Source organism: Mytilus galloprovincialis, chromosome 3, assembly GCF_965363235.1.
Source record: "Mytilus galloprovincialis chromosome 3, xbMytGall1.hap1.1, whole genome shotgun sequence".
In the NCBI taxonomy this organism is placed as follows: domain Eukaryota; kingdom Metazoa; phylum Mollusca; class Bivalvia; order Mytilida; family Mytilidae; genus Mytilus; species Mytilus galloprovincialis.
In genome coordinates, this window is record NC_134840.1 from 103258945 (window position 1) to 103331033 (window position 72089).

The window sequence follows — 72089 nt, forward strand, 5'->3', positions numbered from 1 at the left end:
CGTCGACAAGTGCGCACATTTTTTTAGATCAATAATTCTGGTATGTTCCAATCTGTCCTAAACTATTGACAACGAGTATATATTACATTTTCCCAAATTAACCCTTGGAAAAATATGTAAATAGATTTGTATTTCATCAATTATTTTTTTTTGTATTATTTTTTTTTTATAAATAATATTCTTTACACCAGAAATGTTATTTATAAACAAGCGTATGAGTTCAGTAATGACTAGTATATTATATCACTTTCGGACACGCAAGACAAAAATGTATATTATACATGCACCTGATAGTTCAAAATGGAAAGTTATAAGTAACGGTCGTGTACACTGATCAATACCTACCGAAGTGAAACGATGCATGAACTTGCAAGCCCGCCGGACAGGAAATCGATTGAATACCTGGACGTGTCACCTTACACCCCTTCCAATACCTTTGGGAGTAATACCTTTAGCCATGCTGGTGAATCCGAATTTATTTAAATAAAGTTTATTACTTGAAAGAATTATGAACGAATTAGATTTTCGAAAACAATTTCCACGGAACACTTATTTATCATTTTATGATTTGAACTTTGACTTTTTAACTAATTACAATATTATCAGTTTAAAAATAACAGACTATATGGTTATTTAAAAATATAAGACCATTTTCCGTATCAAGTTAGTCAGTCATATAAAACAACCGTACGATTGACAAGATATCGACACGCAATTACGACTACATCGTTTACTGTAGTTTTGTTCCTTTGTGGTTTATTGACATATCGGGATTTTTCATCGGAGAAGGTGACAAGATGGCGGAGAGTAGAGAACTGATACTCAAAATTTAAAATCGATGGTGATCTCTTATTTAGCGGAATAAAACTTTAATATCTATAAATTTGAGCATTTTTATACAGAATGGACATAATATCAATTTTTGATTTTTTTGCGAAGTTTCCCTTTAAGAACTGACATTGTTGCCTCAATGAAATATATACCCAACATATTCTGTCATGCATAGAACAAGATCAAGACCAGGACTGATAAACAGTGTTATATGTCAAAAACAGAAATCAGATTTAGCTTCGGAAAAATAAACTCAAGGTGCTTGGGTAGGGTTGTTATATCTGGTTCTGCATACAATGCTGTCAAGAAGTCAAATCTGAAAGTGGGTCACTTCTTTCTGGTGTAATTATTTATCTTTGGCACCAAGCTTTTCTAATGAAAGTTAATTCAGAAAAGCACTCCAATTGCAGGAATATCAGTGTTTCATAGACTAGTGTAGAATAATGATGTAAGTAAAGACAACAGTATTATAACACTGGTTATTAGTCATACTGTAAGTTCAGAAATAATTGTGTGCATTCATTATTGCGATTTTGTCATTTTAGAATAAAATAAGATTTTAATATTTATGATATTGAGAAAAATCCTGTTTGAATTCATATACAAAATTTCAAAATGCTAGTTTACATTATTGTGATTATAACCCTGTCGCATTTTTTTGCAATAATTTCTGAATTTACAGTAAAGCAATTAAGCAAAAACCAATCCAGGTAGTGTAAAAGACAACAAGAATGTGTCCTAAGGATACGGATGCCCCATCTGCACTATCATTTTCTATGTTCAGTGGAATGTGAAAATGGGGTAGAATCTCTAATTTAAAATTAAAAAGATCATATCAGAAGGAACATGTGTACTAAGTTTCAAGTTGATTGGACTTCAACTTCATCAAAAACTACCTCAACCAAAAACTTTTAACTTTATACTTGAAGTGGGACAAATGGACGGACTAACAAACGGACGCACAGACCAGAAAACATAATGCTCATAAATGGGGCATAAAAATATAATGAAAGTTGTGTATTTTACAAATCTTTATTTCACCGATACATCACATGACATTCATCATGTTAACACAAACAATTTGTAATGATCATTTAAAACCTTACAGTAGGTCTTCTCTTGTAGCACAATGGTCAACAATGAACAATCGGGTCACTGACCCAAACACTTTTATGGTCTTATAACAAGATTTGGTGCATTTTCATAAAACCTTAATAAACAGCATTTGTTTTTTAAATACAACTTGCTGATAGCGAAACGGATTCACAATAACTTGGCCGTAAAAATGAGAACTTGGATTCATGAAGTTTGTGAAAAAAAATGTTTTATGTATGAAGACTAGTTAGTGTAAAATAAACACCATTTTTTAGAATATCAGCTGTCTATCAAATATGATTAACATACAAAACAGAAATGATATTACTGTTTAACATTACACAGTACTATATCCATATGCATTACTAAAGGCGGGTGAGGACGAGGATGGTTAAAAGGAATAGCTTCATTTTGACCTGAAACCAGAAGTTTTCATTCTTATAGAGTATTCAGTCACAGTCAGAAGTTATAATACCATTTACACTCTTTTTGGAAGTTCCCCTTCCTCCTACGATCATTGGCCAGACATGGAAAGAAAGCCCAACACTCCAGAATTCCAATTGTCTTTTATTTCCATTTTAACATTCTTATAGGACTCAAACTGCACATCAAACCTAATGAACATAACAATAAATAGCCTGAGAACATCAATGGTGATGATGTTGACTTTAATTTTCTGGAAAATTGCAACATTCCCTATATTTTAGAGATGAAATATTTATAATCCATGAATGCTGCTGTTTAAGTAAATAAAGATGAAACTTTCACTCCTTGATAATACTGATGAAAACCACAATTACTGATGCACTGAACAAAAAACGTAAATAACATTGCAAGATGATCCATACAAAATTTGGAGACTCATTAAAACTAATTTTATGATTTATACAAATATAAAAGAAACTGGGAAAGACGTTTGATGATTCAATTCAAAACTTTTCAGTTCTTAAAAAAATATTTCATATCATGTAAAAATGTATGTACCGCCAAGTAAAGCAAGATGACAATACAATCCATATTTCTTTTGTTTAACACTACCTTTTGAAAGAGTGATAAGTCATTACTAGCCAATTATATCATTTCAGAGTTAACACAAATGTGTCTTAAAAACCTATGTGATCAGTTGGTTTTTATATTTACAACGATAGTTCATACTGTAATTCAGCTAACAAACAAGCCAACTTTAATTTTATACACAAAGTACATCTTCCAATAGTTCAGCTGTAAGATATACAATACAAACAGACAGTCATAAATATCTAATAGACAGACATGTTCACAATGTGGAGACATGTGTTACATAGTACCATTTAAAAATAAAGCACCTTACACCTCAAACAAAAGTGCAAACATCAGAAACACTTATTCTCAATATACAAAAATCTGAGAAAACAAAATAAATAAATATCTTTACAAGTAACAACAAAAGTAAAATGTACAAACAAAAACATCCCACTTATGCACATTAAGTGATGCAATGATGTGATACGTAAAAAATTCCATGAACTATAAAAATCAGGAAACCATTTTGAAATGGTTCAAGTGTCAGTTGTCTGATGCGATCCCTTTAATACTACATAATGTTAATACCGTCAGCCATAGACAATAATGCCTGAAATACATTTCTTTCGCCGTCTGCAAATTACAGTTTAACTGGCATTAAATGTACAATATCTGGTGGCAGGCCTCAACTGAGCACATAACATAAAAAAAATCCCTTCAATCATCCAGTAAGTCCTATGAAGGTGTTGTAATAGCTGGCTTTGGTGAAGACGAATTTGGTTTGATAAGGGGTGGTGGTTGCTGTAATATAGTTCGCTGGTTTGGTATCAATCTGCAATTATATAATAGTAATATGTAAACTTCTAACTTAACCTATAATATTAATAATGGTTTACTTTGACAAATTGTGATTTGGATGGAGAGTTGTCTCATTGACACACATCTTCTTTATATATTTTTTTCTCTCAATGCATTGATTTTTTTCTAAAAAGAAATTGCAAAATTTTAAAGACAATATAACTTATGAAGACCTTATAATGATTCTAAACAAATCATAATGGCATTCTTAAAATCTTGACCATTAGAAAAAAAGCTTTACAAAACACATGATAAGAATTTCTTACAAAAGGGAGACAATCTATTGATGACAAATATAAGCTGCAAGTATAATCTCACCTGTGTTGTGATACACTAGGAACTTTGATAGGTGAGGTTCCCTGTTTCAGTAAAGGTGGAGGTGTCCCAGAGCTAGGAGTAGAATTATCTGGTTCTTTAATATCAACTTCCATCTGAAATATTGAAATAAACCTTCAATGTCACTTTTTATTGTCTACCAGTGCATACAAAATAAAAAAGAATTGCATTCTTATGAATTTTAGAGTCCAAGATGCATGTAATTTTTTGTGTCATGAAATATGATGAAATATGAAGAAATAAAACTGAAACGATGCGTGCGAGTTTGCGTAACCATTTGAATTCTGTCTCCCAGATAGACTGCCATTTCCTCTCTTTCTTTGGCTTAGTTGGTGTAATGACTGAAGTTGTTGTTTCTGAAGATCTTTCTATATCTATCAATTCTTGGTGAAGTGGGTCAGTGACTCTTGGTCTTTTACTTGGTACTGATGATTCAATGTCATCAGGTTCTCTTTTAAAGAAGGACTTTAACTTTGACTGACTCTTGGTCTCTTACTTGGTACTGATGATTCAATGTCATCATAATTTCTTTTAAAGAAGAACTTTAACTTTGACTGACTCTTGGTCTCTTACTTGGTACTGATGATTCAATGTCATCAGAATTTCTTTTAAAGAAGAACTTTAACTTTGACTGACTCTTGGTCTCTTACTTGGTACTGATGATTCAATGTCATCAGAATTTCTTTTAAAGAAGAACTTTAACTTTGACTGACTCTTGGTCTCTTACTTGGTACTGATGATTCAATGTCATCAGAATTTCTTTTAAAGAAGAACTTTAACTTTGACTGACTCTTGGTCTCTAACTTGGTACTGATGATTCAATGTCATCAGGGTTTCTTTTAAAGAAGGACTTTAACTTGGACTTACTCAACTCCTTGTGATACTGATATTATTTTGTTGGTCAAGCCAGTATTTATAAGAAATTTGGATTGTATGAACATTGATGTTTGAATCAATATAATTATTATAATATTTAATAAAAGCAAGCAAATATAAAGTGAGCACTGTTCAACATAATGAGCTTGGCTAAATAATAATTATTTTTTAATCATGTTCTATAAATCACATTTTCAAAACAGTTTTTACCTTTGTTTTCGATTCAACATGCACAATACGAAAAAATTGTTAAATCATTCAAAGGCAAGTAAAATTGTTTTCATCCCTATTTTTTTTTAAATCTACGCTGTTTTATGACACATTTTATACGTAAAGCATCATTTATGAAATATTATGTCATTTGGTTTCAAGTTCACAGAAATATTTTACTTTCTATGTTTCAATCGATAAGTATGTGATGTTCAACACGTGGAAATATTCAAGCTTTTCAAATACTCGTAAAATTACAAAATCGGTAACTTTAACATATTTATTGATCATTTTGAATCTAATGATTATATTTTAGTATGAAATACGTTAAATTTTAAAAAATATGTATCAGTCAACAAAAATATTGATCTGCGCATATCATAAAAATGTCAACTTCCGGTATAGTTTCCTTTCAAAACAATGTCAGAAACAAGAATATTTTATGGGGCTACAACGAGGCTGCGTCCCAGGGACTCGTGGGTTTTAAAAATGACGCGTCCAACTCGATTTCCATGCCTCCAGGACACGTATACGCATCTTAGCAAAAATCCTGGAATATTTTGAAGATAGAACATAATTCAAAATTTGTAAAATTCTTACTGAGGATTAAACATTTTTTGTGAGATATCAATTTGTATGGTTTTCTTTGATAAAGGTGATTAACAAATTACCGTTATTCATATGAACAGAATTTGTCAAAACTAGGAAATCAAGTATGCCTATAAAAGAAAAGCCAACAACTTATCGATTTAGTTACCCCCAAAAAATAAATCCAAATTATTTAGACATGTGATTAATGTCAACAAACCTTTTCTTCCTCCTTATCTAAATCATCATCGTTGGTATGTTCTGTTCCGTGTTCAGCCTCAAATTCAGCTAATACTTCATCCAAATTATATCGTCTACGAAAATTGATGAAGAAACTTCTAACATGAGCCTCTGTCTTGTTTCCTATCACTTCAGCTATTGCCTGAAAATCCTTGCCATATTTCCTTACCCCTAAAAAGGAATTTCAACAATATAAAAACTGGCAAGTGAACAACTTATGTGTCTCATATATCAGAGTGTGACAATTTCATCGAAATGATTCAAATCATAGTTAATTCCTTCAAGGTTATATTTACAGTACGAAGAAGGCAGCTAACAGAACAAATAATATGTAATCATGTTTTGCTTCCAAAAGAAAGTGCTATCATCTTTTACCTGTCTTTATTCTCAGAAAACATTTAAAATCAGGTCAATATGAAACAAAAATCAGTGTGACATTATATTCCTTTTTCCTCCATCTGAAAGAAAAGCCCCTTAATGCATATGATGAAAGCAACATTACAAAATGGTGAACATTTAAAAATAAAATCAATTCTACCATTGTAAGTTTCGCATTTCCTGAAAATTTGCAATAACTTCCAAAAATATTTCTTTTGTATTATTTCATCCCATTCCTATATAGTTTTGAAACTTGATAACAAAGTTTAGTTAGTTTTTTTTTACATTGTTGTATTTTTACATCAATTCATATCATCTGTCTGTTTAATTGTATTATAAAATATAAAATGACTCATTTATGGATCAATAAATTTTTTCAATATTTTTTTTAAACAGTCAATTTTCTTGATTGCAGGGAACATGATATCATGATGAGAGGGTTTTACTTTTGTTAAGTATAAGACTATAATATTCCATGCCTTGCTTTTGTAATTAAATATAGAAATAAAATGCATTTAACAAATTTACAGCATATATTTTACCTTGAACAGCCAACAAGAGCTCTTCATTCGTCCAACGAGCATTAATCCTTTGGTTGCCCTATAAATACAGGAAGTTTTCATTTAAAATTAAATCTCTCACAGAAAGTCAATCTTAATACTATATATTTTATGTTCAACAAGTATAGTAAGCAAAAATACACATGGTAATAATTTCCACAAAAAAAATATAATTCAATTGCATATCTTTTATAAATATCAACAAACAAACCATAAAGATGGGTTGTTTTTTCAGTTGCTGATATACATGACATCCAAAACCATTATGGCAAAGAGATGTCTATCTTTTGAACATTTTCAGATAATACATGTAATGTAAATTAGAAGCAATTCTCAACAAATAAAGACACCTATGTTGTTGTCCAACTTGTGTCAGTTTTTCACCAGATCGGACTTGAACACGCACATTATATTGTTACATTTTTTCTATCAAGGGGAATAACTCAGCTAGCACTTCTAGTAAAAATGTCTTTAAATATAGATTTCCATATGAAACAAATAAAGAAGAATTAACATGACTGAAACAAAACAATATCAATGACAGAGACAGGGGTGGAAAAACAAAGAGGTTCTTCGACCGTCATAAGAAACAATTTCCTGTAAAAACAAAAATATAACTATTTACCTCTGGTGGTCTCAGTTCATCTATACAACCCATCTTATGTTTCTGCATACTGATCATTTGTTTATGATTCTGAACCTATAAAATAAAAATGACAGCATTTTTAGATCACACTTCCGGTTTATCTAAGTATTAATAGTATACACTTTGACCAATTTTTGGAAGAGTTCAGAAAAATCCACTCATTGTGAAACAAAATTGGAAGAGGGGGTTAAGAAATAAGAATTTAGGGAATTCTGTATAAATTTCCATACAATTCTCATTTGGAATGGACCATTTTACCAAACCAGAGGATTACTTCATGCATGTTCTAGGAAAATCTCATTCACTTTATCAAGATTACAGAAAACAAGAGTGCACACCCTGAAATGTCTCACCTTCTTTACTAGTCATTGATATAATGTTGATAGTCCTAAATATAAAACTGTCACATAAACTCAACATTAACCAAGAAAACTAAACATTGATCACTGAACCATGAAAATGAGGTCAAGGTCAAGGTCAGATGAACCATGCCAGGCAGACACTTACAGCTAACAATTCTTCCATACAACTAATATAGTTGACCTATTGCTTATAAATTAAGAGACAGACTAAAACACAAAAACTTAACACTTAGCAATGAACCATGAAAATGAGGTCAAGGTCAAATAAAACCTGCGTGACTGACATATAGATAATAAAATACTTCTATACACCAAATATAGTTGACCTATTGCATATTGTATTCGAAAAATAGACCAAAACTCAAAAACTTAACCACTGAACCATGAAAATGAGGTCAAGGTCAGACGACACCTGCCATATGTTATGTATTATCATCAAATACAACTTACATTTCAATATTAAGAATGAACACGAATGCAGCCACTTTCATTTAAGAAGGAATTTGGAAACCGTCTAAAATTTAACTAAAATGCTCAAATTATGAAGATTTCAGTAATTTAGCATGACTTCATGATGCTAGTACCTGATATATATGCACTGTATTGTCAAAAACAGCCCATATTCATATAGCAGAAGCATTCTACTTTCCAATAAATATCTTAAAGTTTACATTTTAACAATTTTGTAAAACTGCTATATTTTGGGGCCAAAATGGGGTCTTATCGGACCTACTCCTTTGCTCAATTTTTAATATTTGAACTTTTATAATTATTAATATCAATTTCATAAATCAACTAACTTGTCTTTTAAGGGAGACGAGATCAGCTTCTGCATTTTTGAGAACAGCGTCTGCTTGAGCTGGAGGTCCTGAGGTAAATAGAGACAGATCTTCTGCAATAATAAACATTCCACGTGGGGGTTTCCTCTTGTGTTTCATGGGGTTATGTCTGTGTTGTCCATGGTCATGTCTGTTTGGTCCAGCACTTCTCATCACACCAGTTCTTCTGTGTAAGAAAATAAAATAGACTGGACTAACTCTTTACATTTACATACAAAATTTGTCAATCTTATTCATAACAAATCAGATATCCTGGATACAAATATATACATGATATTAGTTTGGGTTAAAAAATTATCACTTTTAAAACTTTCATTTTTTTTTTCATCTAAAAAAATTATAATTTATCAGGTAATATTTCAATTTTCTTTGAAGTCACTTAATTTCCCCCAAAAAATAAGCCACAGCTAAATTTGCACAGTATGCTATTGTTGTTTGCATTAAAAATTAAATTGGGTTGAAGAAGTGTTGCTATCAAATTATCCTTCCACTTGCAAGAGTTAACTCCCTCGAAATGTTATGTTGATTGCACAGTTCATGAAGGGTTAAAACTACTGAAAGACTGGTCAAATTGTAAAATTTCTATCTTTACCAGATAGTTTGAAAGATATAATTAATAGTTTCTTAGTTCAATTATTTTTGATTGTCCAATGAAAATTTGTATTGACCATGCAAAAATGATAGTGGCCAAATGGACCAAATGTCCGCTGAACCATTAAAATCTTTGTCATCTCTGACTAAGCCATAGTTCTTACCTCCAATACTGGAAACACGAATTACATAGAGAACCTTTAGGTGTTGGGTTTAACGTTGAGGTAGATATACCACAGTTAGAACAAGTATCTTTTTCCTGCTTCTGAAAAAAAAAAACACTTTTAAAATGGTTTCATAGCAGTTTAATTTAGTTTTTATTTTACATAATTATCCTTATAAAACTTGTATTGTTAATTCTTAACCTTTCTGTTATACTGTTCTTGATGTATTCATATGAAATAAAAAGGCCTAATTGCTACATATTCATGACAAAACATATTCAAATTAAATTTCTACTCACAAAAAATTATGAAAATAAATCCCTCACATAAATTAGCTGTATAAGAACTGATAGTATGCAATAAATTGTATGTAAATAAGCCCAGGGTTTCTCATTTCAAATATGTAATACATATCCTACATACCCCATTTTCTTTGTTAGCATCATCAGCATCAGATTTCTTACTTTCTATATCTGAATCTTCTTCACTGAAAATAAATTTGATTTATTATATATATTCTAATATTGTTTTATGGGTTTAATAAGACGGCATCAACAATTAAGTGAAAAATGAATTGAAAATTGAACCGAACATATTTTTTTATGAATTTCAGTAAATACAATGTAAAAATAGTATCGATATGTGGTGACAATGTTCAATGAGTTTAATTTGGATGCCTACTTTAAACAGTTATATCATTCATGTTAGCAAAAACATATCTCACTCATCCTATTAATGAATGACACCCTCAAATAATAAAACTTTTTAAATTTTCAATCATCTTAATTTTAACCATATGCATGAACATTCTAAGATTTTTTTCTGGAGTTAATTATTTTGATCTTAAAGTGATTTTTTCTAGGAAACTTGACTCTCTATGCATAGGATGTTGGGTATTAGTTACATTTGTAACTGTAAGAACTACATGATGTTTCTATGAATAAGTACTCCAATTAAGGAGCACCATTCTTGTGAGCAATGACTATTTAAATGAAACAGTCCAGTACCTGTCGCCATTCTTAGTTAGTTTTCTGGCTTGTCGATCCATCAGACTTGTTCTTGATCTTGTTTTCTTCCATGAATAGTAATACTTAACCAAACTGGCTATTGATTTGTCAGGAAGCTGCAAAAGTTTCATTTATAATCATTAACCTACTGCCACATCATCAACATGTATTACATTAAATTACTGCCACATCATCAACATGTATAACATTAAATCACTGCCACATCATCAACATGTATAACATTTAAATCACTACCACATCATCAACATGTATAACATTAAATTACTGCCACATCATCAACATGTATAACATTAAATCACTGCCACATCATCAACATGTATAACATTAAATCACTGCCACATCATCAACATGTATAACATTAAATCACTACCACATCATCAACATGTATAACATTAAATTACTGCCACATCATCAACATGTATAACATTAAATCACTGCCACATCATCAACATGTATAACATTAAATCACTACCACATCATCAACATGTATAACATTAAATTACTGCCACATCATCAACATGTATAACATTAAATCACTGCCACATCATCAACATGTATAACATTAAATCACTACCACATCATCAACATGTATAACATTAAATCACTACCACATCATCAACATGTATAACATTAAATCACTACCACATCATCAACATGTATAACATTAAATTACTGCCACATCATCAACATGTATAACATTAAATCACTGCCACATCATCAACATGTATAACATTAAATCACTACCACATCATCAACATGTATAACATTAAATTACTGCCACATCATCAACATGTATAACATTAAATCACTGCCACATCATCAACATGTATAACATTAAATCACTACCACATCATCAACATGTATAACATTAAATTACTGCCACATCATCAACATGTATAACATTAAATCACTACCACATCATCAACATGTATAACATTAAATCACTGCCACATCATCAACATGTATAACATTAAATCACTGCCACATCATCAACATGTATAACATTAAATCACTGCCACATCATCAACATGTATAACATTAAATCGTAATATTTTTTCCTTCTTTCTCATGTACAGGTAAGATTACAAATCTATCAATCACAGCTACTAATTAATTTACGACCTTCCAACAAGGTTTTACACAGGTACATCACTGCAGGGGTAATTACAGTCAGGCGGATGTCCAACTAGTCTGTTTCTTGTCCCATTGGGACATGTATAGGAGCAAGACTTAAAATGTACATGTAAAACATTAAATCGTAATATTTTTTCCTTCTTTCTCATAATTTTTCCTTATACTTATCTATATCTATAGTCTCTTTTCTTAGTTTCAGTGTAATTCTAATCTGTTGATAATATCAGATCAGACAGTGTCAGACAAACACAGCTCCCTATGAGCAGGGTACAAACTTACAACCATTAGTGTTGACAAGCTTGTGATCACTGTAGAGTGTAGATCTAGTATTTAGATCACTCAGCCCCCACAGCAACGGTGTAACTTTAAAGTTTTATAGACTATAGTCATAAAAATGTTTAACAAAAACGTACTAGTAACTTAGAATTGTATTATATAACCTTTACCCATGGTCTATCTCCGTAAAACATACAAGATTTACCTTGAGTTAATACCATGAATACTGGACGAATTATTATAATAACTTACCATTTGCCTGATCCTGTGAAAACTTTTGCCATGGAAACTGAATGCCTGTTCAAACAAAACTTTATCTTCTACAGTCCACTCATCTGGGAATGGTGTAAAGTTTGCTAGGTCTGATAATGCCTTATCAATGTTATGTTTATGCCAAAACAACATGCCCAAAGCCTGCAAAGAAAATTCTAATTAATATGAGCTCTACTATTTTCCATGTATTTACCAATGAAAATGGATATATGCAAAAAACAAATATATATATCTGTTAAGGGTTTCATTCTTGCTCAAGATCTAAAATAGTCTTAAGAAATTATGTGGTTATAAGAATGGAATCTTTGTGCCAGCCTCACCCAGTCCAATTCCAATCAATGTTTTATATACTCAAAATTGAAAATGGAAATGGGGAATGTGTCAAAGAGACAACAACCCAACCAAAGAGCAGACAACAGTCGTGTATCTTTTTAAAAGAAATTTTGTTTTCAGTCAGAGAAAAAGCCACAAAATTAACATTGTTTTTAAATAAAACTCATGAACATTTTTACCAATAAATTACCTGCTCTGTGTTGTATCCATGCTTTTCTTTAGCAATCACCACATATTCATCAACTGAAATAATTAGCATAACTTTAAGTTTGAAATTAAATCATTAAAATAAAATGACCCTACATGTACAACATAATAAATTAACTGACGTGACTGATGTATATATGTATTTAAACTACAAAATCTAAGTGTGATCAATTGGTGTCCTCTGAATGTTAAAACTGACGGGCAATCTTTAAAACATAGTCAGTACGGTGGTACCAGTCGATAGGAAGTGCTATTGACCCACCCAGTTTTCCCAAATCAATGGATTTGTGGATGTTTATCAGATGATGGGTTATCTTTTAATCATAGTCAGAACAACTCAATGGACCGGTCAGCAGAAAGACATATCACCACACTCTGTCTCCTATTAACCTTTAATCTTACTCATAGATATTGTTTGCTTGTGAAACAAGTAACTAATTTGGATTGTTTTGTCTGGGGATAAGACAGAAGTTAGCATGGTACCATGAGATGGTGGATCTATCTCCCAGTTATGAACACAATGGCCCAGGACTGCTAATGGACATTTAAATAGTCTGTTAGTGTTTGAAACATTTAATCAAATTAAAGAGGAAATAATAAAAGTGTCTTTTTATTCTTTGTAATGATTTGCCCATCTAATAATAAAGGTGCTATATATATCCAACAATCATGACAATTAAAAATCTAGATTTTAAAGAGTATGAGCTTATTCATATGAATCCTTTTTTGGTTGAACTTTATAACTTTTCACTGTAAATTGATTCTTGACGGTTGTGCAACTTGTGCAATTGATTCTTATATCATTGAACAATACAAAGTTTGATTGGTGCATGTGACATGGTGCAATCAGAAAGTTTTACTTGTTTGGATTGGTGTTCCCAGGAAACCCCAAATACAATAGTTATTAATAAAGTGCTCTCTTGATGAAGTCTCGTAGAGCTTGTAAGAAAGAGATTACCTTTAGCATCAGGAAGATCCCAAGCTGGTGCCCACACTAGAATGGCATCATTTCTACCTTCAGGTTTTATATCTAAAAATAAACAATTTATTTAAAATCATCAAGCAATTCATTTAACTTTCTGTCCTACATGTATAATCACAATACTATTAATATATAGATATAAGATGATGTGGTTTGAGTGCCAATGAGACAACTCTCCATCCAAGTCACAATGTGTACATGTAATATACTTGTTTCAGGTACTAAGTCCCCCACCTATTTCAATATCAAGTTCTTGCAAAAAAAAAAATATAAGATTTATTGATGTTTATGAGCATGAGCCAATAAATACCTAATATCCATCCCCTAAGGTATAACAAATCCCAGGCTTACCTTTTCATAAACATGAAAATCAACAAAAATGCTTAACATACATAATTTTAGATATGCCTCAAGTGCTTACCTGGGTTATAAACTGGAACTTTAGCTTGGAAATCATCTCCTACTCGCATTCCATTATCTATGAAGAAACAAATATCTTTATTACTTCATGCATTTATATACTATTGTCAAAAACTTATTACTGCTGGCTTGAATACATGATTTCAAAAATGTTGTGTAGGGTGTGTTTTGAAAATTACTTTACTAATACTCTGTTCACAATATGCCTTTTTAAACTGGGTTCGACCCAAATAAGTTAATCCGAGTTAAATTTACGCAGTGTGAATGCCTTCACCTGGGGCAAACCCGGATTAAAATTACCCCTCATTTAAGGTGGAGTTAATGTGGGGCAAACCCTGGTTAACGTTAACTACCTCACATCTATATGTGAACGCAAAGTGAAGTTAATGTGAGGTTGTTGCTATAGTGACATATGTTTGCTTAAATAGGTTTTTAATTTGATGTAATTATTATGTGATGTCACATGTCGAATGATATCCTTTTTTTACAGAAGTCCAGTTACCGTATTCATGAATTATGTAACCCATTTTAAATTAGGGTCAGAAAGAGAGATATAAGTGTATTGATCTATGTTAAAATCCCTGCATAAAGACAAACAACATGAACAATGAAACCTTTAAAATTTCCGTCGCGTATTTTTTTTTTTTTGGCGTGCAATAAGAATAAAGTGGCGTTATTTGTTCAATAACATTGAAATTGGTTGATGTAGAACTTATCCGAAATGGTCAGGAATGAGTGTGGTAAAAATACATACTACCCGAAATGATGACTGTATTAAAGCAACTCTAAATTGCTAAAGATAAAGAAAAGGGGGTAAAGTTTTTTTTCTGCTATGATGTATCATGACAATCTAAACATTTTTTTAACCATGAACACATCAATTTTTAATAGTTTTGTCTTTCAAAGCGTGAAAAGCCAAAAACTAGTCAATCAGTTAATATATAGACTCCTTTCGGAGGGGGTCTCATTGGGGGGTTCTGATTTCGGATCCCGCTTACTGTTTTATCAGATTCCGGTATCCCGCCTACACTATCATCGTGTGATGTGTTTTCGTACTAATAACAATTTTCACTGCTTACCGTTTTCACTGTTGAGTTTTTATTCAGGTGTTTACTCAAATTTAACAAGCATTTCCTGTAGGTTGATTTTAGGTATCTAGTTTTTTTGTCAAGGCTTACTACCATTTTTTACTGTTTCCGATTACTTTGCGATTTTTGTATGTCAAAAAAACGGCATCATAAGTTTTCGTATGAAATAAAAATTGGATCAGTACACGGACAGAAAATGACTATAAAATCTGGAAATTGATATTTTTTAAAGTCGTGGTTTTGGTGATCGCTTGAATCATACAAAAAGTTATTTAATACTTTTCAGTACTAAAAATTACTAGTAAATAGTTTTTAGTATATTGTGTTTCATGTGCTGAAATTGTTAGATTTTGATTAATTTCAGATTGGCACCTGGTTTGTACAAAATACATTATTTTTTCTAAAATAAAATGCAGTTTTCTAAATTTAGGATTAAATATAAAAAGTTTAGACTGTTTTCATCTTCATGTATCAAAGATGTATAAAAAGAATTGTCAATAAAATATTGAATAACTAGATTTTGAACAACCATTTTATATAAGACACTATTAATTTTAACTCGCTGGTTTGTAATTAAAACGGCAGAAAAAACACACGAAAATCACATGTCTTGAAGATCCGGTGTCTGACAGGCAAAAAACTTATCTGGACTTTATTTCAACCCTACAGAATTTTTTTCCACAACTATTCTAGTGATGCATATTTTTTACATTAAATAAAAATGGCTAGGTTGGTTTTATTAAATTTGTTCTAACATCTTTGAGGGCCCTCATGGGGTTTTTGATTATGTGATTACTTGGCCGTTTTTTTAATGATTATTTGATTATTAAGCCAAATATTTCATGATTATTTGATTACCTAGGACTGTATTTTTAGTTTATGATTATTTGATTACTAAAGATAAGCAAATATTTAATGATTATGTGATTATATTGGCAAAAAAATGGTGATTATGTAATTACAAGGACCCCCCCATGAGGGGCCTCATCTTTAAAAAGCGACCTTGAATATGTTTTAAATTTGTCAAGTTGTAGTGGTGGTGTTGTTCTAAATATAAAAACCGAAAAACATGCTACAATGTACGTGTATGCAGTCGAAACCGATGAAATGTGGTTGATACGAAAACATATGACAGGAAAATATGTACGTAAGCAACTCTCATTTTTTTTTTTAATTTACCATGTCCCGCTTGACATCATTTCCTGTTTTCACGGCATAATATTTGACTTTCACGTGTCACGCTTACAAAAAATCAGCAATCCTGTGTCACGCTTAGACCTCAATGAGACCCACTTTTGGATGATCCGTTGTTTCTAATGTATATAGATTAATTTAAGAGTTTATGTAAATTATGAATAATATAAAATAACACGTAATAAACTACCACAATTGACATGCCTCTTTTAGGGAAAACACGTCAAAGGATTAAGAGGCGAGAAGTTTTTGCTCCGATTCATTTAATTTGTCCAGGAAAAAGCACCAGTTGATCATTCTCCTAGTATTTTTTTTTATTTTAGTTGTGGTAAAAAAAAAAAAAAAAAATTTCCAAGTTGATTTCAGAGGGTGTTTTTTTCATTCATTAACCTTCCTTCAACTCCAGCGATAAATGGTAGTTCCTTTATGTCAGTCGGGTTTTTTTTTGTATTATATATATCTTTATTTACATTATTTACTTTTTTTAACGTCTTTAATTTTAAACGCCGGAATGAATGCTGGTCAAACTTACCGTGATCCGAATCTTCTCCGCTACTGTCGTCTGAAAATTCATTTGGACTGACACCTCTTGATCGCCTTCCATTTCTTATATCTGCTGCGTTTTTGTGATCAGCCATAACCATTTTAATGTTCACGTCTCGATTAATTCCAAAGAATCAACTTTTCCGTGTTTTCCCGTGTTTCAGTCCTGTAACAATGGAGTTAGATAGTCTATTCCACCAAAACCTAGGGCCATCGATGAAAAAAAGTTTGTACATTCAAATAACGATAACTTGTGTTTTTAATTGAATTGTACAATTAATTGATGAAAATGGGGGGTATTTATTACATTTATAAGTTTTATTTCTTCCCTTATTAAATTTATACTGTATTTCCGTTTCTTCGAGATATTCATCCGCGCCAACGTACCACTATGATGGACAAAATTGTACACCTACGAGGTTCATGCGCTCCATACATTCAAACACTATTTTTTGGATATTTTGGCAAAAACATAATTTTCTTGATGAAATCTTTTTTGCAAGATGTATACATTGAATAGATGTGATTTTTATATTTTTTTGGGAAACAATATCGTGATGATAAGGTATACAACAGGACCAATATTCATTAAATTTTAAAAGTTAATTTGGTTGAGTAAGGGTAGACTTTCTTATTTAGGTAATAATGAATGCAAATACTATACAAAGAATTCATCAATATACGACTAACAAATGTGTTCGATACCTTTATGATGAATACACTAACCGCCAGTATTGGTACACATTGCACACCATACAGTTGCCATTGCATTACAGATCAAAGTACTGAGTGTACTGTTGACACGGTTGACTAAAATACGTGTTGAGTGAATTAGTTGAGTGTCATCATGTCAGTCTAAAAGTATCATTGCATCCTGGTCCATGTTATATTCGACTCAATCAAACTTCCTACATCGAGGTGATAGGACTTACCGCTGGAATAGGTTACCTTTTAAAGCTTTAAAATACAAGGAAACCGTTCAAGTTTAAGAGACCACTAGAGGGATCTAGCAAAAATGTGGTCTCTTCAAGTGAGACTGGTGGTCTTTAAATACAGGTTCAATTTATAATACAGGTTCAATTTACAATACAGGTTATTGCTTAACAATACAGGTGGTCTGAGACTCTCTTATGCAGGTTTCGTTGTTATGTGAATAGGTCGGGAAACTATCAGAAATTTATGATAAGCCATAGGCGGGTCCAGGGGGGCCGCCCCCCCCCCTTTCGTGTGAAAAATTTGGTTGGTTATATAATTGAAGCATGACTTGAGTCCCCCCCCCCCCCCCCCCTCTTGTGAAAAGTTCTGGATCCACCACTGTAAGCCTATTAAAGGGTCAATAAAGCTCCCATAACGTCTTTGTCTGATAAAAACCAATTTCTTTATTTCTTTTGACGCTTTGGTATTCCACTCTTACATTACACACCACATGAAACCCCTGGAAACACTATGAAAAAAAGCCGCCGTTACTCTTTTATCTACGCAATATATGAAAAGAGTATATATGAGGGGGAGGACAGGGGTAAGGGAGACAGGGAGAAAGGGGATAGGAGAAAGGAGAAAGGGGTGGGAGAAAGAAGAAAGGGGGTAGGAGAAAGGAGAGGAAGGCTGGGAGAAAGGAGAAAAAGTTGGAGAAAGGAGAAAAAATAAAATATCTCTCCTTTTAAAAAATGATCTAATATTTCAAGAAAAAATATCTCAAAAGGAGATGTTTTATTCTAATGGGAGAAAGGAGAACGGGGGTAGGAGAAAGGAGAAGAAGGGTGGGAGAAGGGAGAAGGGTACCCCCTGTCCTCCCCCTCATATATACATTTCAGTTTTTTAAATCTAAATTATATGAAACGGGTTGTGTAGCAGAACCCAAGCGGCACCCACTATCCATTTGAAATAATGAAGTGGACCCCAAGATATTATAAACACATGTGTATTATACAATTATAGTCTTTGTATGAGGTCGGTACAAGGATATTTATATTGACCTGAAAGAAGTGTAACATGTGTAATATGACTGAGGCGTGATGAAGTCCGAGGTCGATATATCCTGTATTGACCTCATACACATTCTATAATATTGTTATCCAATTAATTTTCGCCCATGTCTGTTTCAACATCGTCAGTGCAATAAATTCGATCATTTGATTTTCTGGATAATCTCCCAGACAATAACAACACATTTGTATAGTTATTATTACATTTGTATAGTTATTATTTCATTTATTTTTCATGGTTTTTTTTGCATGAACCCCCTGAGGGGTTCATGCTTATATATTGGCGAGTTTTGGATGTGTCTATGGACCACTCGATATCTCTCGGCCTGAAATCAGAATAAAATTCTCGGAACGTCTTTAAAGTTTTCGGTCATTTATACAGCAGGTTGTTATCTACGTCTTTGATATGGTCCCTTGATGGTCCTTGACGACGCAATTATATTTGTTTTAAAACGACCACTGTGCACTGTGTGTATCTGGGTCGATTATAACGTGGTAATATCTGTTGTCTCGATAACATGTAAACTAATTATGTTTGAAGATTTAACCACGGGATACTGTGTATTTCATCATACTAGACTTACGGGAGATCACATTCTGGTTAAAATATTAATATTAGATCGGAAAACAGAAAGATAATATCAGATCGGAAAACAGAAAGATAATATTCTTATCAAAAGTATTTAATTCAATTGGAATCAAACAAAATATACAAAATAAATACTGTATTTATGTTTCTGGAGAAACTAACAATGATTGAAATCAGAATATTTTCAGAGTTGCAATTAAAGTATTTTTTATGACAAGATACTCTGCTTTGGTATTTTTTTAATATTCATTTGTAAAGGAAACATAAAAATTAAATAAATTCTTGCATCCTACAAAAAAAATTGTGTATAAACAATAATCATTATATTTCTACATTAATTATTTCATACCATTTTAGTTTTTATGTTTTATGAGTAATTATTATTTATTTTTTTGTATAGTAATATATCCATAAAACGGAAAGTAAGATCAATTTATTAAATATTTAAACTTTAAACGGTCGTGAATAAAAATACTTGTGTTTTCAATTCATAAAGCATGATTTTAAATCCTTGCAGCTCACAACAAACGTACAAATAATTACAACAATTACAACAAAATTTAATTACAACCCCAATGTTGATTTTATAATGTTAGTATGGATTTAGAAGTCTTTGCTTTTATTTGGTATAGTAATTATTACATAAATATATTCACATAGTGGAATGTTAGAATTTAAAAATAGATTCATTCGATAAATAAAAAGTCACTTGACGTTCGTGTTTATTGATATTACATATATTCAAAAGAATTTGAAAAAAATTACTTACAGGAACGTTATAGTTTATTATAAAATTTTAATTCAATTTTTGTTTGTTTGTTTTAATAATTTAACCTTAAAGCATCTAAACTTTATTTGTACTATGGTACGGTTTTGAAAATTGTATTAATTGTGTTGACCAACTATCCTACACGTCTTGATTCATTCACATTATAGATCACATTTCAAAAGCACACTATCGGTTTGCGTTCTCAAAAATTCCGGATAAAATGTCAATGCATCCGGAGTCAAAACATTTAATGTAAGCCCGTTTGACATTCGATTTCAACTATTAGATTAAGATATGTGATGACGCAAATGCGTTTTCTTTTCCTGCGTATCAGTGAGATGCTTCTATTTACTATTCCGTGCCCTAAAATACTTCTTGCATGCAATACTATTAAATTCACTCGTGGAAGCTTATTTTCGTTTTTGTTATCTAAATTCAGGACACGACAGAAAGAGCTTTATATATGACTTTCAAGCACGGTCATCGTTACTAACGGTATTCTGACCTCGAGTTGTTTCTCTTTGTTTCTTTTTTGAGTCACTGTCATCTAGAAATTGACAATGAGGGTCGGTTGAAAACAAAACTTTACGACAAAAGAGATGATTTCAGCATTCCAATTGTGAACTTTCCATTTCTAAGTAGCAACATTCCAGCAGCACCTGCATACGGGGTATATATCTCCCAATTGATACGATATTCCCGTGCTTGTATTTCCTATCATGATTTTCTTGATAGAGGGTTACTGCTCATAAGGATGCTATTAAACCAAGAGTTCCAAATGGTGAAGTTGAAAATCAAATCATCCCTTCGTAAATTTTACGGACGCCATCACGAGTTGGTTGACCGTTATGGAATAACCGTTTCACAAATGATATCGGATATGTTCCTTACGTCGTAACTACAATCCCCTTCCCTTTCATGAATGTGACCTACCGAATTAGACTATTTACCGGATTTGTAATCACATAAGCAACACGACGGGTGCCACATGTGGAGCAGGATCTGCTAACCCTTCCAGAGCACCTGAGATCACCCCTAGTTTTTGGTGGGGTTCGTGTTGTTTATTCTTTAGTTTTCTATGTTGTGTCATGTGTACTATTGTTTTTCTGTTTGTCTTTTTCATTTTTAGCCATGGCGTTGTCAGTTTGTTTTAGATTTATGAGTTTGACTGTCCCTTTGGTATCTTTCGTCCCTCTTTTATAAACTTTGACCTTTTAAAAAAGCTGAGGATTGTCTACCCAAGGAATAGATTCCTTAACTTTGTAATGAATTTAGCCTTTTAATTTTTTTTCATTCGAGCGTTACTGATGCTTTTTTTTGTAGACTTAACTCGTGTCTGGCGTTTTTTTTATATCTACATACCTTTTTATATAAATTGGTTATTTTGAAAGTGTGTACAGGTATTCATAAACTTCTGAATTAAGAAATTCTTTGGCAAAACTAAGTTTCTTTGTATAATGTTTGAATTGATTTAAGTAAAATCAGGAAATCCTTAAAATTTAAGATGTTTTATGAGACCAAAATAAGTCTCTTCATAAGAGGTCCCAATCAATTGCATGCCACAGGTTTAACCGCATACAACATCTATACATGAGTAAAGACAGATTCAAATACGAGTTGAGAATATACTGAAGGCATTCATTTAGGAAACAAAATATAAAGATGTGATAGATAAAATAAATGCATCCAGAATTCCAGATTATAAAGCAAACTGAGTGCATACATTTATATTGCGATAGGTTTGTGCAATTTGCATAAGTCACCCGGTTAGTAGAAATTAGGATTTGCCAATGGGTTATAATCGGAAAAAATATGTACATTCCCCAGTAATATATAAAATAGTCGAGCTTTAAAATAACTATTCAAATAGAAGCTGTAAATATATACGTTCAGCATGCTTCTTCTATTCACAGTCAATTATTTCAATTCAAAAGCAAACACAAATTCAGCAACAATCTTTTGGTGACCCGGCAGTCAGCGGTCTTAGGTTCATGTATTGCTTTTCTTTTTTTTTTAAACAAAGCAACTTGTTTGTACGTCTTATGTATTGGAAACTTTTTGTTCTAATAATCGATCATAAATATATATAAATTTTTTTTTAACTTTTATATCATGAAATTCATTACATGACATCATAAAGTATATCGGTTTTTAGATATTCTAAAAATAACCGTGCACTATTATATGCTTTTGCCACTATCCGCTGTTTTCTATCTTCCATCGAAAATATAGTTTAACATGTGACTATCTCTGAACGAATCAGATTAAAATACACAATACACAATATATAAACAAAGAAATAAGGTGAAATATGTAAGTAATACAGGATATCACAATTACAGTATGATGTATGAACATGTTTCAACTTACAAGTCAATCAATCGACCTCATTGAAGCCGTATTCATGTGAACTTCAATTTAACCCTTAGCTAGAGATTTATAACGCATGAATTGTGTTTTTTCTATTTATAACGCATGAATTGTGTTTGTTTTGTTATATGTTTATAAGGAAAAGAGCATTGCAAGTGAAACGAGCGGGTAAATCATTTAATTGACTTATTCGATCAACAAAAAAATCAATCATACAGTTAAAAGCGATGATAAGCATTGTTTTTAATCTAGCTATAACATGAAATTAAACAGACCCAAAAAAATCTAATTGCACGAGTTCGCTATATCTATTTATATCTATATTATTAGTTACATGGTGTGTTAGTGACCTAATACGATATATATGAGGTCAGTAAATTCCATTCTTTCAGGATTTTCAGAGCTGCAGACTGAAAGGGCTTTAAAAATAAAAACACACGTGACATTTTTTATGTTCAGCACATTTTTAAACTGCCCTAGAGAACCTGGGACGTCCCAGAGAAAACGATATTATTTTCATTGGAAATTGTATAAATACTGGCGATCATCATTTTCCACAGGGGATAACGTGACACTTTGCCGATTAAACAAATAGGAAGTGGATTTTACAATTGAAGACTCCATCCATTGTCTTATTTTATTAAACTATTATTAGAATTAATCTATAATGTTGTTAGATTTGACCTTTCAAGTAAAAACATTTGCATGGTCGTGTAGCTCCTAACGTTTCTACGTATTTATGCACCCTTCCCGTTCAAAACTTTTTAACTAACTTATTTGTCTTCTTTAGAGATTTTATATATATAAAGAAACTGTTGTTCATGGTCGGTTTTCATTGGTTCATATCTGTCATATTTGGTTTTTCGTAAATTGTTTTGCGATGAATTCATGAGACAATTGTTTTTCTCATTGAGTTATTTCTTATTTTTTATGTCGGGGCCTTTTATGGCCGAACTATACTATATGTTGGGTTTTTTTCTTAATATTATGTTAAAGGCCGAACAGTTACCTATTATTGCTTACATCTGACTCACATCTACTTCATACAATCCATTGGTGGATATATTCATGATATTTGTCTAATGGGCAAGCGTATCACATCTCTGAGTCGCTCACCTGCATAGATGTGCATCTTCATCAATGGTCAATCAAAAATTGTATAGCAATAGATTGACAGTGGGTTAAAGATTAATAGAAAACAAAAACAATTAAAAAACAAACAAACTATTTTCTGTTTTTTTCGACGGTCTACAATAGAAGGAATCTGCATCATGCCTCCACATGATTTAACATGTTTAATACCCTGTGATTTGACCTCTTTGGCCTTCTATAGATCTTGTTTTGTAGGATGAAATAATACAATATGTTAATATGTTGACGACATATATAGCCGACACTAATCATAAAAAACCGCACCTTGTGTATTGGATCAATCAAATACTGAGTAGTTGTGCTATCATTGATTTAAGTTTTCATTCTTTACTCATATATAAATGGTATGAGTGCCAATGAGAGAACTCTCTATCCAAGTCACAATTTGTAAAAGTAAACCATTATAGGTCAAAGTACGGTCTTGGCTCACACCGAAGAGCAAGCTATAACTGAGGCCCCAACAACTAATAGTGACGACAATTACTGAACATCCCTGTTTTTGATCCTTTCTCTCTAGCTGTTGTTTTGGTCTTCCTTGGTAATCTGATGGCTCTGTTTTGACTAAATCATAGAATGTTGACGTCCTTGTTTAAATATGGATTTCAAAAATGGGAAAAAAATCAAAACGACTATCAATATGATTAATTAATTGATTGTTAGTTGCTGAACGTCCAGTGGCAAATATTGCATGTATGTTCAGGACGATTTCAAGTTATCAATAAATACAACACTCAGGTAGGTCTTGTAAAAGAGGCCATAGGGATGATGGTCGGGAAAAATTTGGACTGCCACTGGAAAATGAGGATAAGGACAGAAAAATGCCGGCCTTGCAACAGGCATCCTACGGGCCTTTATAAATTTGAAACCTCGTGGTTACACATATGTTACACTATACACATCTGAAAGCTTCCCGGTATTATATCTATCTTCTTAGTATTTGATTTTGAATAAATTAATGGACAGAAAATCAAATTATACACGGCTATATCACGGTTTGAAAAAAGTGAGCTGTTTTAATTTTACTCTACCAAGTACCCGTGTGATTTATATTTTGATACTACTGTTGTCTGCAGCCTTTTTACACATGTCTTAATATAACTTGTACAATCATTATCAGTCTTCTAATTGGTAATATGTCGAGAGCCGATCCTGTTAACATTTTGGATATAGTTTCTAGAACTGTTCGTAAAAATCGTTCTCATGGACGTAGAAAAAATCACAATCAAAGAAAATTTCGGACCAACCGTACAAATATTTCGGACCTAATTTCTATTTCAAAAAACAACGGCAGACATTATCTGTTAACCAAGCTCTGTTCTTTACTTATAAATAAATTAAATAAAATTTTAGAGGATTGCAACACAATTTTATCTTATTACAGTCCTAAGTATGAAATCGTTCAAATTATAATGGCATATTGTTATTCGAAACTGTTTCCCAAAATTGATCGCCCTGAAGACCATAAAAAACATTTTATTAAAATAAAGTATTTTAATTAAGGTTTTGATTTTGTAAATATTGCCGGTATTTTTAACGACCATTCTGTTAAAGACCAAATTCCTGGATATTTTGATAATACTGAACTCCCTCTAATTTGTTATATTTACAAGAAATCTACCCGGAAATATGTGTTTAATTATAGCCAATTGTGTAAAGATGTAAATATCATTGAAAATACACCTGTGTCATGTAATTGCAGTAATTCCGAATACACTCATGGCCCCATTTCCCATGTCATAACAGGAGACCTTAACATCGTTCGCGACCGAGAGTTAAAATCATTCCTCAGCATGCTCAGTCATGAAAGGACCTTAATATCGTCCCCCGTCAATTATTAATTGGAATGAGTGTCGCAATATCATCCACGACTCACTCCGTAACTACTGTTTGAAATGGGTAAAACGGGACTGAAAAGCTGACAAAAAATCTTTGGACTCTTTTTTTAATTCCGTTATGAAGATAGTTGATATTCGAATACAACATTTTAAAGAACATTTTACTCTTAACAACAATAATAAAAACACTATTTCGCGAATCAAACATAAGCTAAAAGAACTAGCCAAGAAATTTGTTTTTGTCCCGGCTGATAAAGCTGCTAATAATATCAGTATTGTTTGTCGTAAATTTTATATTTAGGTTCTACAAAAGGTTTAGCTACTTCTTTCCAAGCAGAACCAAATACAATGAAAGTCCTAACTATGTACTGGCTTCCGAAGCTACACAAAAAAACTTACAAATATAGATTTATTTCATCTTCAAGCTATTGTTCCACTACTAAATTGTCTATTCTACTTACTAGTACACTTGGTACAATAAAAAACCTGATAATAAATTGTTCAAATAAGGCCTTTGAAAATAGTGGAATTAATTACGTTTGGAATGTCAAAAACTCGTTGGAAGTACTTGATAAATTGCATGCATATATTGGTGATTTTGAATCTGTTCAAAGTTTTGATTTTTCTACCCTATATACCACTTTGCCTCATATTCTTATTTAGAAAAAATTCACATCCCTAATTAACTGGGCATTTAAAAAGTCAGAATGCGAGTACATATATGTTCAAACTCTTTTAGGTCATTTTTTAGTAGCAATAAACAAAAGAACTATGTCAATTGGACATGCTTTTATACTATATATATGCGCTTGAATTTTTACTTTATAACATCTTTGTTCGCTTTGGAGATTCCGTATATCGCCAAGTTATTGGAATTCCAATGGGGACTAACTGTGCACCACTTATTGCGGACCTGTTTTAATTTGTATTGTTATGAGTTACAATTTGTGACTAAAATTAGCAAAGACCAATCGAAACAACATTTGTTACAAAAATTTAACAATACTTTTAGATATTTGGATAATATATTGGCTCTCAATAATGACGACTTCAGTATGTATACTAAAGAAATTTATCCTGTTGAACTTACTTTATATAAAGCTAATACTAACAATGACCACTGCCCTTTCCTCGATCTTGATATCTATATCATTAACGGGAAGCTTAATACAAAAATGATAAAAGAGTTGATTTTTCATTTCCTATCGTTAATTATCCATTTTTATATGGTGACGTTCCCTTGTCACCATCTTATGGTGTTTATATATCTCAACTAACACGATTCGCTCGTGTATGTAACAACGTATTAGATTTTAGCGAGATAAATTTATGTATCACTGAAAAATTATTACACCAGGGTTTTCGATATCACAAACTAGTCAAAACATTTACTAAATTTTATCATCGGTATATAAGGAAGTAATTCGTATATATAACTCAACATGCAGACATCTTATACGTTCAGGTATTTCACATTCAATCTTTTATGGTAATATTCTTTACAAAGCACAAAAATGTCAGTATTCACCTCAAAAGCTTACAAAACCTTTAAACTGACTTATTAAGAAGGGATATAGTTACGATACTGTTGTCAGGTCATATTAATGATTGCATATTTTGGCTTAAATATTGATTCACTTATAGGGTCTTTGCATCGGAACTAAACACATTTATTCTGAAAAACAGTTGTTGGCATGACACGGGTTATGTTCTTCTCATATATTTTATGATAGTATGATACTAAACCCCTAACGGGAGGGATTGTACCTGATATTCATATGATGAAGACATAATCTTTCAATCAGTTTATTTGAGGTCTGGAGCTGGCATGTCAGTTAACTGCTAGTAGTCTGTTGTTATTTATGTATTATTGTCATTTTATTTATTTTCTTTTGTGACATCTTCTGACATCGGACTCGGACTTCTCTTGAACTGAATTTTAATGTGCGAATTGTTATGCGTTTACTTTTCTACATTGGCTAGAGGTATAGGGGGAGGGTTGAGATCTCATAAACATGTTTAACCCCGCCGCAATTTTGCGACTGTCCCAAGTCAGGAGCCTCTGGCCTTTGTTAGTCTTGTATGATTTTTAATTTTAGTTTCTTGTGTATAATTCGGAGTTTAGTATGATGTCCATTATCACTGTACCGGTATACATATTTTTTAAGGGTCCAGCTGAAGGACACCTACGGGAGCGGGAGTTTCTCGCTACATTGAAGACCCATTGGTGGCCTTCGGCTGTTGTCTGCTCTATGGTCGGGTTGTTGTCGCTTTGACACATTCCCCATTTCCTTTCTCAATTTTATTCTCCTTAAATTAAACAGGGTGGGTTTTTTCCACAAGAGATGTTTACACAACTAATGATAAAACAGTTGTGTTCACAGCCGATGTTAGTTTCCTCCAACAGCAGTTGCCTGAAACCATGAATGCAAGTATGACCCCCTCCCCCCCCCCCCCCGCCCCCAGTATATGAAAGGAATGAGTAACTATATTCCGGATGATGCATGACTATCTTGAGTACCAGTCGGACATAACATGTGATGACCAAAGTGGCATTCATTTTACGTGTCTGATAGATGTTAGATCGTGAGTTGGTATCTCTCTCGTAAATAGCCTGACTAGTGTGATATTAAAATTTTGCAGTGACTCTTTTGATGGCTCCGGCAAAAATCGAAAATTTGCTATTTTTCTGGCTCTTAGTAAGCGAAAGCCAATTTTGACAGCAAAAACAGCAATCAGTTTACAGATAGGCAAATCATCAAAGAGCTGAATGATTACCATTCAAAAGCGGAAAATTAATAATGATAATTTTTGAATTATTATCTCACCAGATAAGATTCCATATGAGAAATTATTGATTTCAGCATACTTTAATATCACTTGAATGCCTTCGACCTGCATCGGACTGTTACCAAAAATATTACTGTCATTTTAGTATAGATCAGTATACCCATGCAGCTTCGACCCAGGAATCAGATCAATAATTTCAAGTTAAAAACAATAGGAGAGAACTTAATTACATATTTCTTCTCAAATTGACGTCTTTGTGGTTTAAATTTTTCTATTTCTGCATTTGATACACCCTGCGTGAAAATAAAAAAATTTTGCACATGTTACAAGGACGAGGATATTTGGGACAAGAGTAGGTATTTCATATGGGGCGAAAGCATGTTAGTGATTATCTCCCTTTGTTACTTAGTCAGAAGCGAAATGCAAGATCAATTTGAGCGCCGTATTAGACAATTTTCTAGTTATTAGCCTTATAAGCACAAAAGGAGAGCCACACACTATTTATAATTGTTTCACAGGTGAGAGAAATTATAAAGATTTACATTTGCATGCGCAGAGTTTCGGTATGGCTATGTCTATGGCCTATGGCTATGCCATGGGATTTACTCATTTGACATTGATAATTTGGCAGCGGCCGGGTTATTAAGAGTTCTTGAAGAAATTGAAGTACTACATAAGTTAAAAAGAGTGACCGACTTCAAAATGCACGGTGACACCTTTATCGTATATCTCCCAGGGTCAGATAAAGTCTTTTTTAAAAGGGGGTTCCCAACCCAGGACAAAAAAGGGGGGTTCCAACTATATGTCTCCATTCAAATGCATTGATCCTCCCAAAAAAGGAGGTTCCAACCCTGGAAACCCCTGGACCCACCACTGCTTCTGTTTTGCAGTTTGATGTATGCTATATATACAGATATATGTGCAGAATAGCTCTACAGGTTATAAAAAGAGAAATAATCTACTTCTGCATTTCTATGCCAAAGCCACTAATGATAATCTGGGTCTGTTTGCTCTAATCATGTTTGCCTAAAATCGGTTTTCATGAAACTTATACTCCATGATATGGTTATAATACCACAAAACACAGCTCAATTTGAATTTTGTTGGTGTCACTTTTACTGTTTTTGAGTCATGCTCCGTTACAAATGGAAAAATTGTTGAAATTTTCATGTCTGTTCTCTAACTAAACTTCAGTTTGCCTCAATCAAATGTTCTGAAATGTGACAAATGTATACACAACACTCATTACCACAAACACAGATCCATTTTAGATTTTGGTGTCATCCCTTATACCATTCTAATGTTTCACCATTTACATTTGTACAATGTCAAAAATTGCTGAATTTTTAGTTCTCTACATGTAACTTTAGTTTGCATCAACCAAATGTTACGAAACTTATGCAAAATGCTAATTAACACATAACTCAGATGATCAAGTATCAAGTTGGGTAGCTTCACTCTTATTGTTCAACAGTAAATTTACATCATGTTCATGTCCCTATGTAACTTTGAATGCAAGCAACGGCATCATCTGTGGTTCATGACACATCATCATTTTTTTTTTCGTCTTCAAGTCAAAATGCAGGTGTAACCATGGTAACTTTAATTCATTTATTAAAATTTTGCTACATTTTATAAGGAGTAAATGTCCTTCACATTATAAATTCACGTCAGTTAGTTCTGGTTAGGAAGAGTTTGCAATGTATGTTGCAGACAAAATATTATAGGAGTCCGGACTTTGACAATGTACAGTCAGAGCTCAGACATAGGTCGATTTCTGTATTTGACTTAAAGAGAACAAAACATGTATTTATTGTAAAAATGTGTTTTCAATTTTAGACTTATCTAAGTCAGATAATGACAGACTTGTTTAGGTCTATTTTTGTTGAAAAAACTTAATTTTAATTGGTGGCCAAAGTACACCACCTATGACAGCAAAAAACTGTCTGAGTGTTCACAAGGACTTGAGCTATCTATATTTAATTATCTAATTGAACATCCTTACTAAACACAGATGTTTTACCTCATTAAGTGTGGTTCCAGGTGGTTGCATTGTAAGGTTAATTAACATTATCTCCGATTTTTTAGACTCTCGTTCATATTTTTCTTCAGAAGACAAAGCATTGTCTTTCAATGTAGTCATTATTTGATTTAGATGCATGACCTTTTTATAAATATGCATGGGTCTTGAAGTTAACCAATTTTGGTAACTTATCGACTTGTAGGAGTTGACATTTGCAACTTTTTGATTCTGGTCAATTATTTCTTGCTTAACAATATTTGACTTATTAAAGTCGTATTTTGTCTTGCATTAAAGGGAAACAAATCCTAAAACTCACAAATTTAGACCTCTATGAGTCAAAAGCAGATTCAGACTTATTTTTGTCTGAGCTTTGACTGATGTACAAGGAAATTTATACACTTGTAATGGCAAAATTGACAACTTCATTGAAATTACACTGGCCAACTTCTTTTTCATGTACTGTACATGTACTGTAAAAAATGTCTGACAAACATTTATATCCTTTCTGCTTTTTATTTTTTTTCTCTTTTTTTCATATTTCCTAAATATGGTACAAGAAGTTTCATATTTTATTCAATTCAATTCAATTCAAAATATTTTATTGTTCAAATATCAAATGTACATTTAAACAAAGGGATTGGACAAAAGGCAGTGCCTATACAAATCCTTTCCCATACAAGATGGATTGAATAACATGCATGATAGTTTATAATTTTCTGATAAGTTAATAGATCATACGTTGTTGCAGTGAGTAAGGGGAGGCAATTCCCCCACTTCTTGAAGTATTTTATTGTGTATATGTATATAAATAACTATGTTTACAAAGTCAAAGCAAGACCTACTGAAGGTGGTGTCGAATTTTATACCACATTAATAAGTGTTGGTAAGGAATCAAGTAGATCATTAAGTGATTTTTTACTCAAATTCACAAACTCACTGCAACAAAGTTGTTCTATTTATATGAATAACAAGAATTGATTGGCCCTTTTTTGCAATACATAAGTAATTTAGTGTACCATCTTATTACATGACTATTAATTTCTTGATTTTTGAAAATATAATTACTAATACAAAAAATAAAATAAAATATATATAAATTTATTTGCAAAAAGATGCTAAACACAATTGGTTGTTTTTTGTGTTAAAAGTTAGGTTTGTCTTTAATTAAGACTAAAGAGTGGTACACTGTGGTTATAAGCTGATTTCTAAACAGTATAGTATCACATGAAATATTATAAGAATCTTCCAGTTTCATGAATATATTGTTGTACATATGTAAATATCTCTGTGTTTTCATCAATATTAAAGTCTGAGCAACCCTGTAGTAGGACATCAAGATTGACATTATTAAAGTTACTTATTTTTCTAAAGAGCTCATATCTCTGATAAATGTAAGATGGACAAACATAAAAGAAATGAAAATTATCTTCTACTGGATCTCCACAGGCACATATAGAGCTGTCTGACAAATGATCACAGAAAAGGTGTTGTTTTAGATCACTAGCCTCATTTCTTAATTGGCAGTGGATTATATTAACTTTACGTGAACCAGTGGAAAAGAAAACAGGACAAGGACTTATGTCCTCATTCAGTTTTCTTTTAAATCCTGTAAAGCTTAAAATATTTTTAACTTCTCCATCAAGTGAATTCCACTTTTCAAGAGTATGTGGAATAAAACTGTTCTTATAGGCTGTGGTTCGACACTGAGGAGTTTTAAATTCCCTTTTTTTCCTCAGTCCATACTGGTCATTAGTGTTTGTATACGACAAGATATCAGCAGCAATATAACTAGGAATATCTCCAGAAATAGTTTTATGAAGAAACAATAATTTGTTTTTCTGACGTCTATTCTGGAGGGAATCCCAACCTAATTCCTTATATAGTTTCCATCTAGGAGTTCCCTTTCGAAGCCCAGTTACAATTCTGGCAGCAGCTTGTTGTACAGACTCAATTAGATCGGATTCTTCTTGTGTGCAGTTATCCCAAATTATGTTCCCATATTCTAAAATAGGCCTTATAAATGCAATATAAAGTCTTTCCAGAGACTGTCTATCAATCTTATGTTTTAAATATCTCATAATATTAAGACGTTTACAAGCTTTTGAATAAATATCCTGTATGTGACTAGACCATTTGGCATTAGATGATAAGGTTATACCAAGATGTTTATGTTCTGAGACATTTTCTAGAGGTGCATCATTCATGCATAATGATGTGACATCAATATTACTTTTTCTCGTAAAGTACATAGATTTGGTTTTGTCTGCATTGAAGGTTACACCCCATTCTCCTGCCCATTGATCTAATGATTCTAGATCTTGCCCCAGGGATTCAGCTGCTGATCTCTCATCATGTACAACACAATATAGACAAGTATCGTCTGCAAACAGTTTTATTTTGTTTGTAACCACATCTACTATGTCATTCACAAACAATAAAAACAGAAAAGGGCCCAAGATGGACCCTTGAGGGACTCCTGCCTTGACAGTATTCCAGTTAGAAAAAAACCCATTTACTCCAACCCTTTGTTGTCTATCAGAAAGATAACTTTTGAACCAGTTAAGCAAATTACCCTTTATTCCATATTTTCTTAACTTATATAGAAGTCCCATGTGCCATACACGATCAAATGCCTTTGACACATCGCAAAAAATAAATCTGACATCTTTCCCTTTGTCAAGATTTTTTACAATCTCATCATATAATAAAAGTAACTGATTTATAGTAGAGTCCTTGTTTCGGAACCCTGACTGTTGGTCAGTTAATATTGCATGATCATGTATATAGTTATGTAAATACTTAAAAATAATTTTCTCCAATATTTTGCTAAAACAATTAGTAACAGAGATAGGTCTGTAGTTTGAAACATTGTCCTGATCTCCTTTACCCTTGTAGATAGCTGATACATTTGCAAGTTTCCAATCACTGGGAACTATTCCTGATTGTAAGCTTTTATTAAATATGAATGTTAAAGGTGTAACCAGTGATGGGAAAATTGCCTTAATAAATTTTGGAGGTAGCTTGTCAGGTCCAGCTGGTTTGTTAATATTTAAAATTTGGAAATGGTCAATCACATCCTGCTCTGTTATCACTATGTCAGACAGCTCATAGGGTGCCAAAGGTGGAACATTAGGCAGTTGAGGTTCTGTGTCAAATTTTGATATTGAGCAAAAATAGTCATTTATGGCTGTGGCTTTCTCAATGGGGTGAATGAGAATCTCTCCATTTACCTTAATGGGAGAATTTTGACTCTCTTTATTTTTAAATTTGCAAACACTCTTAGCTATTCTCCACCACTTCCCTGGGGGGATTGATTTATCGACTAGGGAATTATGCAAGTTAATCAGGTACTGACGTTTAGCTTCTCTTACTAGATCAATCACTTCATTTCTAAGTTCTTTAAATTTTTTCCAGTCTGAAATTAAATTTCTTGATTTAGCTTTTTTGTAAGCACGGTTACGCTTTCGCATTTTAACTTTAATACTGGTTGTGATCCAAGGTTTGTCCCTGGGTCTAACCAATACTTTTTTTTTTGGAATATATGTGTCCATGACATGATGAACTTCTTGGTTAATTAGATCATTAATCTTATTAATGTCATGAACATTTTTAAAGCATTCATTCCAGTTTTTTCTTTGTAAATACATGTTTGCTGATGCATAGTCACCACTCTCATAGTCATAAACTACTTTTGAATAAGCCTTTTGTCTAGCAAGGGAAAAATTAATCTCAATAAGTGTTGGAGAGTGGTCGCTACAAAAACTTGGTAGTACCATACTATTTCTTAGTAAACTAAGATTATTTATATATATAGGGTCTAAGAGTGTTGCAGTTGAGGAGGTTATTCGAGTAGGTTCCTTAACAACATTTTCTATGCCATATCTTTCACAGATTCTTGATATCCTACTAGTCGGACTTGCTTTTAGTAAATCTATGTTTAAGTCACCAAGCAATATTACATTTTTATCAGTATCTATTACATTATCTAGTAAATTTTCAAAATGGTCTAGTGATGTGACTGGTGCATTTGGAGGTCTATAAAAACATACAACTAAGAATCTACCAGTTTGTGTTGTAATTTCAACACAAACTGATTCTAATTCAGCTATTTCTAAGTCACTACGGGGTTTACAATGGAGACTATCTCTTACATAGATCAAAATTCCTCCTCCACCGTCAGTTGACCTGTCTTTTCTGAATAAGTCAGGATTATGAAAATTTGGCATTACCAAATCAGTACTGCCAACATTTGCTTTCAGTTTTGTTTCAGATACACAAATCACATCACATTCACCTAGTTCTGAATGAATTAAATCAATTTTATAACGTAAGGAATTAACATTAATACCAGCTATTTTAATATTTTGATAGCTGTATCTTGATGAATTTGGTCCAGGATTTTGTTCAATGTCATTACTTTGTAGTAAGATTAATACAATAATCAGACTAAAAATTAAGTTGGAGATATATACAGTTCTGATACTAGGCTTGTCGTCAATATGGACATTATAAAGTGGTAATAAAATATCATCCATGATCACTAATAAATGAGTTAGTAAGCATACTACAAATTATTTGGATAATGCCCATAAAGTTTGTCACATTAATATTATACATACTGCTTAACAACATAAGTCTACAACCATAACCACTCTGTGCTGGTATTTGAATGGATAAAATCCAGCATTTATTAGTTCTCAATAAAATTAAACATGATTGAAAGAGAAGGAGAAAAGGGGGAATACTTACTGCATACATGTAACACGCCAAAAACCAGACATGTTGGAGTTTTGTAAACTGGGTCATGTCTAGAGGTACATGCAGCTAGGGATAATTAGGAAAAGGATTGTACATTAAATTATTGCATGTGTGTTAAGATGTTCGATGATAAAAAAGAGAAAAGTATGCCAATGGAATTGTTTTGATTTCAGTCTAGAAATAAATTTTAGATTCAAATGACGGTATGAAAAGACCCATCGAACCGGAAATATGATATTTTGCCGAAACTAGTACAAAGAGGAATAACTCAATTTATAAAAATGGAATAAAGGAAAAAAAAAAAAAAGAATTTCAATTTAATTGTGGAGTTTGCCTTAATTAACATATGTATAGAAATTATGTAATCATATTTTATCAACAATAATAGTGAAGCACAGAAAGAGGTGTGGTGTTGGGACTTTGTTTACTCACAAAAAAGGCCTGGCACATACATATGTACTTGTCATCCCATTTATTAGGCATTAAAGATTTTTTATAATCATGATAATGTAGGAATTCAAAACATACCAAAATCAAATAAAATTTATGGTGATTTTTTTTTAACAGACATAAATTACAATCATGTGGCAAGAAGCAAGAAAACAAGAAAAGAAGATTAGGGGTTTGATGGTGGATTATAAGAAAAGAGCAGAAAGAAGACGAGAATTTTACGAAAAAATTGTAAGTTAATGTATATAAAAATGAGAATGGAAATGGGGAATGTGTCAAAGTGACAACAACATGACCATAGAGTAGACAACAGCCGAAGGCCACCAATAGGTCTTCAATGTAGTGAGAAACTCCCACACCCGGAGGCATCCTCCAGCTGGCCCTTAACAAATATGTATACTAGTTAAGTGATAAAATGGATATGATGGACAACAGAAAAAACAAAATAGGAACAGTCCATAAAACATCAAACAGATAAATCAAAAGTCAGTAACAGAAATCCCACCATAAAACCAGAAATAAACTCATGAATCTCCAGAAGTATGACATGTATGAGAATTTCTGCCCCTATGTCAGTATGTGGCACACTATGTTGCTTATGAGTAAAATCAAGTGATAAGTCAATTTTTTGTATAAGTAATTTTCTGTAATAACTCTATCTAGTTGTATCCCTGACTGTTTATTGTGATAATTAAAAAAAAGAAAAAGAAGGTAGATGGGTTTTTTCTAAGACATATAGAACATTTTCTTGTTCATATGTGGCATACATAATGTTCAACATCAAGGCATCTTTCAAAGAAATTACCTCAACTTTAACCTTTCGAGCTTATGGATATGATATTACTTGTTAATATATTATTTGAAAAGTCTTAAAAGATTTTGATAATATATATTCTAACTTTGAAAGATTTACATGGTTTGATATCTTTTCATTACAGAAACTAGATCCTGCACAGTTTGTAAGAGCATATGGCCGACCTTGTAAGATTAATTTAGATCCAGCAGTAGCATATGCCGCAGAGAGTCCCCAGAGCATGTCAGTATTTTAAATTTTAATATATTCTGTTGCATAGGTTTTTATATGCCCGTTTATGGGATGTATTATGGTTCTTACATGTGGGACTTAGGTAAGAGGAGTTAAGCGTGGAAAAATTCTATAACATGTTAAGATACATTTAGAAGAAACAAAATGTGAATACACATTTGCATCTATAGATATAGAAAGAAATTTGTACTTAAACAAAAATTCAGAGCACAATAAATGAACTGTGATTTTAATTAAATACAACAAATATCAATGCTACTCAAGTTTAAGGTGGTACCTAACACAACAGGGAGATAACTCTGTAAAATCAGCTAAACGTTTTAATTACGTTGTGTTGTTAAGGGAATATTAAGCTTTTCAATGATCAAAATTAGTGTTTGTCAAACTGCTATATAACCAGTGTAATTTTTCTGATAAAACGGTTGGTTCAATTTTTCTAAAAATTTTATATTTTTGTCCATGGGTCAAAGTAAATACTTTGTAAAATTTTTAAGAAAATTAAATGAGCCAAATTAATTTTAGTCAAAGTGTTGGGTACCACCTAAACAGAACCAAATGTGAGTTGAGCAGCAAATTGAGTTGCAGATTTGCTTACCACACCATCTATGTCTACAAAGATATAATTAATTTTTATAATAAATTTCAATAAAAAGTATTTGTTCTTGTGTAAAACATGTCACTTATGTTGTTAGCCCAAAAATAAATAGAATTCCTACCTACCTACTCAATACTGCAAGGCAGGGGTAGAAACATAATTACAATGAATTATTTAAAGTTGGCGTAAATGTGATTTTTCCTATCCTTGGTTATTAGTTTTTAAATTACTTCTTCCATTGCTTTTATCAATTATTTGTTCTTCATGTTTTGTGACATCAACTTATATTATAAATTTGATAAATAACAGGATGCCATGGCAAGGTCAAGAAGATAATATGATTGACAGATTTGATGTACGAGCCCATCTTGACTATATGCCACAGACTAAGATTGTAGCCCCTCCAACGTAAGTGTTGAGAACATCTACACTGTCAATACCTGGACATTGTTGACAAACAAAACAACTTGACTTCATAAAATCCATAAATAAAGTTTTAATTACTGTTAATTCAGAAATTATTGTTCATTTTTTATTTGTTATTTTTGAAAACATAAAAAAAATGCAAGATTAATTATTGCGATTTCAGGAAAATATCAATACAGTTATATGTACCAGATAACAGAATGCCAGTTCTTATTATTGCGATTCTCACTTAGTCACATTATTTGCATCAATAAAAACCTTGCAATAATTTCTGAATTTACAGTATTATATTTATAAAATATTATATGTAACAAATAATTGTGTTTTTTTCAAATTATACCTAAACTTCTCACCAATCTGAAAATATAAATAAAGCATGTTATGTTATGAGATACATATAAACAATGTGCATAAGACTACTGACCATAGAATATGCCTTTCTTTAGGGTTTGCTGAATAATTTCACAAGTGTACTTTATTTGAAGATGCAATGAATTTTTATCATAAAAAAGTCCATGCGCCTTATGTAAGTGTGCATTTTTATGCCCCTGCCACAGCAAAGGAAGCATTAAGTGTTTCTCTTGGCTGTCTGTCTGTCCATCATTATGTCTGTACATCCCGTAATTGGTTTCCTTTCTCTAACTTTAGTTTGCCTCAATTAAATATTATGAAACTTGTACACAATGCTTATTACCACAAAACACAGCTCAAGTTTCAATTTCACTTTTACTATTCTGCAGTTATGTGCCTCTATAACGTTATATGCTAGCTGGGGCATCATCTGTGTACCATGGATACCATTCTCTTTTTATTTATTCATTAAAATATTGCAGCATATAAGTATCCACGATCATATAAGTATCCACAATCATATAAGTATCCACAATCATATAAGTATCCACAATCACATTTTCAGATTGAGTAAAAGAGAGGAAGAAGAGGAAAGATCTATTAACTATGAACGTTACAGAATTATTGTAGAAAACGAATGTGCTGGATGTACGTATCATTATACAGTGATGTCTGTCCCTCTCCAACATAGTTCCTTTTCCCTTTTATAGTCCTAATGTCCTGCTTTCCCCAGAGTCGACCCACTTTGCAGAGCCTACCTAAGATTTTTCTGTAATGTTTAGTTTTGAATAAGCATGAAATGTTTGCCACTGAACATTAAGCAAGCAACAATTTGCTAATCAATATATAAATAGTGTTTAGGAGAAGGCTAATTATGTTTAATGAGGTTGGAATATTAGATGGGTTTGGAATTGAAATGTTTTAAATCTGAAGAAGATAAGAAAATATAAGGTGTACATAAAAATCCCAAAATCATGCCCGCAAACACTTGGAATGGTAATTTTAAATTTTATGTATCTAAGTCAGTAATCCAAATGTTTTTAGACAATCAGTAATAGTTTGTGCTGTTGTTGTAGCTTGTTTATGAATATATCATATACTTTCAGTTTTTTATATAAGAAAGGCTAAAAACAATATGTTTTTTTTTACATTTTGAACTTAAAAAAGGGGAGGGTTTGTCAGCCAGTAATTGTGTATTTTTAATAACTTTTTTTTTATAATAATCTGAAGCAATATTCTTCAGTGAATATGGAATAAACTGTAGGTTGGAAATTTTAGTGAGAGGTTTATTTTTTCTAGTTTCACTTTTAAGAGATTAAATAGCAATATTATTCACCCAGAGTAAGTTTGACTTGTCATGTGATATAAAACCCTAACAATAAATGTATTCAGATATCTCTTGTTTGGATCTAGAATAACAATTACTGTGTATTCTTATATATTCGTTGTATACCAATTTTCGTGGATTTCGTTGGCACAGAGGAACCATGAATTTGAATGTTCAAAGAATTATAAATTTTCTGAAGGAATGTATGCAAACTTTGGCAAAACCATGAAATCTAATATCCACAAAAATGCAATTTATCCCAATCCATGAAAATTGGTACCCACGAAAATAAATGAATCTACAGTATTTTACTCTTGACATTATTGACTGACTAATTATATACAAACCTCTTTTGGGCATGGCTAATTGACAAACTAATTGACAAACTTTTCTAATTATAGTGACAGAAGAACAAGCATTATACCAGATCTATGTTGATGAACAGTTTGGGAATGTTGACAAATCCAAGGATGAAGAAAAGAAAAAGTAATTTATTGTAGAAGATAGAAAATTTAAATCAGCTTGTTTCATAATAAGATTACTGTTGATGGTCAGATAAATGATTACATATAAATAAGAAGATGGGGTATGAGTGCCAATGAGACAACTCTCCATCCATGTCACAATTTGTAAAAAGTAAACAATTATAGGTCAATGTTAAGCCGTCAACACTCACACCGAACAGCAAGCTATAAGGCCTAAATGGCCCAAAAATGACTAGGGTAAAACAATTGAAACAGGAAAACCAATTGTCTAATCTATATAATAAAAAAACAAGATCTAGATATTTAATTCAGTAGTTTAAAATTCAACCAAAATAATTTCATAGTACATTAATTTTTATTTTAGATTTCAAAAAGAAATTGCTTTGTTTTTCATGTATTTAATTTAAAAAAAATTCATGTGATAGCACTTCAGAAGAATTTTTTCAAAAGTTGATCCTTGATCATTTTAGGACCATTCCAATAAAGAAACGAAATTTGAGTGATGTTGGTAGATCAATTTTACTTTTAAGTAAATGTCACCTTATAATTATATTATTAAAAACAGGCATGTAATTAGGTGCTGTGTTTTAAATTGTTATTGAAACATGTTCATGATGTTTATGATATATGTATAACCTCTTCAGATTGGAGGGAAAGAAAGCTGCCATAGCGTTTGTATATGAAGACAGTACACCTGTTCTCAAAGATGATGATGACAGTGAAAGCAGTGACACAGACGTAGAAGATGTCGATTTAGGTAGGGTTCTCAATCATTTAACAGTTTATCAATGTTTACTGTGTCTCCTTTGTGTGGCCGATGAAATAGAATTCATTTAGAGCATATACTGTGGATACATTTATTTTAGTGGGCACCAATTTCGTGGATGAAGGAAAACTTGCATGTTCGTGGACACTGGACATTTAATTTCCTTGCTTTGCCAAAGTCTATATACAAACCTTAAGAAAATTTGTCATTCATTGAACATTTAATTTCGTTGTTTACCTGTACCCACGAAATCAACTAAAATTGGTATTTAATGAATTTTAATGAATTCACAGTAGTTTCCCCTTGATAGAAAGATAAAGGATATGGGGTATCTGTTCATTTTAAAAAATCTGAAAATTCACAGCAAAAAACACAAGAAAGGCTTAGTCGGTCAAGTGGTCTGTCCTAAAAGAAGGATGTAAATAGTAAAATTATACTTTCAACTACTGTAAATTAAGAAATTATTGTGTGCATTTATTATTGCGATTTTGTCATTTTAGACTGAAATGCGTTATTTATTTTTATGATTTTGAGAAAAATCCTGTTTAAGTCATACACAAAATATCAAAATGCGAGTGTAGATTAATGCATTTACAACTCTGTTGCATTTCTCGCAATAATAAAAACATCGCAATAATTTCTGAATTAACAGTATATTCTGTCTTTACCCAGTATAAGTTCTATAACTGATGAAAAATGGGAATTTTGTCACATGACTACACTATTATCAAACCAAAAAAAATGGAATAGCTGAGTCATTACAAACATACAGGTTAACAATCTGTGCCAAACTGTTTGAGGGTTGTCTGACCGAAAGGGAAATTTGACGTTTTTCTACTATATATTCAACCAAAAAATCTTAAAAGTTCTGTCTGACCAAATGATTTTTTGTCTGACATTTTGTCGGTCAGACAGAGTTTGGGATACACTGGGTCTACTCTACTTATGAATCCAATATATAACACTTTTAAAGAGTTAAGTCCTTAAATGCTTTACAAATTCTTCTTTTCACCAATGAATCAGAAAAGCTCAAAACCAAACATTTGAAATCCAAGGATTTGCAAGATTGGACACAAGCTTCATGGCCAAAAGGGACCTAAAAATAATAAGGTCAACTTTGCCTGAGGAAACACAGTTTCTAAATAATTTCTAATTTATAAAAAATAATGCGATATAGTATGATTGCATGTAAGAAAAACTATGCACTAGAGTCAAATGACTTACATGAAAGATACTATAGATCTATAGGCTACATGTAGTATACAGTATCTTTTAAAACCACAAAATCTAGCAGCTACAAATTTGTTCTCACTTAATCATTACCCACAAAAATGAATGATTTCACAGGTCTGGGGATTCATTTATTTTTCATGGATTAAGTCAAAATATGCATTTTAGTGGATATTCTATTTCGTGGTTTTTCCAATTTCTGCATACAAAGCATACATATGATTTGTTGAACATTTGAATTTGTGGTTCCCACAAAACCCATGAAAATTGGTATTCAAGAAATAATATTGAATCAACACTATAATGAATGACGATTTCTCAATGAGAATAAGACCTGATTATTTGATCGCTACAGATATAACACTTGATGTTGAGACACTGAACAATGAACAGAAAAGATTACTCAATGAATGTGCTCAGCAGTATGGGATGAAAGATGAGGATTTTGTCAGGTAAGTCAGTGTACCTGTGATATTTTTTTATTCCCCTACCTAAGAAGTTGAAGGGGACTTTAGGTTTGCACTCCATCCCTCTGTCCATCCATCAGTCTGGCAAATCAGTTTTCCACACTTATTATGCCCCTCTACGACCTACGATAGAAGAGGGGCATTATGTTTTCTGGTCTGTGCATCCGTCTGTTCGTTCATCTGTGTGTCCCGCTTCAGGTTAAAGTTTTTGATGAAGTTGAAGTCCAATCAACTTGAAACTTAGTACACATGTGCCCTATGATATGATGTTTCTAATTTTAATACCAAATTAGAGTTATGACCCCAATTTCACGGTTCACTGAACATAGAAAATGATAGTGCAAGTGGGGCATCCGTGTACTATGGACACATTCTTGTTTCTTCATGATTGGAGATTTTGATATGATATTTGGTGTATTGTTTTATCATGACAAGTTACAGATCAAGTTCAAATTTTGTTCTGATTTGTTGATTTTGTGCAGAGTTATGGTTCTTTGACTTATAAATGCACATAAGTAATCAGTTTTGAACACTTTTGCCATTCAATACTCATAGAATGCTTGTTATTTTTTTAATTTTCAAGATTTAAAGTCATAAAAAATTTGAAAACGAATGTAATATGATTTTTTACAAATTAAATATTACAAAAACCTTGTGTATTTTGTACTATGGTTGGGATGAACAGAAACTTTGAATGTTGTATGTAACTTTTTTCCAACTGGCAATCCAAATCCCGCAGTTAAACTCCCTTTGCAGAACATTTTACATTTTATGATTCTTTGTGAATTGCTCTTGTCATTAATATTAATAAAATAATTGCCTTTGACATTCAGCACACAATAATTCATCTATTGTAAGTATTCTGATTGATTGATATTTGTTAAGGATGCAGTTGCAAATATGTCATGCATTTTCGAATACATATACTTTTAGTATAGTTGTAGTATGAATAATTGTCACCATTCAAACTTATTCTGTTATTTGATTTTTAAATAGCATGTTACAAAGAGACAAAGAGGAAGCTGATGCTATGAAACTTGCCAGGATATTGGAGGAGGAAAAGGCACAGTTTGCTGTATGTATTAGAGAACATTATTGCTTTCCTTGTTCTGAGTGAAAGGTTGCTAAATATTGTTTTATAATTGTATCTTGACTAGAACATTAATTGACTTGGTGGTCTCTCGATTGCACAATGTTCAAGCTAAATGGGAAACCCTGGCCTCACGGTAATAAAACTTTCGAGCATGATTTTTGTACTCAACCAATAAAATTGCTAGATTTCATGTTTCAAGCATGATTTTTGTGCTCCGAGCATTGAGCAAAGTTTTATGCCTTCAAGGCCAGGTCTTTATCCAAACTCAAGACTTTAAAACTTAGTTTTGTTAGTTCTCCCTCAGCATGATTCATTTTGGAGTTAAAGCTGAGCAAAGATTGCTTTATCAGGCCTGTTGTGTCAATAATGTTCATATTTTGGAGTTAAAGCTGAGCAAAGATTGCTTTATCAGGCCTGTTGTGTCAATAATGTTCATATTTTGGAGTTAAAGTTGAGCAAAGATTGCTTTATCAGACATGTTGTGTCAATAATGTTCATATTTTGGAGTTGAAATTTATTAATGAAATACAATTTCTCTTTTTTGAAAAGATATATTTTAAACTCTTCCCTTGTACCTATAATTAATTCAAAGTTGATTTTATTGTTGAAATACATGTATAAACTTAAAAGCAAGAATCATAAATAACAATTCACTCTTTTCAGGTTGTTGTCATGATATAAAAAAATGTATAAATCTTGCTTGAAAATGATTTGGCATCCCTGAAATGCAAATAGATAAAAAAATAAATGTTTTTGCAGGGAAGAAAATCAAGAAGAGAAAGAAGAGCTTACAAAGAAAAAAGACTTGCAGGGAGAAAGCTAAGTCCACCAAGGTATATAGAAAGCTAAGTCTACCAAGGTATATAGAAAGCTAAGTCCACCAAGGTATATAGAAAGCTAAGTTCACCAAGGTATATAGAAAGCTAAGTCCACCAAGGTATATAGAAAGCTAAGTCCACCAAGGTATATAGAAAGCTAAGTCCACCAAGGTATATAGAACTGTATTTTATTACCTTGCAGGGAGAAAGCTAAGTCCACCAAGGTATATAGAACTGTATTTTATAAACATATTACAACATTGTGTTAGTGAATAAGTTGTCTTTATATTTATATTTCCTTTTCACTTTACTGTCATATGATTTTCACTGAAAAGAATAAGTTTTTGAAAGTTTTGCTATTAATCAGTTATATTCAAATGTCACATAATTACTAAGTGTATGCACTCAGATGGACACATACAACCTTTAATTATCTTTTTAATGACATAAAATAGATTTGATCACTTGCAAGAAATTTTGTTTTCACATATATGGTTTTAGCTGCAATTGTAATATAAATTCAAGATAGAATTGAGAATGGAAATGGGGAATGTGTCAAAGTGACAACAAACCGACCAAAGAGCAGAAAAAATCTGAAAGGCCACCAATTCATCAACCATCTTCAACACAGCAAGAAAATCCTGCAATGGGCTGCAGTTGGCCCCTTAACAAACTTAATTCAATAAAAATTGATGTCACAATAAACTCCAAAACATATAAATAAAATAAAATTCAAGAGAACACTAAAGTGATAATTTGTCAGAAAGAATATTTGAAAATTATATTTTTGTCAAACTATTAGATAATGAGGGTGAATATAATATTTTTCAGCTATGCTGCCAGAGATAGTCCTAAATATGAACCTTATCAAAGGTAAGCATAAACTTTTTATCAGAAAGTTCAGGAATAAAAAATCTGAATTAGTCTGTAATGTTTATCATGTGATATGAAATAACCATCAATCAATCATTGTTTTAAAGTTTTTGTAGTAATATTTAGTGAATAAAAGTCAACATCAAACAAGTCTGTTCACAGTTTCCTTCAGGAAATACCTGTAAAAGAAATAAGTAATTATTTGGATTAATTTTTATACGACTGCAAAATTTGAAAAATTTTTCGTCGTATATTGCTATCACGTTGGCGTCGTCGTCTGCGTCGTTGTCGTCGTCGTCGTCTTCGTCCGAATACTTTTAGTTTTCGCACTCTAACTTTAGTAAAAGTGAATAGAAATCTATGAAATTTTAACACAAGGTTTATGACCACAAAAGGAAGGTTGGGATTGATTTTGGGAGTTTTAGTCCCAACATTTTAGGAATTAGGGGCCAAAAAGGGCCCAAATAAGCATTTTCTTGGTTTTCGCGCTATAACTTTAGTTTAAGTAAATAGAAATCTATGAAATTTTGACATAAGGTTTATGACCACTAAAGAAAGGTTGGGATTGATTTTGGGAGTTTTGGTTCCAACAGTTTAGGAATTAGGGGCCAGGAAAGGGCCCAAATAAGCATTATTCTTGGTTTTCGCACAATAACTTTAGTTTAAGTAAATAGAAATCAATGAAATTTAAACACAATGTTTATGACCACAAAAGGAAGGTTGGTATTGATTTTGGGAGTTTAGGTCCCAACAGTTTAGGAATTAGGGGCCAAAAAGGGGACCAAATAAGCATTATTCTTGGTTTTCGCACCATAACTTTAGTATAAGTAAATAGAAATCTATGAAATTTAAACACAAGGTTTATGACCATAAAAGGAAGGTTGGTATTGATTTTGGGAGTTTTGGTCCCAACTGTTTAGGAATAAAGGGTCCAAAGGGTCCAGATTTAAACTTTGTTTGATTTTATCAAAAATTGAATAATTGGGGTTCTTTGATATGCCGAATCTAACTGTGTATGTAGATTCTTAATTTTTGGTCCCGTTTTCAAATTGGTCTACATTAAGGTCCAAAGGGTCCAAAATTAAACTTAGTTTGATTTTAACAAAAATTGAATCCTTGGGGTTCTTTGATATGCTGAATCTAAAAATGTACTTAGATTTTTTATTATTGGTCCAGTTTTCAAGTTGGTCCAAATCGGGGTCCAAAATTAAACTTTGTTTGATTTCATCAAAAATTGAATAATTGGGGTTCTTTGATATGCCAAATCTAACTGTGTATGTAGATTCTTAATTTTTGGTCCCGTTTTCAAATTGGTTTACATTAACGTCCAAAGGGTCCAAAATTAAACTAAGTTTGATTTTAATAAAAATTAAATTCTTGGGCTTATTTGATATGCTTTATATAAATATGTACTTTGATTTTTGATTATGGGCCCAGTTTTCAAGTTGGTCCAAATCAGGATTCCATATCAAGTATTGTGCAATAGCAAGAAATTTTCAATTGCACAGTATTGCACAATAGCAAGAAATATCTAATTGCACAATATTGTGCAATAGCAATTAATTTTCAATTGGAGTTATCTTTCTTTGTATAGAATAGTAGTTGATAATATATGTTGGAAATTTACCAGACATGACTATGATGTCATTTTCTATTTTTATTTGCCAATAACTTTATGTAAATAACTTCATTGGAAATTTGCCAATATAAAATGTTGCTGATGAAGCTTTTTTCCTTATCTTATCTAAAATGTTTTTAGATAATGTATGTTGGACATTTGCCAGACATGACTATGATGTCATTTTCTATTTTTATTTGCCAATAACTTTATGTAAATAACTTCATTGGAAATTTGCCAATATAAAATGTTGCTGATGAAGTTTTTTTTATTGTTTTATACAATAAACAATGTATATTCACTTTTACTACCAACCAATCTTTACCATTCAGTGATAACAAGCACTTTATTTTACATTTTAATATCTTATGATGTATTTAAAAGAGTAGTTATTGTTACAAACTCCATTAGAAATTTGAATTGATATCAGTTTTGGAAAAAGGGAAACGGGGATGTGAAAAAAAGGGGGGGGGGTTTAAATTTTTCTCATTTCAGATTTCGTAAATAAAAAGAAAATTTCTTCAAACATTTTTTTGAGAGGATTAATATTCAACAGCATAGTGAATTGCTCAAAGGCAAAAAAAAAACTTTTAAGTTCATTAGACCACATTCATTCTGTGTCAGAAACCTATACTGTGTCAACTATTTAATTTTAGATTTAAAAAGTTTGAAGAAATCTTTAATTGATTTGTAAAATCTTGACATTTGTTTTGTGTAAAAAAAAAACATATAATGTCAAAAATTTGATCACAATCCAAATTCAGAGCTGTATCACGCTTGAATGTTTTGTCCATACTTGCCCCAACTGTTCAGGGTTCGACCTCTGCGGTCGTATAAAGCTGCGCCCTGCGGAGCACCTGGTTGTTAGATTGGATAAATCAAGACCTCAGGCTCAGAATTAATGTCACAGTATTAATATTAGAAACCTAGTCTTTCCTATGATTTCATTATGTTTAAGACTTTTACACACAGCAAATCAATGGAAATTCATAATTTTAATAAATATTTGCAGTTGCTGTTTTAATCTACTATGCAATTTATGAAAATCATTAGTACTTGCATGGTCTACAGAAATTTTGCATTGTTATCTTGATATCTCAAATAAATGTTTGTTATCTAGTAAACAAGTTTTTTCTTGGCTCAATACTTTTAAATTATCTTGTTTGTTAAAAGCTACTCAATTCATCTCTGTATTACTCGATTTATTTCACTTGACTGGGCGGAGTTTAATGGGTACGCTCATAATAAACCAGTCCATCTATATATAGGTGTTTTAGGGTAAACTCATCAATGAAGTGTTCAGTCATTCTTTTGTAAATTCCTTTGATGATACTGATAGGTGATTAAAAATCATTAATAATTATAACGGCAATCTTTCTTATCACACACATAATCAAATAGACTGTCCTTATGTAAATTAAAACGTTAACTCCGCCCGATCAGTTGAAATAACATTGGTAGTAATAATTATTTGAAAACTAGATCAGATATTATTGGTTAGATATATTGTATCATTCTCGGCTATGTTTTTTTTTGTCACATTGTGTATATATTATGTATGGCTATAGCATATCATATTTGCTTTTGCAAATAAAATATGTTTTATTTGTTTATTTTTTTTTCAGGTCATCATCATCGTCCAAATCAAGGTCAAGATCCCCAGAGAGAAAAGACAAGATGTTGTTTATAACAAGTTTTGGAGGTGACAGTGACGAAGAAAGAACTGTTCATGGGCCATCACTCCCTAATACTGATAAGATAGATAAATGGTCGGTGTTTATTGTAGTTTTTCTGGGGACCATCGGTGAACAGTTACATAAAAACAGCCATCATTCTGTTAATTGTCATTTTTACGTCAATACTTTTGTGCCCATACATAAAAGATGTATAGAAAATGGACTGTATGGCCTAAGCGAACAATAAAAGATACGTGGACTAGATTTATACACCGAAGAATTGAAAGAACTGTGTTGATAACAAGCTTTTGGAGAAAATGAACATTTGTTTTCATAACTTGTGTGAGTCTGCAAAAACAAATGACTTGTTTGTTAGGCAGTAGTATTGAATTTTCTGTTTGGTTTGCTATATGGCAGAAATCAGACTTATCTGGTTTTCTTTTGAAAATCTTCATGTTGGTTCACAAGTGAATGTAAAAGAATATTTTAGATTTAAAAATGAATATGTGTACTTTTAAAGAACATGCAATGTCGACAAATGTACTATCAGTTAATGGACTTCGCTTAAAATTATGAATGTTTGTGTTTAGTCTAATTATTCACTTATACTATTTATTCAGCATATGAATATCTTAAATCTTCTCATAAAAAAACAAAACAAATATCACACATATTTGAAAAGATGTAAACTTTTGAAAATCTAAATCATCGGTTTCAGTAAATCAGTAATTAAATTGATATCTTTCCTGAACTAAAAATGTGCACATACACTTTCATACAAGTATTCAGCATTTTGTCTACGAAAATTTTGCCTGTAAGATGGAGCCTGGATCTTTTTGTCGAGCCTTCGACCTTAGTCGAAAAAGCGAGACTAAGCGATCCTACATTCCGTCGTCGTCGGCGTCGTCGTCGTCGGCGGCGTCCACAAATATTCACTCTGTGGTTAAAGTTTTTGAAATTTTAATAACTTTCTTAAACTGTACTGAATTTCCACCAAACTTGGACAGAAGCTTGTTTATGATCATAAGAAAGTATCCAGAAGTAAATTTTGTAAAAATAAAATTCTATTTTTTCCGTATTTTACTTATAAATGGACTTAGTTTTTCTGCGAGGAAACATTACATTCACTCTGTGGTTAAAGTTTTTAAAATTTTAATAACTTTCATAAACTATCCTTGATATGTACCAAACTAGGACAGACGCTTGTTTATGATCATAAGATAGCATCAAGAAGAAAATGTTGTGAAAATAAATTTCCACTTTTCCGTATTTTACTTATAAATGGACTTAGTTTTTCTGCGAGGAAACATTACATTCACTCTTTGGTTAAAGTTTTTAAAATTTTAATAACTTTGATAAACTATCCTTGATTTGTACCAAACTTGGACAGAAGCTTGTTTATGATCATAAGATAGTATCTGACAAGAAGAAAATTTTGTAAAAAAAAATTTTCACTTTTCCGTATTTTACTTATAAATGGACTTAGTTTTTTTGCCAGAAACAAAACATTCACTCTGTGGTTTAAGTTTTTAAAATTTTTATAATGTTCTTAAACTATCCTGGATTTCTACCAAACTTGGACAGAAGCTTGTTTATGATCATAAGATAGTATCAAGAAGAAAATTTTGTAAAAATAAATTTTCACTTTTCCGTATTTTACTTATAAATGGACTTAGTTTTTTTGCCAGAAACAAAACATTCACTCTGTGGTTTAAGTTTTTAAAATTTTTATAATGTTCTTAAACTATCCTGGATTTCTACCAAACTTAGACAAAAAGTTATTTCTGATCATAAGATCTTATTCAGAAGTAAATTTTGTAAAAAAAAAAATCACTTTTTCCGTATTTTACTTATAAATGGACTTAGTTTTCTTACAGTTAACATTACATACAGTCTGCAGTTAAAGTTTATAAAACATTTATTAGATTCATAAACTATCCTGGATTTTTTTACCAAACTTGGAAGCTTCTTTCAATCAAAAGACAGTATCGTGAGGGAAATTTTTATTGATGTTTTTCCTCATTTTTGTTGAGTCTGCGATTAACAGAAAAAGTAGGCGAGACACCGGGTTCCGTGGAACCCTTACGAATTTTTCTTGTCACACGATCTTGGATCCACAGGATATTTATTAAACAATGCAGTTATCTCTCATATTTCTTTATAATGAACAAGTTTTCCATCACACAATATAGGATTAAGTGTTTGTGCTTTGAATGAAAAATTTCATGCATGAACATGAAAAAATTGGAAAACTAACACACTATTATCTAATGATAAAAAATATTAACATTTTGTTTTCTGCTTTTAGGGATAAAAAGGCTAAAAAGAAAAAAGACAAGAAAAAGTATAGGAGATCACGATCTCGGTCACCATCTTCAAGATCAAGGTCGCGTGATCAGAGAGAAAGGGAAAAAGTAAAAAAATCTACAGTTAGATCCAGGAAAGAAAAGGAAAAACATAAAAGAAGTTATAGTCGTTCCTCAAGTCATAGTTCATATTCCAGCAAGTCATCTCGTAGTTCAAGTTCACGTTCAAGATCGAGGTCAAGGTCAAGATCAAGATCCAGAAGTAGATCATATTCTTCAAGGTCATCATCTTATGATTCTAAGTCAAGGTAAATATTTGCAGTAGATCCACAACTTAAGTTGCATGTTGACCTTGAAAATAGGAAGTAACTGATTGCTTTAGATTTTTTATGAAATAAATAATGCCTAATAGATTGTATTTTTGAATTCTGATTGACTTAGAAATTTTATTAAAATATCCTACCGTAGTCTAAAATCGTTCATCTTGTCAGTTCGTTAGGTATTTGTGTTTGAACTTAACACACGGGGGAACTCCGCATTGACGTCACTCAATACTTCCGGCGTAGAAAAACAATGAAGAATACGTTTTTTCTGCATTTTTGAATAAAAAAACATTTCTGAAGGTAAGTTTTCATTGTTGTTCTCAATTATTGCTAAAAAATGCCAAATTTCTAATGCCCGTTTCAATCCCGACTTCTGAATGTCTAAAAACATTCTAGAACTTCACAAAATCCCACTTCCGGCCTCCATTGCTTTGTGTACATTCCATTCAGCGTCATCAATCTTGTGGCAGGCAATACAGGTCAAGCAAATCGTATTTTTAGGAATTTTAAAATGACATGCTCCTTACGTCTTTCGCGATTTTCCCGCGAAAAAAGCCCAACCAAAATGAAAGGAAAAATAATTGAAAAAACGATGCCCATGCCATAATTTTGTACAGGAATATAGAGTAGGTTAATGAAAAATAATTTACATTTATTTTTCATAGAATTTTCTTTTTATTCATTATAAAAAGATCGATATTCTGACCATCATGACTGCAGAAAAATATTCATACAGAATTCCATTGATGTCAAAAGGGATGTTGAATAAAACCCAAAATTATTGCAAACTATTTTGAAGCAATATCCCACAAAGAAATAACGTAATTGCCGTAGACTGGAAAATCCCCTAATTGACAGTAGAGCAATTTGATTGGGTAGAACGAATTGACATCACATGATTTTGACGCCATTGAAATTTAAATGTAAACAAACAAGGTCAGAAGGTTCAGTATGGGACAGCATCGTACATTTAGTTACTGAGAAATAATTATGAGTTACCAAGCTTGACAATGCATGGTAATAAAAAATGAAAGCTAAGTGTACAGAAAAAATAAGAAAAAAATAACCTTAGGATAACGACTTATCATTACACCTGGATATTTTGAACTATTCAATAAAAATAAAATGTATTGCAGAAATTGTTAGTTTGATATTCATTTAGATTATGTTTTTAGTTTTTTATTTAGTTTTTGAATGGGATCATCAAGAAACAAATTCGAAGAAAATTGCTGAATGCATCAATTTAACATGCTAACCCTTATGAAGTTTTTGGATGTAGAATGATAATAATAGAAAAAATTTACATGGAAAACAATTGTGTTCTTTTTTTAAAACAAACCCTTTCTTAGATTATGGCATTAGACATAAATCAGATTGAATAATCTTTCCTGAAAGGTGTATTTACGTGAAGACAAAAAAAATGAATTTTATCTAGTATTTCAAATTAAAGAGAGTTATATCTATTGAATTAAGATCAATTTAGAAGTAGTTTTTTAAATGCATTATTTATTTAGGTCGCGGTCGCCACAGAAGCCAGTAGTAGCGCCGCCTATAAAACGCTACAGAAGAGAAAGTTTATCATCTAAGTCAAGTGATTCTGAAAGTGATCACCGAACATCATACCGCGGCAGAAGAGATGATAGACATGACAGGCATGACAGAGGTGACAGAGGTGACAGGGGTGACAGGAATGACAAGAATAATGATAGGAATTCTGGTCAAAGGTAAGTACTGTGGGTTCACTGTACATGTTTTCTATTGCTTGTTAGAAGACTTTAGCAAAATCATAAAATCACATATTTAGGAAAATACAATTTTTCCTCAATCCTCCAAAATTTGTATTGAACATCAAAAATGGAGAATTCACAACAGTAGTATTTAGTAAACTGTAAATTTTGTAAATTTCTAAAAGTTTTTAAGCATTTTAATTATTTCTCAACCTGTTAATTTATCAAATTAAATCAGTATGCTCAAACTAATTAAAGTATTTAAAGTTTTTCTATTATTTAATTGTATTTTATATACATGTATATATATGATATTTCTTTAATTTATTTGAATGAGTTTGTTCAAAATAGGTCAACACTGTAGAAGAAGTAATTCTAGCCAGATTTTTTTTCTAGCCTTATCATAGAAAAGAGGAAGACTTATGAATCCTATTTTTGATGACATCAGTGGTCTAAGCAATTTGATAAAGTTTACGATTATGTCAGATAAAGTGGAACAGCTAATGATAAATTAATGATAATTGTTATGCAGTTGTATAAGCATTGACACATCCCATGGTTTATTGACTTAGTAACTTTTGCAGAAATTACATCCTTAAAGTTTTAGTTAGATCTGTTTAAGGGGAATCACTTATGGGTTAAAGTCAAATGTATCATAATCTTTGGCATATCTCATTTCCATGGCAATTGTTAAGCCCTGTACCTTTAGTCATGGTTTATTGACTTTCATGATTTGTATAATTTACATGTTAAAGAAGTGCTGTTTTAATTTCAACATTAATTTTACAATCAAAATAGTATAATGGTGAGATATATTCTGTGTTTTCAGTTTTTGATGAATTTTAGATTCAAGGTTTTTATCACAAATACCTCCTATGATACTGAAAATCAGTACCAATCAATTATTTTTAAATGATTCATATGTCCTTTGGTAATGTCCCTTGGTAATATGAATTATATGGAAAATTGATTTGTAAGGGACGACATCAAAAGTTCAATGAAGGATAAAAAACTTAATTCACATAGTTTTTTCACTGACCCCCACACCCCCCTCTTAACTTAATTTGGGAAAAATTGATTGACCAATAGGGATATATGTAAAATATATTTTAGATTAACAAAACTTGCAGCAATGTTGACCCACAAACACCAGCAAAGTAAGCTGATACTTAAAATTGCATTACTTTGGTAATTCATGTTTGAGATGCTACAGATTGTATTTTGTGCATTATCTGTTTTCTGATTTATCAATGACATCAATGTTATTATCAAAGTTGTACAAAAATAGTACATGTAAAAATGCTGTTTGTTTATAGTTGACACATGTTTGGTTAATTATAGTAAGGTCGGTTCAATTTGGATATTGAGTTCATGTGGTTTAAAGTCATTCGAGCCATTGCAGTCAAAGTGAACAGTAGCATTTGTCTCTGCATGTGGTATCTCACATGTAAGAGTTTGTCGTTATTTGATAAATATTTTATGTTCGTTTGAGTTTACAAATTAGAATTTAAGTATAAATATGTTAAAGGGATTTGCTTTCAATGCCAATTTATGGGCTGTTAAATGTGGATGTGTGTGTAGAAACAAATTATCCTATCTTTCAGTGATGAATGATCATGGAATATCTGTTTTGTCTGCATACATATATAAATATGCAACAATTTCTAGTCTGATGGGTGACTTTCAATTCGAAAATTGTTTTGGGTTTATTCCAGTGTCAATAAAGATTATCTCCCCTTGACCAGGTTAATTCACCTTTGACTATTCCTGTTCTGATCATCGTAAAATCTGCAGCAGGACACTGAGCAACCTACAAAACATTATTCATCAAACATTTCTATATAAAAAACAACATTTATTAACATGTATGTTACAGTGAATCTGTATAATATGATTGACATTGAAACTGGTTTTTTTTTTTGTAGGTCAAAAAGTGAGACCAAGTTACCTGGTAAAAGTGCATCTTTAAACCTTCAAGTCAGTAAGAATGAAATCTATGTAATGATAGAAAAAACATATTTTTGGTTCTCCCTGCTTAAGACATTATAGAAATATTTGTAGATTCTCGTCCAAATCCTTTTAAAACTGCTTCTGTTTATATGAAAAGTAATAAATATTTTCTGAATAAAAATTGGATATGTCAGTTTTGGTTGAATTTATATGGATTGAAAAAGGAGTTCTTACACATACCTATAAATTTAGGAAAGATTTAAAGCATTTTAAGTCAGAGGTTTTTGAATATCTCATCAGAAATTTCTGAAAGAATATAGATAATTTCATGGTGTATGGAGTTGAGAATCTACAAATATTTTTATCATGAGCTTTTGGCACTGTGTTCTTAACTTCTCGTAATTTTTTTCTCTTATTATTTTTTATGTAGCATCACAAATTTTATTTACATGTTGTTTTTTTTAAATCTGATAAAGTTCAGAAATGTGTATGGTTTTTTTTTCTGCCTTATGTTCTGTAACATATGATAATGTTAAGGTTTAATAGTTACATTTACACATTTTGAAATACATTTGACTGCCTGTCATGTGAGGAAAAGTTTTATTTCGAATAATTATTTCTGCATTACCAGTAGTTGTTTTAGTTTTGTCAAGCAGATTGTCTTCACAAGCTCATATTTTAACCATCTGACATGTTCACTACTGAAAAAAGTAAAATCACAACAATACTGAACACTGAAAAAAATACAGAATGGAAAGTCCCTAACCAAATGATAAAACACATCAAACGAATGGACAACAACTGTCATATTCCTGACTGGTACAGGCATTTTAAAACGTAGAAAACGCTGGATTAAACCTGGTTTTATTGCATTAAACCTCTCACTTGCTTGACAGTCGCATCAAATTCCAATACCGTATATTTACAACAATGCGTGAACTAAACAGATTAATAGGTAAAACTGTCAAAAACGAACAAATATTTAACAAAGAAGCACAAAAAGCATCTATCTATGATTTTTTTAGTAGTCATTGGTATAGGAAACATCACCACTGTATCATATTATCTATATATTTTGAAAGAACCCCATTTTAACTTTAACTCTGTACAGTAAATTGATATCATTTTTATTTGGAAAATGTATGTTTTTTCATGAAAACATGTGTACATACAATTATTTTTATAAAATAATGATTACAAAATATAATTGGAAATGGAAATAAAAATGCAGTAAAAATATCACACATTTTTTTTAAATATTTTTTTGTGCTAAGATTAAAAAACAATGAGATGAGATGAGAATATAACTGTGCTATTCTAAATTGGTCCCATTTTATAAAAAAAATATCCGTCCATCAGCAATTTTGATATGGCTGTCATTATAAATTAAAAAAAAAATAAAGCAGATTTTTAAAGAACTTGATATTAAATTAGAATGCATCCTGAATTTATTCCTGGTGTCAAAATTTATGAAAATTGTAACTAATTTTTTTTAAAATGGTATTGCTTTGTTTTATTAGAATTACCGTAGTTATTTGTTTCTGTTCCTCACACAAAAATGTGCAACAGGGGCAATTCCTGACATTGCCATTTTCTAGTTGGATGGGGGATGTGTGTATTAAATGTAAAAAAAAAAATATTATCATAATAAAAGAGCAATGCTTTTTATCCGTTCCAAAGGACAATGGTTAGGTTAAAGTGCTGGATGTGTGAAATCCCTTAGAACTTGTTACATAGGAACAGACTAATATAAAGATTAGGAGATGTGTAATGATTGCCAATGAGATAATTTGTACGATCATCCAGAGCTCAAATGAGGAACATAAAAAACACCATTACTACGGTAAATACAACCCAAAAACACATTCAAAGATGAGTTTTTGTCAAGATATTCAGGATGCATGAACATTATTTGACAATCAAGCATAAAACCAGGCATGAATTCAAAAGATACTGCATAGATTTTTATTTTCACATCATGAAGATAATATTTATCTTTAGTTCTGAAGTGGGTAAGATATATATATATTTATTATGTGTAAAAATTTTCAATTTAAATGTGAATTTGTAGGCAAAAATAACACCACAAGAGAAATTGAAAAGGAAGATGCAGGCTGCTCTCAACAGATCTTGTAAGTATTGAAGGACACTTAAGTCTAAAAAGTGGGGTCCTTGGACCAAAACAAAAACTTGAAATAATATTAGATAAATATTTTGTTTTTAAAGTGAAATTGTAAGATGTTACAAAGTTAAGCATTCGTTTTAGTTTTTTTCCAGTGAGGGGATTGCTGCAGAAATTGTGACCCTTTATGAGGGACATTGAAAATTTCTGTTAAATTCTTGCTTTTAGAAAAAAATTCTGTTAAATCTTGCTTTTAGAAAAAAAAATTATGTTAAATTCTTGCTTTTTGAGAAATGAAAATCTTGAGGCCTCTTGATCAGTTAGTTGATTGGACTTGCAGTTATTAACCATATCTGCATCGATCTGTATTCTGACCAAATTTATTATTAAATGGACAGTCAAGAACACACAAGTATTAACTAAATGCTTTTCCTATAAATGTGTAAAATATAACAGCTTTTAGTGGACATTGTATTACATATATCTATATATATATTATGAGCAATACTTTATATTGATTGATTTTTTTCAGTCAAAGCAGACAAAAAGGCTGAAGTGGAAAGAACCATAAAATCTGAACAAGAAAGACTTGTAAGTTGTTCATAGTTAAAATGAGGATCAAATATTATTTAAGAGGGTTAAATAAGTTACCCTTTGAGTCAAACTTGAAATAATTTCCAGCAGTATGATAAATTAAGTTGATTTTTAAAGTCTTAAACATCTTGATTGCTTCCCCTATTATAAAAATAATCAGTAGATTTTAACATCAATTTATAAATTAATGGAACTATATCTAAATCAATAATGGAATTATTTAGTTAAACTTCAACCAGAAGTTAGTAATGTTTGATTCTTGATATTGAAATTATTTGTTTATTATCGTTAGGATAGAGAGGAAGAACTTAGAATTAGAGCTCTTGAGATGAGACGGAGAGAAAGAGAGAAAAGACATAGAGATAGAGGAGATAGTAGCAGTGATGACAGTCGAAGTCGAAGCAGGAGTCCTGATAGTGTATCATCGCCAGCTGGATCTGGTCCAAAGAGGAGGAAAAGGTGAGTCATATGTATAGAGGTCAAAGTAAGAGTCATAATAGTGTACTATCAATGCTGGATATTGTCCAAAGAGGAGAAAAAGGTGAGTCATATGTAATGAGGTCAAAGTAAGAGATTAATAGTGTACCATCGCCAGTTGGATCTGGTCCAAAGAGGATGAAAAGTGAGTCATACGTAATGAGGTCAAAGTAAGAGATTAATATAAAATTGAGAAAGGAAATGGTGAATATGTCAAAGCGACAACCACCCGACCATAGAGCAAACAACAGCCGAAGGCAACCAATGGGTCTTCAATGTAGCGAGAATTCCCGCACCCGTAGGTGTCCTTCAGCTGGCCCCTAAAATATGCATAATAGTACAGTGATAATGGACGTCATACTAAACTCCGAATTATACACAAGAAACTAAAATTTAAAATCATACAAGACTAACAAAGGCCAGAGGCTTTACCATTGCCAGCTGGATCTGGTCCAAAGAGGATGAAAAAAGGTGAATCATATCTAAAGAGGTCAAAGTAGGAGTCATAATAGTGTCTGATTACCAACTGGATCTGATCTAAAAAGGGGTCAAGTTAAATCATATATAAATATGTCAAACAAAGAGTCCTGATTAATAGTTTACCATTACCAGTCATTCATAATGGTTTAATAGATAATAAAAAACACAAGTAAAAAAAGTAAAAATTAAAAAGCTATTAAACTGTATCACTTTAGAATGATAAAAAAAAGCTGTAAATTCTAATGAAGTAATTTTATTTTGTAGGTCACAATCTAGGTCAAGGTCAAGAGAAAGAACAAGTCGATTTACAGATCATAGATAATTCTTTATTTAACTTATTTGACAAAATGATATTCATTTTGTTAATTGATAATAAAATAAATATTTATGAATTAAATGTTGAAATGACATTGATCATGGTACGAGTGTTCATTGTGAAAATCACTAGATTTAGCCAAAACATCTGACAATAATGTATTATCTATTTTGACCATATTTTGTTTTTCATTGTTATGACTTTAAAATGAACTTGTTACAATCTGTCAAATGTTTTTGTTATCAATTCCCATATGAGGGTCTTCATGGTGAGTCCCCCATTTCTGTTTAGATCAATTTTGAGGGCCTTTTTCATTGTCTCATTTTTTTGCCTATTATTCTCTCTGCTCTATAAAGATCATCCAGGCCCTATTATTTGATTTTTTTAGTTTTTGCATTTGACAATCTTTCATATCAGTTTGTCTGTACAAATGTATTTAAAGGGCAGTACCTATCTGGAAATTGTTGGTAAATAGTAACCAGTGGAGGCTATAGTTCAATCATCCTGTTCCTCCAACACATATTTTGGTCACACTTTTGCCAATCTTTCAAATTTTCATGTGGGATGAACTTTTTCTCAGATTTAAATCACCAGAATGCATTCATATTTGGTGAGCAGCTCTGTAATCATGATCTGCGATGTGCCTGTACTTTTTTTTTTATCTGTCAGACACCTTCTTCCTGTTTTCTTGCACTTTGAATGCCAAGAACGACATGACATTCAAGCCTTGTTACCTTAAAAAATGAAATGCTTACCTGGGTATCAATAGGGCTTTATGTAAGGACAGTAGCCTATTGATTAATTAGCTGTATACAATAATGAGTTGTCAGCATACCTAAACCGTGTCATGTGGCTTATCTGACTGTGGTGTCTAGGTAGCTTACTTGAGGTTTTTAGTTCCCACCCAGTCTGTGGTAGGTGCTTAGGACTCCAATTTATATGATTATGATTGCTAGTTTTCCTACCAAAGGTCCTAAGCACCTTGGCTTCATTCACCAATAAAAACATGACTCCATGCTATAGCCAAGATCAGTGATAAAAGTGGCAGTAACTACCAACCATCAATCAATCAATGATGTCTGTTGAAAATAAATTCAGGGAAAGCCAATAAATATCAGATATCAAAACAATAATATGACTGTTTAGAATAGCTATTCACCAACATTTATTGAAAGCTACCTCAAACAATTATATAAAAAAGAAGATGTGGTATGATTGCCAATGAGACAACTATCCACAAAAGACCAAAATGACACAGACATTAACAACTATAGGTCGCCGTACGGCCTTCAACAATGAGCAAAGCCCATACCGCATAGTTGGCAATAAAAGGCCCCCGATAAGACAATGTAAAACAAATCAAATGAGAAAACTAACGGCCTTATTTATGTTAAAAAAAAAAAATGAACGAAAAAAACAAATGTGCAACACATAAACAAACGACAACTACTGAATTACAGGCTCCTGACTTAGGACAGGCACATACATAAATAATGTGGCAGGGTTAAACATGTTAGCGGGATCCCAACCCTCCCCCTAACCTGGGACAGTGGAATAACAGTACAACATAAGAACGAACTATAAAAATCAGTTGAAAAAGGCTTAACTCATCAGATGGACAAAAATACAAGTGGACTTGGCCCCGTACTTATACATCCCGACACAAAAAGACACAATGAACATATCTGAGAGTACTCGCAGTTATCTGACAGCTAGTTCAAAGCCACTAACACTAACCTGCTGATGAAAGCATGCTGTCTTATTATCTGATGGTGGTTACTATTTGATACATATCCCAAATTGAACATGACTTAGTTTTTAATATACCATCTGACCATGATTCTTTAGTATTGTCAATTTTAATTTCTTTTCTGCTTATTCTGCAAGAAAATTTAAAGCCTTTAAGCAAATATGTAAGACAATAAAGATACAAAACAATTAATTCTAGCTCTGACAGACTAATATTTTAGGAACCTCTAAATGATGTTATATGGTAGTTCCCTGAATTCAAATGGCCAAAAAATGGCCTTTTCCACCTTTCTTTGTATATATTATTAGGGTTTGCAGGTGTGTGTACATTATTTTATGTTCTAATGACACTGGATTTCTGAACTATTACCAATACAGGGCATGCAATCTAATTGCTGTATGTCCTCTTTCACTTTCAGTTACATTAAAAAAAAATCTTTCTCTAAGACTATTCAACCTATTTCCACTATTTTTGGGTGATTGATCCTCAACCTGTCTAGGAATAAGTTTGTGTTTTTTTTTATTGTCCAAACCAGTAAACCAACAACACTGCTGGGGAAAAAGGAAAGTATTTTTCTTATATCTGAAAAATAATTTATACAAAAAAATATATTCAACAAAAATTTAGTCTAAATTTTTGGATCCATCCACTTAATATTTAACGAAAAAAATCAGATGACTTCTTATAAGGAGTTGTTGCATGTAAATGACGAGTTTTAAAAGTGTTTAACTATCTAAGAAAATATACTAGACAGAAAATACACAGCTAAAAGAATCAGCAGTACAAAATCTAAACTAGAGGCTCACCTTGGTCTTTGTGCAAGCAAGAAATAAAACAAAGGACACAAATTATAGACAACAATAGAATTCATGATAACATTGTGTTTTGGTGATGATGATGTGTTTGTCAATCTCACTTTACTGAACATTCTTGTTGTTTACAATTTTCTCTGTCTATAATGAACTTAGCTCAAAAGTATTAAAGGAAAACATTTACAAAAGTTTACAAAAATTTATATAATTTACGAAAATTGTTTAAAATTTACTATAAAAAACAATCATTCCTTAAGGAGGTCAATTGATAGTTTTTGTAAAGTTGACTTATTTGTAGATCTTACTTTGCTATACATAATTGCTGTTTACAGTTTATCTCTATCTAAGATAATATTGAAGATATTAACCAAAAACTACAAAATTTTCTTAAAATTACCAATTCAGGGGTAGCAACCCAACAACAGGTTGCCTGATTTGTCTAAAAATTTCAGGACAGTTAGATCGTGACTTAATGAACAATTTTACTACTGTCAGATTTTCTCTAAATGCTTTGGTTTCAGATATATTAGCCCAAAAGTGCATTTTACTCCTATGATATATTTTTAGCCATGACGGCCATCTTGGTTGGTTGGCCAGGTCATCGGACACATTTTTAAAACTAGATGCCCCAATGATGATTGATGCCAAGTTTTGTTAAATTTGGCCCTGTATTTTCAGAGGAGATTTTTGTAAAAGAATACTAAAATTTGAAAAAAAATGTTAAAACATTGACTATAAAGGGCAATAACTCCTAAAGGGGTCAACTGACAATTTTGGTCATGTTGACTTATTTGAAGATCTTACTTTGCTGAACATTATTGCTGTTTACAGTTTATCTCTATCTATTATAATATTCAAAATAATAACCAAAAACTGCAAAATTTCCTTAAAATTACTTATTCAGGGACAGCAACCCAACAGCCGGTTGTCTGATTTGTCTGAAAATTTCAGGGCAGATAGATCTTGACCTAATAAACAATTTTACTCCATGTCAAATTTTCTCTAAACGCTTTGGTTTCAGAGATATAAGCCAAAATCTACATTTCACCCCTATGTTCTATTTTAAGCCATGGCGGCCATCTTGATTGGTTGGCCGGGTTATCGGACACATTTTTAAAACTAGATATCCCAATGATGATTGTGGTCAAGTTTGGTTAAATTTGGCCAAATAGTTTCAGAGGAGAAGATTTTTGTAAAAGTTTACGGACGATGGACGCCGGACGCCAAGTGATAAGAAAAGCTCACTTGGCCCTTCGGGCAAGGTGAGCTGAAAAGCTTATTGCAAAACTCGTATAGAAGTGGCAGATGATCACATCGTAACCACAATACTTCCATATTTACCTCGAATGTGATATGATCATGAGCAATTCTATGTGTGCCACATCAGGGACTTTCTATACTAGTATAGAAAGTCCCTGCCCACATGTTGAGAAGGAACTGCTTACACTGCGTGAGCACCTCAAATCATACCAAGGTTTTGTTAGAGTTATTGCTGTCTATAGCTTATACGGCTCGGTGTACGATCGAAGACTCATTAAGCACAGTGGCGGATCCAGAACTTTTCCTAAGGGGGGGGGGCTCCAGTCATGCTTCAATGATTCCCTATATAATCAATCAAATTTTTCCCACGAAAGGGCCCCCCCCCCACCTGGATCCGCCTATGGAGCAATCATACTGAATGCATAAATATAGAACCAGTACACGAGTACCCCTGTGATGAGATAATTAATCGATTTGCTGAGCTATTTAAAGGAAATGAAAGCAATGAAATTGGAAAGAAGCGAACTCAGTTCCTTGACAATGTTCTAGATCTAAGACAAGTAACAATAGATACAATTTAGATTTCTAATGAAACCTTATATGATTTATCTTATTATAACAATTATATATTATGTTTTTGTTATTGAGACTTAAGAGTTTTGCTATGCAGAATCTGCGACTACTAGTATTATAGTAGTCTCAGGTATAGCCTAGTAGTCGTGAAACATAGAAATGAAATTCTCAATTTTAATTCCTTCTTCTTTGAGCCTCTCGATCTGAAATTGGTTAAAGTTGATTCTGGAATTGTCGTGTTGAAACCTATCTAACACTAATGCGGAACTCGAAATTTAAAATGTAAATTCGGCTTGTGAAATTAAAATAGAAATATCAAAATTTCGTTGAAATAAAAATTCGAGACAACAGATTTAAGTCATTTTCGACATACATAGGCGATTTTGAATACATTCTGTTATCAGATTAATCATATGCAAGTTAAGAAAGAAAGGACAACTTAACCTCTTATATTGTATCAATAATGTTTCATGTCTATTTGATGACACAAGTTAGGTCGTTCTAAACTATTTATTAATACTAAATGTTAATTGACTATACATAATAAAAAACGAACTTTTTCCACATGTCCAGATACGTTTTTATCATGATTTTTTATTTGGGCAAACCATTTAAATGATCATTACAATGAGATTTGATGACCTTTTTGTCTAAATATTTCAATTTGTCATAATTGATCACTATCTTTATATAGATATAAAGTTTGCACCTGAAGGACACGTCTAGAAACTTTAATTGCATGTCATTTTTTTCACCTATGATCCATGTTTTAGCCAATTACGTGACACTATGGACGTCATTTTTGCCACAATAAGATCAACGAAGTTAATGTCTCTCTTTGGAATCACAATACCTTATGTAATAAATGTCACTTTTGATTGCAAATATTGCGCCAGTGTCCTGGAGGCACGGCTTTGTAATGCAGGCATGACTGTCAACCCAAACGTCTCATCATTTGCATTTGTGTAGTCATTACATAGAAATTTAATTTCTTTATTACAAACAAGGTCATGTATTGTTACACTGTTAACAACACTTTAGATGACATGAATGTTTTTCTAAATAGCATTTTTGATTATTGTAAAGATTTTTATCCTAGCTAAAGGAAAATAACTATTAAGTCATACTTTCGTTCTTGTAATCTGGACATAAGTTTCCTGTTTTATGCAGTTGCTATTTCAAGTGCGACTGTGAGGCAGAGAGTTATCGGTATCAATGGCGGATCAAGAACTTTTTTATAAGGGGGGCCCGCTGATTGACCTAAAATGGGGGGGGGGCTACAGTCATACTTCAATGATTCCCTAAATAATCAACAAAATTTTGCCCCAAAAGCCCCCCCCCCCCCCCTTTTCCCCCGATTTCCCTTTGGATCCATTGGCAATACCGGTATTCAAAACATTCGTTTGACGTATTAGCTGCAGGGACTTCATGTGGCCAAATGGAATGTGTGAATGCGCCTTGTTGTAATGGGGACGTTAAAAAACCACTACCGGTATGTCTCTTATTTTAAAATTTTGGAACACAAAAAGAACAGATACAGAGTAGTAAATTAGATATTTATATCAAACTTAAAACTTGTTTTTCGAAAGAAATGTATCTATCTTTAAACAATTTTCAATTGAGAAGTGCCATATGTAAAATTAGAATCAGTGCACATGATCTCAAAATAGAAAGAGACAGGTATAAAACATTATATATAGAAAGAGACCAAAGGATTCGTAAGAAATGTACTCTAAATCTGGTTAAAGATGAACAACATTTTATAACTAGTTGTCCAGCATACAAAAATGATAGGGAGATATTTTTCAGGGAGATTTTTTTCAAACTGTATTTGTCCTAATTTTATACATCTTTCAAATAAGGCAAAATTTGTTTGGTTATTCACTAATGAAAATTTGTCTGTACTTCAATATTTAGGGAGCTATATTACTACATGTCTAGATGTTAGACGAAATGTAAATTAATGTATGTAATAACAATGATAATTGTAATGATTTTATGGTTCTGATCCTGCCTGGAATTAAATGTATATGATTTTCATAGAATGAAGATAATAACATCTATCTGAACTTTTTTTATGCCCCACCTACGATAGTAGAGGGGCATTATGTTTTATGGTCTGTCGTCCGTTCGTCCGTCCGTGCGTCCGTTCGCTTCAGGTAAAAGTTTTTGGTCAATGTAGTTTTTGAAGAAGTTTAAATTCAATCAACTTGAAACTTAGTACACATGTTCCCCATGATATGATCTTTCTAATTTTAATGCCAAATTATAGTTTTGACCCAAATATCATGGTCCACTGAACATAGAAAATGATAGTGCGAAGTTCAGGTTAAAGTTTTTGGTCAAGGAAGTTTTTGATGAAGTTAAAGTTACATCAACTTGAAACTTAGTACACATGTTTCCTATGATATGATCTTTCTAATTTTAATTCCAAATTAAAGTTTTGAACCCAATTTCACGGTCCACTGAACATAGAAAATGATAGTGCGAGTGGGGCATCCGTGTACTATGGACACATTCTTGTTTTTAATGTTTCATTTTAGTTTACAAAAATGTTTTTCTATTACAAATCATGATATATTGTTTTATGTGTACATGTTATGCTGCCCATCAAGGGCCCTTGATTGGAATAATAAATATTCTTATTCTTAATTATAGAGTTGATCCGCTCATCAACTTTCCATGGGGTCCGTAGGTGGCAAATTTCACACCCTAAATTTTGATAAACTTAAGTCGATGTACCGCGAGTAAGACATGCATTTCTATGTATATTGCAGAAGTTCAATGTCCTGGAAATATGATGGAATGATTTTTTGCTCCTGGGCGTAAAGTAAACTAATAAATCAGTCAAGATTGACCCAAGGAATTGTTTGAATGATTTAAACGATATATATTTCCTGTAGTGATAAAATTAAGGTCGAAAATCTTGCATGCCACGTTGACCATAAATGTTCTGCTCTTACATTCTCGCCAATTCAACGATTGACGCAAACAGCCACGGAGAAAAACTTATCAATATTTAAAAAAAATACCTAATCGATATTTAAAATCTGCGTCTATATTTTTTGTTTGACTTTTCGAGTTAAATGTTGCGATTATATTATATATATATGTAAAGTTACATTTTGCTGTATTTTACCAATCGATTAGTATAATTTTGTATACTAATGATATAAGTGTGTTTATGGGAAAATGAAGATTAGGACACCGCAATCGCTGTCTTTTGACGGTATGTTTCAATGGTAATTGCTATATATCTCTCTGCAGCATTTCTTTATACCAATGATATGCTTTAACTCAGTCTCTAATGCGAATATCAATTATTGAACCAAAGGGGAGTGACCTTAACATTTTTGTTGTATTTTCAATGGCGGATTCACTTTGAATGTATATCATTTTATAAATATTTTTGTCTCGCTACGCTCGGCGCTATATCTTCCGTTAAAAGAAATTACGCCACACATTACAACAATCCTGGAATTCCCACTGATTTTTGTGTACTATCCGAAGATGAAGTATTTGTGACAATAGCAACGTCATACATCTAAACAAATTAAAACTGGATTAGCATGATTAGAAGAAGATACAAATATTTTTACCTAAAGCTTTGCATTTGTAAATTTTATTGATAATTAATTTTATCATATTTTGAAAATGACGCTTCTTTGAAATATATGCAGAACAATTGGACCTTTCTCATTGTAAACAACCAATAAAGTTTACTTAAAACCCCGGTTTAGAATGGTCCAATAAAAGTTGATACATTTACAACATTGATAACTGACCGTAACTGAGGGCGTTCTTTATATCACTTTTTTTTATTTGAGTAGTGAGCATCATTATATTATTACCGTATAAGATGTCAAATAACATTGAAACTGCACTCTCTTGACATATTAATAATATTTGAATCATTTGATAGATGATCTTGAATATTGTAAGTTTGATCTATGTGGGTCAATAATATTTTACACCTTTTGTATTACAACATCCATTAACTTACATTTGTTTTATGTCCATCAAATCTGGTTATAATATCCGAGTTATTTCCCTTTTGCTGTAGTTTGACCGAGTAAAAAATAGTTCAATAAACTTGTACATCACGATATCCACTTTATCCTGAAATTCATTCTACATTATTTATTCGTATGAATCTTATAATTCATGGAGTTAACAACTACATATTGCATTTGGTGCAAACAGACTGACTTTTGAATAATTAGTGCAAGGGGATGGCTGTTTAATCAACGTACTGCAATCAATGAAAACACGTTCAGATGAGAAAAAAAAACCAACTATTGAATGTGCATAGGCGGATCCAGGAGTGCAGCCCCACCCCCACCCCCCCCTTTTTGAGGGAAAAATAGTTGATTATATAGGGAATCACTGAAGCATGACTGGAGCGGGTCCCCTCTTAGGGCAGTCAGTGGGCCCCCCTTATGAAAATTTCTAGATACGCAACCGACTATTGTGGTTAACAATGACTACCGGGAGCCACAGGCGTGGATCCATGGAAGGGATGCGGTAGTCTGTATGGTACATCCAATAAAGAACAAACAATATTTACTTGTAGTACATGTTTTTAATATTTGACCTCAATTTTTTCCCCTTTCAACCATCCGGACGGCCCCCTTTTTGGGAAGATTCTGAGCTCATTTTATTTTGGGTTAAATGGGCCAGTAGATTAAACAAACGACATTTTAGAAAACATATGTTTTCAAAGGACATAGCCATGGATCTCAGTTTTAGATTATCGATACCTTGTCGAGCTTGGACAGGCGATCAGCGTACGATACATTTACATCGATCGACAGTAAAACAAATAGGTCCTTAAACCTACTGAGAACATTTACAATTAATAGTACAAAAATAATACTATCGGATATGGTGGTTCGACACCAATATTTTCATTCCACGTGTCAATGCCTGTCCATTCCGTGAATTTGGGTGTGTTCCACTAACTGGTATGACGTAAGTATACGAACAAAGATATTTTGCAGTGGTCAACCAGGACGTGATGTCTGAGTCATTAAATAACATGAATACTATCTTACCCTTAGTATTGAAATAGCGGATAAACAGTATCTCAAGCATTTCAACTACTTATTAAGTAATTTTAAAGTGTATTTAAATCCAAACTGCATTTTAATTTAGTTATATGTTACGCTTGTATGAATTTTGCCGAATGAATGAATATACATCCCTTTTCCTTTTTTTCATAATGCTCACCAATTTTCTTTTCATTCTATGATTGCTATGAATACATATATGAAAGAGATGTGGTATCATTGCGAATGAGACAACTATCCACCAAAGTTCAAGCGAAGTGGATGTATGCAATTCTAAGGAACCGAACAGACTTCAACAATGAGAAAAACCCATACCGTATAGTCGGCTATAAAAGATTCCGACATGAAAAATTTGAAACATTTCAATTGAGAAAACGGCCTATTTTATAACAAAATTATTTGCGAAAAAAAGCATATATGACAGACGTGAACTAACGACCACTACTGAATTATAGTCACCTGACTTAGAAACGGAACATGGCGGTTTTTTTTTCTACATTTGAAAATGCCTGTACCAAGTCAGGAATATGACAGTTGCTGTCCTACGTTTTATGTGTCTTATTATTTGATTTTGCCATTTGATTAGGGACTTTCCTTTTAAATTTTCCTCTGAGTTTGGTATTTTTGTGATTTTACTTTTTGCTGGTGCCATACCCGAACTCCCCTAACCCCAACGGTTACCAAGGTTATTAATGGTAATTATTGAACATCACCCGTACGGCAATAAACCATCCATTTTGCGGGACGACCGGTTGGCTGTGCGGAATTACAAATACGCAGCAACGTCTGGTCAAAATGTTTTAAAATCAAAACCGATGCCTCCTGGAGGTAGAGTAAAACACTATCTGCAGATGTAAGGACACTTGTGACAACTCTTTGATGTCGAGGTCTGTCGGTGGCTTCATGCAAGGCAAAATTTAGGCTGCCTATCCAACAAACACATTTTCTAGAGGCAGTTGAAAGTATCGACCTACTAATAGACGTATTCATGAGGGCCCTCATGGGGTTTTTGATTATGTGATTACTTGGCCGTTTTTTTAATGATTATTTGATTATTAAGCCAAATATTTCATGATTATTTGATTACCTAGGACTGTATTTTTAGTTTATGATTATTTGATTACTAAAGATAAGCAAATATTTAATGATTATGTGATTATATTGGCAAACAAATGGTGATTATGTGATTACTAGGACCCCCCCATGAGGGGCCTCATTCATATCAGAGTCTATAAATATCAATTTTGTGTTTATCCTTAATAGGCATGACATATTTGCCACTGGACGCTTAATCAATATGTAAGTTTTATCTTAGATCAAGCTGTTGTTTTTCTCTTTAGATTTTTTTCAGATGGAGTTCTATAGTGGCTTTTTGTATAAGATTTCTCCGCAGTATATTGACTGACTTACTTGTATAGGTAGAACAGTCATTCATAACTGCTTACATGCTTGTCAGTTGGTCGTCTCATTGACAATCCCACCACACCTTTTTCTCTTTAGATTTATAAAGTCAGAAAAATCGTTGCAATAAGTATACAGTATAAGAAGTAAAATCACAAAAATACTGAACTTAGAGGAAGATCAATTGGGAAAGTCCATAATCACATGGCAAAATCAAATAACAAAACGTATCAAAAACGAATGGACAAGACTGTCATATTCCTGACTTGGTACAGGCATTTTCAAATGTAGAAAATGGTGGATTAAACCTGGTTCTATAGCGCTAATCCTCTCACTTTAATGACAGTCTCATCAATTTCCGATATTTTTACATTGATGCGTTAAATAAACAGACACAATAAATAAAATAGTCAAAATATGGGTACATCAGTCTAAGACCATGACAAATATCATGCTTTACTCATATCGTGTTTAACTTCTGGATAATGTATATAAATGTAAGAAGATGTGTTATGAGTGCCAATGAGACAACTCTCCATCCAAATCACAATTTGTAAAAGTAAACCAAAATGTTCCTCAGTAACTGATCTATACATCTTCAGTCGACAAAATTTTGTGAGGAGACTGGTTGCTAGCTCTGTTCGTTAGTTTCTTCTGATATGGGATATAGCCTTGACCTCAAATTCGCTCTACAAGGTCAGGTTGATATTTCAAGGTATTAGTAAAGCACGAATTATAGTACATGGTTTCTTATACTTCCGGTTAACAATTGTCATATTATTCCATAGTTCTTCTGTTTGGAGTTATGTCCATTTGTGAAAACACCAAAAAAATGTCGATGCTTAAAATGGTTATACAAGTTGCGTGAACATTGCCAGTTTATAATACAATATGTGGAACTTATGTGTTCTTCTACATCACCGAGCCGTTGTCGTTTTTTTTTCGACTTTTATTCCACACTTATATCTTCTACCCTTTTCTATAATTATCAGAGACAATAGAGACAATTCCTCCTTTGAATCAAATAAGTGCAACACAGGTTAACGAAATAATGCATGCTTTATTCAATAAATAGACAATAACTGTTTAGTGTCTTTAAATATCAACTGTATTTGTACGAGGCTAGGAAACCAGGTGTATGCGAGCTTTTAGCGAGCTACTACACCTGTTTCGAGCCGAGTACAAATACAGCTGATATTTAAAGACACTAAACAGTTATTGTCTTTATCCTGCAATTCATTCTGTTTTTTGTTTGAGTTTTGAAAGACACAAAAACTAACATATTTAATTAATTAATTTGATTAATATTTAATTTGTAATCCCTTGAGGCCCGCGTAGTAATATCAAAATCACACATTACGCTGAAGACGGGTTCGCAAAAAAAAGAATCTCGAATGGTCAACAATAATACATCGCTCAAGGTGTATAATTATCTATTTTAACATAACAATTAATTTCAAAAGTAAAAACAAATAACAAAACATTGTCAAATTTGAAACAGAAGTGTACGAGTTGTCCTACGCTTCAGACTTGAAATTTACAAAACATGCATGCTGAAATTGACATGGTTGATTTTGTAACACATTCATACACATTCAAGTTTTGAAATCGACAAGTGTCATCGTCATTGGAATGCAACTGGAATACACATTCTGAGGTCACACAGGTTCAAACAATACTCAGTCCGGCAGTTGGCGGAGCTTTAAAGCGATATCTGTATAGTATACAGATACGAGGGGGGGCAAGGGGGGTCCCAATAACAGCAAAACAGCAAATTGATTTGGCTCATAACAGATAACAAGGAATTAAAATGGACTAAAACAGATAACAGTAAATGAAATATTAAAATAATTCGGTCTTTGACAAATCAGTATTTCTTATTACGGATATAATCCTTTGTAATGCATTCCATTTTTTATGACTATGTTTTTAGTATTAATTTATGTATCTAGAATGTGTTTAACGTACTACTCAATATATTATAATATTTTTTATACGCTCGTTTACGGAACGTATTATGGTATACTGTTGTCCGTCTGTTGTCAACATGTCGGACATTAACTCAAAAACTCTATAACCATTTGCATTAAACTTTGGGAAATTGTTTATATCTATTGACGTGAGCTCCCTTTGTTGCTAATAAAAAAAGTGACCTAAAAGAGTTTGATATTCTGACTTTTTCTAAATGACCATTTAATGAGGTGTGTGAATTTTTCTTAATAAAACTATGAGGCAAAGTGGTATATAGGGTAGAAAAATCAAAAGCACCAATTATAAGCATGCAATTTATCAAGTACTTCGAACGAATTTTGACACTCTAAAAACAATTTATTCCACTATTTTCAAAGGCCTTATTTGAACAATTTTTTTATCAGCTGAGGTTT

The 72089-nt window shown here is 32.0% G+C and overlaps 2 protein-coding genes across 3 annotated transcripts; one reads left to right on the forward strand and one right to left on the reverse strand.

Annotated features, from left to right (window-relative positions):
- Window positions 1-1844: 1844 nt before the first annotated feature.
- LOC143069604 (REST corepressor 3-like) lies at window positions 1845-17244 on the reverse strand. The gene is made up of 14 exons (XM_076244319.1): window positions 17044-17244; window positions 14231-14287; window positions 13786-13857; window positions 12811-12863; window positions 12267-12428; window positions 10584-10699; window positions 10000-10063; window positions 9577-9677; window positions 8783-8987; window positions 7600-7674; window positions 6957-7014; window positions 6017-6207; window positions 4105-4217; window positions 1845-3760 (listed from the first exon to the last, which is right to left on the reverse strand). The coding sequence occupies exons 1-14, from the start codon at window positions 17153-17155 to the stop codon at window positions 3664-3666; spliced, it is 1476 nt and encodes a 491-aa protein (XP_076100434.1). The 5' UTR covers window positions 17156-17244; the 3' UTR covers window positions 1845-3663.
- Window positions 17245-28930: 11686 nt separating this feature from the next.
- Window positions 28931-59071, forward strand: LOC143069605 (CLK4-associating serine/arginine rich protein-like). Of its 2 annotated transcripts, XM_076244320.1 has the most exons (19): window positions 28931-29062; window positions 35893-36006; window positions 36714-36811; window positions 37725-37823; window positions 38758-38840; window positions 39921-40005; window positions 40649-40761; window positions 42356-42452; window positions 43464-43542; window positions 44320-44393; window positions 45210-45251; window positions 48495-48638; window positions 50854-51159; window positions 52689-52898; window positions 54827-54878; window positions 56923-56983; window positions 57506-57564; window positions 57860-58026; window positions 58789-59071. In XM_076244320.1, exons 2-19 carry the CDS (start codon window positions 35908-35910, stop codon window positions 58844-58846), a joined length of 1926 nt encoding a protein of 641 aa, XP_076100435.1. In that variant the 5' UTR covers window positions 28931-29062; window positions 35893-35907; the 3' UTR covers window positions 58847-59071. The 2 variants fall into 2 exon arrangements, with proteins under 2 accessions (XP_076100435.1, XP_076100436.1); XM_076244321.1 differs by lacking the exon at window positions 58789-59071 and having other exon boundaries at window positions 54827-54882.
- The last annotated feature ends 13018 nt before the right edge of the window (window positions 59072-72089 follow it).

Coding starts and splice junctions, on each gene's coding strand:
- LOC143069604 (XM_076244319.1), bottom strand. CDS start 17,155: ATGGTTATGGCTGATCACAAAAACGCAGCAGATATAAGAAATGGAAGG. Junction 13,858..14,230: donor AGTTCCAGTTTATAACCCAG/GTAAGCACTTGA, acceptor GTTTATTTTTAG/ATATAAAACCTGAAGGTAGA. Junction 4,218..6,016: donor TAGATAAGGAGGAAGAAAAG/GTTTGTTGACAT, acceptor TCAATATTTCAG/ATGGAAGTTGATATTAAAGA.
- LOC143069605 (XM_076244320.1), top strand. CDS start 35,908: ATGTGGCAAGAAGCAAGAAAACAAGAAAAGAAGATTAGGGGTTTGATG. Junction 38,841..39,920: donor AGAAAACGAATGTGCTGGAT/GTACGTATCATT, acceptor TTCTAATTATAG/TGACAGAAGAACAAGCATTA. Junction 56,984..57,505: donor GGCTGCTCTCAACAGATCTT/GTAAGTATTGAA, acceptor GATTTTTTTCAG/TCAAAGCAGACAAAAAGGCT.